At 45.9% G+C, this 72089-nt stretch overlaps 1 pseudogene; it reads right to left on the bottom strand.

Annotated features, from left to right (window-relative positions):
* Positions 1–11846: 11846 nt before the first annotated feature.
* LOC138525636 (zinc finger protein 268-like) lies at positions 11847–56183 on the bottom strand (annotated as a pseudogene).
* Between the last annotated feature and the right edge of the window lie 15906 nt (positions 56184–72089).

Here is a 72089-nt window from a genome sequence, read left to right as displayed (position 1 = left end):
CCTTTCGTGACTTCTAATCTAACAAATACTTAGTTCCATCCCTTCTACGCTCCTCTGCCACTCTTACTGCTTTTTCCCACGCGGGGGTGCCCTTAATTAGTATCCACGCTCTGCAGACATTTCTTAAACTTTCCCCATGATGGGCATACTCTTCAGGAGTACAGGACATATATATACAATCCCGATCGCCACCTAAATCCAGCCACACCTCCCTGTGATTTCCCAAATCTTGTGGCTCTTTGGTGGTTGTGTGATACAGGTTGTCAATTATATCCCCAGTATTATATGTAGCCACCATGTGAAATTTGGGCTCATCGCTCTCCTCACTTTGTACTTGCGCATCCTGAGTGTTCTGAGGACCTCTGTCAGTACCCTTCTGGCTGCCAATTGTCACCACCATCATCGCACTGTTAGGAATTGTTTTGGCACAACACCGGATCCCTAGCTGGCACACAAAAAAGATCAACAAGAAGAAAACAATGATGGGAATTGGCACCTTCATCACAGTCCAAAGCCAAGATGGAACCCACTCGAATGCCGAGGTAAACCACCTTCCTTTTTCATCCTTACACCCAGCTCATGTACTGCTTTTATGACATGTGAAAGTGTTCCATTTTCAGTGTCAGACGAAGGTACAAATGTGCAACATGCACTCACAATTTTTCAGCGAACACTGCCTTCCATTGCTGTAAGTAGGTCCAGAACATACCTGTTCTGCATTGTCATTAGTCTTAGTGCTCTTAGCTCCACCATGATGATATTGAACCCCTCCTCAGTGTCGTTTGCCAGTTGTATGAGTTCCCAGTGCACGATTTGAAGCACTTTGGCATTTGCGCGGGCCTGGATACTGGGGATCAGTGATGCAAAGAATGTCTCTGCTGAGTTGAATAGCTTGTACTCAGCGGGGATCTGCGCCAGGAGATCAGAAGAGACTTTAGAGATGTAATTGGATGCTCGTTTTTTTGTGACACTTGTTCTTGTAGTTTATTTTCTGTCAGCACGTTCACAAGAGGTGATATTTCTTCTCCCTCTTGGGGTACTTGTGATAGTTTGTGTTGTACCATGTCTCGCACTATATGTTTTTTCGGGACTACCAGCAGTGTGGAGTGTAGCATTGCCAGAGCACAGTCACAATTCCATGAAGGGGGAGATGCATGTATGCCTGTTTGCCACATACCCAGTACTGGCCCATGAGAGCCGCTGTTTCTTTTTTCAGATCAGCAATGATGAGAGTTCCTATGCAATGTGTGTTGGAGCCCGTGGGTACATCTCCTTTTGCATGAAGCAAAGTTCATATTTCTGCTCATGGTGGATCTGTATTGGCTTCTCCAGGGCGGTGACCCACGTTAGTTTAGAGACATGTTTAGTCCATATTTGCGCACACGTATCATTCATCCACTGCAGTCTATTGTCTGACAGGCCGCGCAGCCCTTCTGCCTTGCCCATGAATCTTGACTGCTGCCATTTGTTTTCTGCAAATCCTGTACCTTCTATTGCCAGAAAAGGTTCTTTGAAGCATTTTGCAGATGAAGTCCCCTTTTTACATATTCTGAAGTCAGGTGGAAGGAGTTTCATGCGTATTGTGTGTGCCTGATAAGTGCCCTTTATCCTACATATTGCAAGATGAATGAGGCATTGTGCTTTCACAATGGGAGTTTCTTGAGGTATTAAAACCTTAGGCGTCCCTGACGCATGGGGTATCAGGGAGCAAACATAAGAGTTCCCATTTGTTGTTTGTCAGCCACTGGCACTCATGTCTGAGTACCACTTATTAGATTGTCCCTAGATGGTGTATGTCTTCCATTTTATCCAGCCCCAACCCATTGTATGCGTCATATTTATATTGCTTTGTTTACCTTTCGTTTCTACTTGCTTCCGGGTACTTTTCCATCCCTAAAGATCGTTTACACATTTTGTTTGAAGTACACAATGGGCCTCATTACGAGCCAGCGGTAACCAAGATGGAAAGACCGCCAGACTCGTATTACCATTCCGCCTCCATGATCCCCAAAATTACCGGGGCATTACGACCCCGGTAACCCGGGAATTTCCGGAGGCGGAATTCTGTAAGTCCCCATTCCCAGGACTCCATGGGGATGGGGACCATGGAAACACTGGCTCTGTCTATGACAGAGAGAGTGTTTCCATGTCCGCCTGCAGGCGGATGGTGTTAAACACGCCAGGTCAGACCTGGCACGAGTGGCACCTCCCGCCTGCAGGACTCTTAATCAACCGGTCCGGAAAGAACGGTGGTGGCGGTTTTACCACCACTGTTCTTTCCAGACCGGCTGACTTGTAATGAGGCCCAATGTCTTTCATGCATTGGGCAACAAGGGACGATCAATGGGAATCATTTTGACTTTATCATTCCACTATGGTCAGTCCTTTGTTGCCAATAAGGAGTATTAGACAGGTCATGAGGAGTAATTGTAGGGAACATATTATAAATGTGGGCCAGCCATGAGGTAGTTGCACCGTTTGGTTGTGAGGTAGGTTGTGATAACGTGACATCGGTTTCATAGAATACATTAATACTATTGTTAAACACATTGCTGTCTGTGTATGAGGTTTATTGGTTATGTTTTTAGCAGCATGGGGGAGCATTGTGTTATTCCACATTAATTCCATATCATAATAGGTGTCCTCCTTCTTAAATAAGTTTCCCCCCTGTCGCCCCTTGGATTTTATCTCCCATAATAAAAGACACTCCCCAAAATATCATTAATCTTAGCATCAAAATACTGAAAACAATTGCTACAAAATAGATCCCACTCTCATAACTGTAGGCCCTAGTTGAACTTATTCTACTCCAACTACTATCTATCTGAGGTATTCCATTAGTTAGCAGCTTTGTTTCCACCATTGTAGCACCTGCAGAAACGAAAAAAAAAACAAACGGGTCAGGGATTAATGAACCGACAAAAAATTTTAAAAACATGGAAAGAGGCACATCGAAAAGAAAGAACCATTTCACATTAAATTGTTGTTTTTTATTTGCACCTGCTATTCTTCTTTTATATACATATTTTAAATATTACTTCTTACACTGTTATCTGGTAACTTTATAGTTTTGCTATTTTACTGTACTGCCACATCTCTTTCATTTTCCTGTACTGCTTCTGCTGCTATGCTGTCGTGGGCTTTCCTGACGTCTGACAGGTGCACCCAATATTTGAGCCCTTTCACTTTTACTGCTAATGGAGTACAGTAGATCACTTCGTAAGGTCCATGGAACCTTGGTGAGTTCCTTCACCTTACTAAGCTGCGAACATACACTAGTTCACCGGGCAAGAGTGGTTTTGTGGAGCTATCGGGGGCCACAGTTGTTGTATCTGTTTTGTTTTCTCTTGTGAAAGGCAGTGCTATTTGTTTGGCAATGCATCGCACTGCCCTTGTTAATTGGGTGAGGTATTCTTTAAACTCCTCCCCAGAACAGTTTCCATTTGGTGGGCATCTGACATCCTTCTCACGGTTGACAGTGGAGTTTGCATTCTCCTACCAGTCACTATTTCATGGGGGGGGGACACATGGTGGTCCTTACTGGGCTGTGTGTGCAGCTGGAAGAGGGCCAAATGCAAGCAATAAACCCAGTTCTTTTTCAATGTGTGACATAGTTTTGACAATCTGCTTTTATGGAGGTTGTTGATTTGTTCCACACCCCGTTAGCTTGCAGGTGAGAAATCAAGCACATTTTGTGCTTTATTCCTAATAATACTGTCACTTCTTTAAAAAGATTGTTTACAAAATGTGTTCCATTGTTGGATCTTATGCCGTCACATATTCCCCAAATTCGGGAACACTTCCCTCACCAAGAACTTTGCTGTGCATTTCGCATCTGGGTGGGCACACGGTCCTGCTTCCACCCAGCGTGAAAAGGGATAGACCACCACAATCAAGTACCTCGCTCCATTACATCTTTCTCCCATGTTTGCATAATCAAAATGCAGTTCTCGGAACGGACCTACTGGGCGTGGCAATGTTCCACGTATTGTCCTGACTGTCATCCCTGAATTGAAAGTTTGGCATGTTGTACATTCAATGGACATTTTAGTAAGATATTCCTGGAGGTTTGGTACAAACCAATCTTTCTGGATATCTGCAGCCATGTGCTGTTTGGAGGTGTGGGCAGGGAAACGCAATTGTTGAAATGCTATCATTAATAATTCTACAGGCATTACTACTTTTCCTGTGCTATCTTGTCTCCATAGGAGATCAGTAGGTGATTGGGTGCACCCTCTTTTTGCCCATAATTATTGTTCTTGTGGCAGTGCTCTTTTTTGGAACTCAATTATTTGTGCTATTGGTAAGGCATTGTATCCTTCCTCTGTCGGTTCTTGTGCCTTTTCTTTTAGTACACACTCAATCGACTGTGGCTTTTGGAAATATGTTGCTTGTTTGGCAGCGGCATCCGTAGCTGCGTTCCCAAGTGATATTTTGTCATTGTCATTTGTGTGTGCTTGGCATTTTACCAATGCTCTTACGGAGGGCTCTGCTAGTGCTGTAATCAGTTCATTGAGTAATGCTGCATGTTGTACTGGGGACCCATCTGCTCTCCTGAACCCCCTTCTTCTCCAACGCGATACACCAGCATGTACCATAGTGGTTACATATGCTGAGTGGGAATATATCATTACTGTGCATCCTTTTGCTGTGTGTAGTGCTTATATTAGGGCAATTAGTTCTGCTGCTTGAGTGGAGTAGTGCATTGGTACACGTTTTCGTACCAGTATTTCATATTCTCCTTCCTCCAATCGTACCACTGCAGCCATCCACAAAATACACTTCTCCGTTCTCTAGTGCATTTTCTCTCACCTTATGGATGTCATCTCCTTTATATGTGGTACAATCATGTTCTTGCATATCTTGCACTATGCATAGCTCTGTGATAAATGTTGCTGGGTTTACTGTTTTGGAATGGACCACATGGACATTTGGGCTTGAGATAATGATCTCATACGCTGATGCTCTATTGGTGATCAGTGTAGATTTTGATCCCTCAAGAATGGCAAACAGTGAGTGCTCAACGTACAATGTGATGGAGCATAACAATTGTTGCACTTTGCTGCTGCGAGAGATTCTTTGCACGCAAAATGTCCCTGCATTACTGAATTGAGTGTACTGCTGTAGTATGCTAAGGGTTTGTGTACTAGCAATGTTTTTTGTGTCAGGACTGTGGTCATGAGTGTCCCATTGGAATGTGAAAATAAGTAAAATTCACGGTCATAGTCGGGAGTGGCCAGGACGGGGGCGGTACATATCAGTTCTTTCAATGTGGTGAAGGCTGTGCAGCCTTGTGTACACCGCATAGTCCAAAATCCACGCGCAGCAATAATTACAGATGCCACAGAATCTTTGCATGTCTTTTACAGTATGCGGCATACCCGTGGCGCACACTGCTGCTAATCTCTCTGGTATTATCCTTTTACCATCTTTTGAAATGAGCTGACCCAAGTAGAGCACTTCTGCTAGACAGTACGGCAATTTACTTTTATCTACTTTGTACCCCTTGTGGGCCAATAATGTCAGTACGGTGATGGAATATTTTCTACATCTTTCTTCTTTTTCACTGCAAACTAGGAGATCACCCACGTACTGTATTATGGTACTCTGTACTTCAATGTTGCCAAGGTGCTCATGGAGTATTCTGTTGAATATGCCTGGGCTCTCACAGTACCCTTGGGGCAATCTGCGGTGTTCGTATCTCCTACCCCCTATGGTAAAGGCGGTGAGGTATTGTGACTCTGGATCAAGGGGTACTGGGAAGAAGGCATTTTTCAAGTCCACTTCTGTAAAGTCGGTTGCCTCTTTTGGGATGCTGCACAGAATTGATGCAGGATTGGGGACAAGGGGGAACTCCTTTTGGACAATGTCATTAAGGGGGCAGAGATCCTGGATCATACACCACACCCCTCCCGTTGCTTTTTTAATCGGATAAATTGCAGTATTACATGGGGAGTTAGAGGGGACAATGATACCCTGCTGTAGTAATGTGTGTATTGTACTTCGTATTCCTTCCTCCGCTTCTCTGGACAAGGGATATTGTTTTAATCTCAGGCGGACGGCACCTGGTTTCAGTTTGATATTCACTGGGGTCACTTCTCTCAATAACCCCAGGTCATGTGAGTTTGTGGTCCACAAGTATGGCGGCACGTGTTGTAAGTCTGCGTCACAAAAAGATGGCGGTGCACTGACAGCAGCCATGAGGGGGTTTGCCACTTCTCTTTTCTGAATCCTTATATCACAAGGCATACACATTTCTAGTATCATCTCCCCATCAGTGTCGTTGTCGGTGAACAAATATGATATGATATGATATGATATAGCATTTGTAAGTGTTTCAAGACGCGACGAGGCAGGGAGGGGGGAACAAGGGGAAGACAGACAATGATCCTACTAGGCCAGGTGTCATTCATATCACGCAAGTGCAGGGGTAGGAGGAAGGGGTAGGGGGAAGGGAAGAAGTGCAGGGGGAAGGGGAGGGGGGAAGTGCAGTACAAAGTAAGTAGAATAAAAATAAATAAATAGGGCCAGCTGGTGGCAAGTGCAAGGTAAGTGCTGGCAAGTGCTGGGAAGGGGGGGCTGTAGGGATACAGAGACAGTCCCGCAGTGCAGGGGTTTTCAGGGAGGCAGTGCAAGTGGAGAGTGGCTGGGCCCAGGATCGAGGTCGCTGAGAGTGGCCCAGTTGCAGATTCAGTGCAGTTTTAGTGAATAATTTAGCAGGGGAGAGGGAGAGAGAAAGCAGAAGCAAAGAGGAAGGTTTTGAGGTGCTTCCGGAACCGGAGATGGTTCTCCTCAAGTTTCAGGGAGGCAGGAAGGCTGTTCCAGAGGGAGGCCCCTGCCGCGGAGAGAGATCTACCCCCAGCTTGTTGCTTCGAGAAGCGGCTGACCCTGAGGGAGTTGGAGACGGATGAGCGAAGGTCTCGGGAAGGAAGATATTTAGGAAGAGGGAGTTGAAGGTATTAAGGCCCCAAACCCCAGAAGGCCTTGTGGACAATGCAGAGGGTTTTGAACTTAATCCTCGCAACCACTGGGAGCCAGTGTAGAGATTTCAGTCCTGGAGAGATACGGTCCCTGGGCTTGAGGCCAAGGACAAGTCTCGCAGTTCTGTTCTGGATGAGTTGCAGAGGGCGGAGAGTGGAGGCAGGCAGATTAAGATAGAGGCTGTTACAGTAGTCCAGCTTCGAGAGAACCTTCATCTGTCAATGTTCTTAGTGGGATACTTGGATCAATACACTATACTGTCCTCCACTTGCACCCAGGTGTGTCTAGACCAATTGCCACAATTTGTTTTGCTGACACTTGGACTCTCTGTAAATCGAGTGAAATCACTGTCTCTGGCATTATCTCAGGTGTGGCCACAGGGCAAAAAACAAAATCAGAAGGTACCTTCCATTCCTTTTGTGTTATCTTAGGTACTGCCCGGGCCAACACTTGTATCCCATAAATGAACATGTCAGCATTTGTGGTTATTCCTTGCACTGTTGTCTCATTTGCTAGTGTCTGTATCAATTACATTGCTCGAAATGTACACATCCCCGGGGTTGAACACACTATACCTCTCTCAGTAAAAGCGATAGTCATATTCAACTTATTTAACAGATCTCGCCCTAGGATGTTTATGGGATAATCTTCATGATACAATAGGGGTGCCCGCACTGTTTTACTCCCTATTCTGACATCCAAATCTTCTATATATGGACCCATGCCCACTGCCCCAGAGAAATCTTGACTCTCAAGATTTTTGCCAGATAGCAGAAAATTGTCTTCACGTAAACATGATTTTTCTGTCCCTGAGTCCACCATAAAGATTAACTGTTTATTCCCCATCTCTGCCCCCCACCAGCGGTTCCTCTTCTGGTTGTAAGGTAGTTGATAGTACGGGACAAGCATGCGCTCTCTGTGGGCTGTCCTAGTTGGGGTTGGCGTTTGTCCCGGGGCATGTGAAGTGGTTATCACTGAGCATGCACGTTCCCTGGAATGGAGAATGTGTGACCATTGGCACAAGTGGCGAATCTGGTTGCATGGATATGTGCTGTCTGGTTTTGCAGTGAGGGGCGGCTTTGCATACAATGCGGGGGATGTCTGAACATGCTATACCCTGGTGGGGGCCTACTTTCTTGTTGCATGTCACTCTCGTTATTTCCCATGGGTAGGCCATAAGGGCATCCCAGGTGTGGGTCTCCATACTGTTGTTCATTCCCATATCTCGTATTAATCAGATAATTCCCCATGGGCCTACTCCCCCATTACCTTGTAAAATGTCCCCACCTCCCATATGACCAGCACTGTCCCGGAACTCCCCCTGTGGTCCTTGTCTGCCATATCCTCCTCCTCTTCCCCGCTGTCCACTGTAACCACCTCTTCATCTGCCGGGCCTTCCTTGCCACTGGGGTCCCGTGTAACGCTCCTTTCCGCCTCACTGTTCCTGTCCATTGTCTGCCCATGACGCAGCCATCCTAGCTTGTATTGCTACAGACACCTCCCTTTCTTCTCCTGTCTGCTCTGGGGGCGGCATTGCTGTAACTGCTGCGACCTTCACTAACTTGCTCTGCACCAGCTTTGCCTCCTCTGCTTATCTCCGCTGTGCTGTTCCTTTCTCTCTTTCTTTGATCCTCCTGCAGTGGTGTACTCTGATGCTTTGTATTTCTGGGCAGTTCTTGGCTTCTATCTCAGCTATTTTATCAAGTGCCTTCTGTAAAACAGAGCCCGTCTCTGGCCGCCACATCTCCTGCACCCGAAGAATGTACTGCGCAGCATCTTCCCAATCCCCCATAGTGCATTGCATTATGGAGTGTAAATCGGGGGTATCATGGAAGGTTCTCCGCAGGGCATCCCACACTTGTGCTTGTACATTATTGTAGGACGCACCATCATTCATATCATTCCCCTGGGACACTCCCGGGAACCCCGCCTTCACACACACTGAGTTTGCCTGATCTCCCACTGCTGTAACTAAGAGGCTCTTAACATCCCCAATTGCTAGCGGGACCCCCGCTGTATTCTTTTCAAATGCATAAATCCATTTCCCCGCGCCCCCAGAAAGTGGTGGGAGAGCCTTGAGGAGATTGTTTTTGTCCATTAGTGTCCAGGGCACATAATGGGGTCTTCCCACTCCCTTATGAATGAGTGGCATCTGTATTTTCAATTTACTTTTTCTTTACTTACTTTCACTGCTTTCTTTTTAGACAATGCCATCCTCCCGAGCCTATTCCTTAGCCTCCCTTCCCATGCTGATTCTTCTGCTACCCGTGGGGTAGCCCAGTATACTTGCGGTAGTGGCATCCCTCCCGCGGCCCCTCATTCATCCTCATCCAAATCGTTCCAACATTCTTCATCCCTCTCTGAAGCCACAGTATCGTAACTCACACTGTCTGCCTCTCGCTCTCTTTCTACTTGCACCGTTTTTATTTGTGCACTGTCTATCCTAAAGAGAAAATCCCCGGATTTCCACTTGTCTTCTGTTAATAGAGGTGGGCTTTCTCCCAATGGTGGTTCCGGCAGCTGTGCTTCCCCTGGCCCAGATAAAGGTGTTTCACATAATGCTCGCAAGCGGGCTAATTCAGCTTTAGTGGATGTTGGCACCCTCTGTAGATCTCTATTTGTTGGGCCCGTGGGGGCAGAGGGTATAGTTAGATGGCCATAAGGAGGGGGTTGGGTCGCAGATGGAGTCGTGGGCGTGCTACCCCCCGGCACAGATACCTGATCCGCATACCCCTCTGCGGGTCGCGTAAGTAGAGGGTATAATTTTGTAGGCTCTTTATTCTCTTTTTCCCCTTCTCTCTTACCGTCCCCCTCCCCGGTCGTACTCCCGTCTTTGCCTTTACTTTGTACGACGGATGTTTCTTCAAACATTTTCCAGAGGTCTAAAACCTCTCTTCTATTTTGGAGTTTCTCCCCTTTATATTTGGTCATTAAATGGGTAGCAACATGATCTATTATCCCCTTATCGAATTACCCCTCTTCTGGCCAGGGACATGTCTCTCCCCCCCCTTCAACTCCGCCAACCACTCCTCATGATACTTTTTAATCTTCTCTTGATATAAGGATAGGTTTTTACAAATATGGGACAATGGGGTGTCTATTCCCATGTTTAAAGAGGAGACAGAGCTATAGTGTAGATGACACACATATAAAGAGCTCCCATTGGGAGAGCCACAAAAGGACCAGTCGTGGTTAAAATGATAAACATCAGATTTAATAGAATTATGACCTAAAGAGTGATTAAATAGTGTGGTCCACAGTACATACAATTCATAAACATTTTAACATATATCAAACAGTCGTTACGTGATAAGCTAGAATTAGCTAATTGACAGTGTATCAAAAACAGGGATACACTCAACATCAAGAGGTACGCTTTACAGAAAGTGCAACATACTCTAAAAACTTAATAACTCTGGTGCCAGTACAGAGTATTGAGCTAATACTCTGTACTGGCACCAGAGTTATTAAGTTTTTTGACATACTGATTCTAATTACTGTAGAGTACATTGCACTTTCTGTAAAGCGTTCCTCTTGATGTTGAGTGTATCCCTGTTTTTGATACACTGTCAATTAGCTAATTCTAGCTTATCACGTAACGACTGTTTGATATATGTTAAAATGTTTATGAATTGTATGTACTGTGGACCACACTATTTAATCACTTTTTAGGTCATAATTCTATTAAATCTGATGTTTATCATTTTAACCACGACTGGTCCTTTTGTGACTCTCCCAATGGGAGCTCTTTATATGTGTGTCATCTACACTATAGCTCTGTCTCCTCTTTAAACACGGATCTTTGTCCTCCCTGACTTAGACAGAGTATACGTTGCTAACCTATCTTAGTTAAACGTATACCGGGTTTCCTCCCCATTTAAGTTGTGTCTATTCCCATGTCTGGTCTAAATACTTTCTTTTATCTTCCCCATGTTAACCTTTTCCACTCCGGGGGTAATATAGGAGTATGTACTTTGCTACTTCACCCCTATATAGTACGAATTATCTGGTTTGCACATACACATGAACCATAAGATGTTCTAACAAAAACACAACAAACAAATATTTAGACAATACGAAACACTTAAACACAAAATTACCCTTTTTGACCCTTGCCCAACTCTCCCTTGACCCCCCTTTCACACGTTCTCCATGCACACCACCTGTAGCCCTCCCGGGCCATCCTCCACGATACCAAACACTAAGAAAAAGATAAGATCTAAAACAACGTCTATTGTTTGCTCTCAATCCTACTCGTTATATGAGGCCCCTACTTTGTTCTCTTATTCTCTTTTAATCTCCATACTGGTTGGGACAGTGTAACCCCGCACCGGGTTCTATCTCTTTTCAGAGCTAGGTTCCTGTATCTCCTCTCTTCTTCAACTTATTTTTTCATATATAAAAAAGAAATGGCCACACAAAGGAAAATACAAATTCTCATCTCACTCACAAATTTGTGTTCCTTTTCCCTTACAATTCAACCTCTCAACTATATGCAATTATTTGTTCTTCCCCTGAAATTAGTACTCACGTGCAAGTGTTCTTCAAAGAGCCCCCATTCGCGGTGTATCCCGAGGGGGCCTCCCTGTAGCGGGCCCTGCCCAGCTCCGGCGAGCAGTTGGGCATTTGCAAAACAGGGACCCACAGGCTCTGCTCAGGAGCGTACGCTTTTGTAGAACATCTACCAACCGTAGGTAGTAATGGGCTTCCACGGGTAGCCCCGGATCTCGCCGCAGGTACAGAAGTATCTCATGGACTATCACGCATAAGGGGTCACCAAATGAAGGCTGGCACCTTATCATGCACGTGTCCCAATAGACAGAATAAAGGACACACCCCACTAGGGAATAAGACCAGGAGAGTAATTGCAAGGAAACCAAACTTTATATAAGTAAATAAATGCAAGCAACGAACTCTGCTGCCCGAGAGCGCTCTGCTGACAGATACATGGGCAGCACATTAATAGGGCACCAAGCGCCATAGATGACGTCATACATAGGAGATAATCTACCAAATATGATTGGCTAGGTACATATACTACTCCAAGCTCCATCGGGGAGGCCAGGGGTTCATTTGTTGTTGTGTCTCCATCAGTCCCTGTACACGTGGTCAGCCGGGGTCCTCCTTGCAGGGTGAAGGGCAGGCGAGGTTCACAGAGATGATGTAGTGCAGTCGGACTAAACTAAACAACAAACTTGGCATGCAAGAAATAACGACTGGCCTAAACCATTATATCAAAAAGGGGCCATTGGCATCAAATAGGTGCATTCTAACCCATGTTTTTATGGTGGCATGGGTCAGGGGTCATTCCATCAGGTGCCTTATCAGGAGGGCAATCTCTGATTTGTGGTCACTGGAGCCTCACAAATTCAAACACATCAGGGATAGATGTTTGTGTTACCAGGATATATGACCACTCTAGATTATGCATATGATGGGTGATTTGGAGGTGTCCGGGGGTAGGGTCTGGCGACCAGATGCATTCAAAGTGACTAGGGGGAAAGGGTTTAGTGGACCATGACTTGGCAGGGAGGGGGTAGAGAGGGCATGAGTCGGTCAGCAGAGATGGGTGGGGCGCTGCGGCTGGCGCAGGCCTTGTCCTCACATTCTAGGATGAGCACATTTTGTCAGGGTTTGATACTTGTCTATTGCAACAATGAATGGCTACATTCCTGTGAGAACAGGAGTCGCGCTGCGCTGACACAGGGTGGATGTGGCAGGGGCTGGCTATGCGTGGCCCTGGGAGTGGGAGAGTGGACATTTCCACCGAGGGGCAGAGGGCCTAGTAAAAGATGGTGTTTGGAAAGACAAGAAATGGAGTTCATACTACAGGCATTAACCTGGTGTTTATACACTTATACAGAAGATGGGAGATGCAAATCTGTACAGGAGGGGCGGAGATGGATCCCCCCTTAGTTCACATAACATTTACATAGTGCGGGAATGGTGCAGGGGGGCGAGATATACCACCTCTCCCCCAACACCAGTATGGAGGGGGCTGCCTGTGGGGGTGTCCAGTCTGGAGGGGGCTGCCTGTGGGGGTTTCCAGCCTGGAGGGGCTGCCTGTGGGGGTTTCCAGTCTGGAGGGGCTGCCTGTGGGGGGTTTCACAGGTGAGGGGGTTGGGGCGTGGTGTCTAGTCTGGAGGGGATGCCTGTGGGTGGCATCACAGGTGAGGGGGTCCAGGGGCTGGTGTGTGGGCTACAGTGGTTGATGTGCAGTAGGGGGGTATGTGGACAGGATGGGAGCCGTGGGTGTAGAGGGGACTCACGTTTTTGTAAGGGGTGTAGCCTACACTTGTGGGGGGGGCCTGCCTTACTGCTGGGGTGTGGCCTGGGCTTGCAAGGGAGGGCACACGTTGTCTCTGGGGTGCGGCCTGGGATTGCAAGGTGAGGTGTGCGATTTTGCTGTGGTGCAGCCTGGGATTGCGAGTGAGGGAATGCGTTTTCTCTGGGGTGCGGCCTGGGACTGTGAGGTGCATGATTTTGCTGGGGAATGGACTGGGATTGTGAGCTGATGTGTGCGATTTTGCTAGGGCACTGGATGCTGGGCCCGGGGTGGCGCAGAGGTTTGCACTGTGTTAATTCTTTAGCTTGATTTTTGGTGTGATTGGGTGTTCCTCACGCATCTTGTTAGGTGCACAACGGCTAGTAATATATCTTGGAATCCATGAATACGCGTGGTGTGCAATTTTTTTCTGCGCCACGGTTCGCGCAGGTTCCATCTCGCTGCGCAGCCCTTGCTCCATTTCTGCACCAGATGCCATGAATCGGGCAAATGCCCCATTCTTATGCTTAACTGGGCAATGTAATTGGTGCCAGTAATTAGATGGGTGTGGCCCCAGGAAGATGGTGTATTTAGAAAAACTGAAGGCTGGTTAAAACAATAGAATTTAAGCATATATAAAGAAATTCATCTGATTAAGGTAGATGCAAAAGAAAAAAAACATCATACTTTCAAATTGCGTATTTTTAAACATATTTGAAGTTTGCTCTCCACTATCTTAAATATGTTTTCGTACTTACTGGGTCTAGCTTTTAAGACAGCTCGCGCTTCTGTTTGTTGACCCATTCCCTCTCTTGTGTGAATAACTAGTCTGTGCTGAAATTAGAATTCCCAGCATAGCTTAACATTGAGACACATTTTCCAATGGGTACCTTGTGTGGTTTTTCTGGTCCTAAATGCACTGCATTGCAGATAAGGGGACACCAGAGGACTGGATCTAACCCATACTCTCCCTGCAGGCGGTGGAGTCTCTCCGTGCGGACGCAATGCCCACCACGGTGCTGCTTTCATTGCTCGTTTCATTGAGTGACCACCATCTGATGAAGAAGTCCAAGCGACGTCTGCTTCATATTGTCAGTTAGACAAATAAAAGATTAAAACACTTGGATTAGGTGTGATTTTAAAACTGGACTAGCAAGGCACTACACCTTGCTTTGTTTAATACATGCCCATTTTTAAGAAACGCCTGCAAGTGCCACAAAGGTTTCCACGCCTACCGACTACTCGTGCCCCGTTGCATTCTGGGACTATCTAGACCATTTCTTTCTGCTACACCAGGTGATGCTAACACAACATTTAGTCCAAACCTGAAAGTAAAAAAGGAATCAAGGCTCAGACAATAGGAGACCTCCACAAGGCGTGAGGCCGCAGCCAGGTATACGAGGCCCTTTCAGAGCTGCAGACTGGTTTCAGAGCGGCAGACTGGGATACGAGGCCCTTTCAGAGGGGCAGACTGGGATACGAGGCCCTTTCCGAAGGGCAGACTGGGATACGAGGCCCTTTCAGAGGGGCAGACTGGTATACGAGGCCCTTCTTTCAGAAGGCAGACTGGTATACGAGGCCTTTTCAGAGGGGCAGGCTGGGATAAGAGGCCCTTTCAAAGGAGCAGACTGAGATACGAGGACCTTTCAGAGGGCCAGACTGGGATACAAGGCCCTTTCAGAGGGGCAGACTGGGATACGAGGCCCTTTCAGAGGGGCAGACTAGTACTGATCTTGCCTAAAGGAAGTTCCAGGCAGAGATCATCACAAATAATGAAATACACCTGAAGGATTTCATCATCCCGTGTTTTTACATTTCCATGACAGGGTCATCTTTAAGGACTGACACTTCTATATCATCAACCAGCTGTGTAATGTGCTTGCCGATTTCTAGGGCTAATTCCTGGTGGTGTTAGGTTGGCTCTTCTTCTCTTGTTACTGCAATATTTGTGTTTACTATAATTCTGTCTGGGCCATTCAGGTTTTTTCAGACCTAGTTCCTGACCGAGACTTGTTTGTCAGGATAGGTTTTTCTCCAGTGTGTCTTCTCTTATGTCGAACCAGGCTGAGTTTGTTACTAAAACGTGTTCTACATTTGGGAAACTGATAAGGTTTTTCTACAGTGTGTTTTCTCTCGTGTACAGTCAGATGGCCTTTCTGCTTAAAGCTTCTTTGATATTCAGAGCACTGATAAGGTTTTTCTCCAGTGTGCTCTCAAACATGAGCTGTTAGATGAAATTTCTGATTGAAGCTTTTTGGAAATTCTGAGCACAGTTACGGTTTTTCTCCAGTGTGTGTTCTTCCATATGTTTTCAGACTGCCTTTTTGACTAAAGTTTTTTTTACATTCCGAGCACTGATAACGTTTTTCTCCAGTGTGTGTCCACTCGTGTTGTGTTAGACTGGGTTTCCATCTGAATGCTTATTGACATTTTAGGCACTGATAAGGTTTTCTCCACTATGTTTTCTTTTATGTTTAGTTAGATGACTTTCATTATTGAACCACTTTTGACATTCTGAGCAATGATGTTTTTCACCAGTGTGTTTTTGCTCATGCTCAGTCAGGCTGTTTTTACGACAGAATCGTTTCTGACATTCATCACACTGATAAGGTTTTCTCCAGTGTTCGTCCTCTCATGTGCCAGCAGACTGTCTTTCCATCTGAATGAGGCACTCATACAGTTTTTCTCCAGTGTTCTCTCTCCCATGAGCTGTTAGATGAAATTTCCAACTGACGCTTTTTGGACATTCTGGGCACAGATAAGGTTTTTCTACAGTGTGTGTTTTCTCATGTTGCGTTAGAGTGGATTTGGTACAGAGTGTTTTGGGACATTGAAGGCACTGATAATATTTTTCTCCAGTGTGTGTTCTTTCATGTGTTGTCAGATTGTTTTTTTGAATAAAGCTTTTTTGACATTCCGAGCACTGATAAGGTTTTCTCCAGTGTGTTTTCTCTCATGTAGACTCAAGTTGCCTTTCTGATGAAAACTTTTTGGACATTGAGAGCACTGATAACGTTTCTCTCCAGTGTGTGTCCACTCGTGTTGTGTTAGATTGTGTTTCCGACTGAATGTTTTCTGACATTTACGACAATGATAAGGTTTTTCTCCAGTATGTTTTCTCTCATGTAGAGTTAGACTGTTTTTTCTGCTGAAGCTTTTCTGACATTCTGAACACTGATAAGGTTTTTCTCCAGTGTGTTTTCTCTCATGTAGAGTTAGACTGGTTTTTCGGCTGAAGCTTTTCTGACATTCTGAACACTGATAAGGTTTTTCTCCAGTGTGGTTTCTCTCATGTATAGTAAGATCCCTTTTCCAAATGAATTTTTTCGGACATTCTGAGCACTGATAAGGTTTTTCCCCAGTATGTCCCCCATTATGTTTTCTCTCATGTAAAGTGAGATGGTGTTTTTGGCTGAAGCTTTCATGACACTCACCACACTGATAAGGTTTTTCTCCAGTGTGTGTTCTTTCATGTGTTGTCAGATTGCTTTTTTGAACAAAGCTTTTTTGACATTCCGAGCACTGAAAAGGTTTACCTCCAGTGTGTTTTCTCTCATGTACAGTCAGATCCCTTTTCCAAATGAATCTTTTTGGACATTCCGAGCACTGAAAAGGTTTTTCTCCAGTGTGTTTACTCTCATGTAAAGTGAGATGGTGTTTTTGGCTGAAGCTTTTCTGACACTCTTTACACCGATAAGGTTTTTCTCCAGTATGTGTCCTTTCATGTTGAGCCAGAGTGGGTCTGTGGCTGAAGCTTTTGTGACATTCAGAGCACGGATACGGTTTTTCTCCAGTGTGTCTTCTTTTATGTAGAACCAGACTGCTTTTTTGACTGAATCCTTCCTGACATTCTGAGCACTGATATGGTTTTTCTCCGGTGTGTTTTCTCTCATGTACAGTCAGATGACTTTTCCAAATGAATCTTTTTGGACATTCAGAGCACTGATAATGTTTCCCCCCAGTGTGTTTTCTCTCATGTAGAGTCAGATTGCTTTTCCGATTAAACCTTTTTGGACATTGAGAGCACTGATAAGGTTTCTCTCCAGTGTGCTTTCTCTCGTGTACAGTCAGATTGCCTTTCTGCTTAAAACTTTTTTGACATTCCGAGCACTGAAAAGGTTTTTCTCCAGTATGTTTTCTCTCATGTACAGTCAGATCCCTTTTCCAAATGAATCTTTTCGGACATTCAGAGCACTGATAATGTTTCTCCCCAGTGTGATTTCTCTCATGTAGTGTCAGATTGATTTTCCGATGAAACCTTTTTATACATTCAGAGCACTGATAAGGTTTCTCTCCAGTGTGTTTTCTCTCGTGTACAGTCAGATTGCCTTTCTGCTTAAAGCTTTTTTGACATTCAGTGCACTGATAACGTTTCATGGTGTTAACTGTTCAGTCCCGTGCTTGATTCTCGGCTCATGCTCTGGTCACCTGCAGGAGTAAAGGAATAGGTTATCTTTCTCTATGTAAACAGCGGCCACTTCAGGGTTAAATGCTGACACTTTAAAACCTGATGCAGGGAATCAAACTAGCCTCTCTCTGTCAGGGTTCAGATGATTGTGGAGCACTGTGTGGACTGGGGTCTTTGAGAGAAGTAATAATTATGCAAAAATATGAAAAGCACATACGGGCGCCTTCCAGCTTCTAAGCACTGTAACCGTAGGTGTTACGATGTCTCACCTTATTGGTAATCAGGCTATCGACCTTGGAAGGATGAAGGATTAGTTGATCCTGTAAGGGTTGAATCTGTGACGACAGGTCGCGCAGAGATGTCAGAGGAAAGTCCTTAAGTTACTGAGCAATCTTACAAGTGCTAACCACAAAATACAAGAAAAACATGATGATTTCTAAAGAGTGGGAGATCTAAAGGAAGCGACTGAGACATACTTCATGAGACTGTAAATGAGTGTCTTGAAAGAAGTCCACCATTCAGTATCATTCATGCAATATTCCAGTGCTAAGGGCACAAGTAACATGTGTGCTTTTTATTTGTAGCTTAATTTTATAGACAAGTTTCCATTTAAGTAATTCATATGAAATACACGGTTAACTCCCAAGTCTGTGATTCTAAAATATGCAGCACCTTTAACTGGTGAAGGAGAGAAAGGGGTTTGATTACATTCTGCTCAGGAACCTTTCACTGGTGAAGGAAGGAAAGGGGTTTGATTAATTCTGCTCTGGCACCTTTCACTGGGGAACGAGGGAAAGGGGCTTCATTACATTCTGATCAGGCACCTTTCACTGGTAAACGAGGGAAAGGGGTTTGATTACATTCTGCTCGGGCACCTTTCACTGGCTAAGGAGGGAAAGGTGCTTGATTACATTCTGCTTGGGCACCTTTCCCTAGTGAAGGAGGGAAATGGGCTTCATTACATTCTGTTCAGGCACCTTTCACTGGTGAAGGAGGGAAAGGGGCTTGATTACATTCTGCTTGGGCACCTTTCACTGGTGAAGAAGGGAAAGGGGTTTGATTACATTCTGCTCAGGCACCTTTCACTGGTGAAGGAGGGAAAGGGGTTTGATTACATTCTGCTCGGGTACTTTTCACTGGTGAAGGAGGGAAAGGTGCTTGATTACATTCTGATCGGGCACCTTTCACTGGTGAAGGTGAGAAAGGGGGTTGATTACATTCTGCTTGGGCACCTTTCACTGGTGAAGGAGGGAAAGGTGTTTCATTACATTCTTCTCGGACGTCTTAATGGATTCACCATAGTTGCCTGTACTCAGAAAATGCTAAAGTACACAAATGTTTCACGCCTTGAAACACTTGTGTATAGGTGCGTGATAAATGCCATATCATATCATATATCATATATATATATGTATATATATATATATTCAGTAAAAAAAAACTTTGTTAAATGGACGTTATGGTTCCAAGTAAAACCGAAAAACCCCTGGAATTCGCCAGTTATGGTAAGCTACGCAACCATAACTCGCACCACCACCGTGCACTGCTTAGACTAACACCCAGGACATCAAAGATGACATCACAAATGTCATTGATGACATCACTGATGACATCACATGTCTGGCTCCCCCTTTTTTCCTTTACTGACATATCTAGGCCACATGGTTTTGTTCAGTAACAGTCAGGAACTAAACATTGAAAAGGTACTATATGTGTAGACTTATCCTTTAAGTATGTTCTTATAGTAATTCCCTTAGGGTCCAGTAGACTTATCCTTTAAGTATGTTCTTATAGTAATTCCCCTAGGGTCCAGTCACATCATATGAAACATATACATAGGAGAAGACACAAGCTTGAAAGACAGCAATCCTTTATGTGCATTAAAATAATCAGTAGAGTTATCAGCACTTTCTGATAGTTCTGTTGTTTTTTATTGCTGTACTTTCTCTGGATGTGCTCCTATTTGTATACATTGTACTCACACTACTTTCCTTAGGGTGCAGTCACATCATGTGATACATATACATAGGGTAAGTAGCAGCTTTGAAACAGAGCAATCATTTCTCTGCATAAAGATAATCAGTTAGGTTATGAACACTTTCTGTTACTACTGCTGCTTTTTTGCTTACTTCACTGTCCCTGTATATACCCATATTTGTATGTGTTGTTGTCTCTTTGTGTTTTGTCTGTAATAATGCAATTATGCAGTAAGTGGGTTTTATTAGCTACTTATTACATGTTTCACAGTACGCAAAACTCTAATAAGAAAGCAGTTATCATTTCACTATTCAACATGGCAAGATTATGAATATTGCACCTTCATCATGTATGCTGCACACACTGCCTATGTTTCTGCATGAGTAGGTTAGTATACTGGATCAAACTTCATAATAGAATGCTATTTATATCAATGCATTGCTTAATGCACTAAGGAGCTCATTATATTTATTCCAATGATCCTTGACACTTTTTTGTCAACATTATAATAAGAATCCTTTGTACAGACTTTTCATGAAAAGTAAATGCACATGTGATGTCATCAGTGATGTCATCAATGACATTTGTGATGTCATCTTTGATGTCCTGGGTGTTTGTCTTAGCAGTGCACGGTGGTGGCGCGAGTTATGGTTGCTTAGCTGACGATAACTGGCGAATTTGAGGGGTTTTTCGGTTTTACTTGGAACCATAACATCCCTTTAACAATGTTTTTTCACTGAATTTCATAGGTTTTTAGTAGCACAATTTAACCATAACCTCCCTTTATCAAAGTTATTTTTACTGAACATACATTTGCATAGTGTGTACTTGATAGATGTTTACTAGGTTTCCCTTACTTTATATACATGTAACATAGAACATACTGAACCCCCGCTAATGATTTTCATGTCCGCGGACTGTGCGCATGTCCACAGGCGTATGCAGACGACATCAACCATACCCAAACACTCAGGGGGTATCTTAAATTGTTCTATCATACCATATAAACACTGCACAAGTTCAAAAAGCAGCACATACACACATTATATGGAATAATAATTAACAAGTGGAACCTATATATCTAACACATCAACCATCCATTTAAATACCATGTGTAGAAAATTGGAATATTCCAAAACAAAAAAGATATGCCTCCAACATAATTACCTCACAGAAACTGCACAACTAGGAGCAACAGCAGACCTACAGAACAGTAAGAACACAATTTACCAGAAACTAGTAAGTAAACTTCATTTTTCTTATATATTTCTAAACGTTTTGTATTAGGTACACTAAAATGTATATATTTTTGTTTTTACACAAAAATGTGCAGTACTTTGGAATGGCTTGAGGAACATTGTCCACGTGAGGAAATGTCTGAAGACAGTGATACTAATGGTAGACACTTCTCTATATAAGCACATTAATAATCAAAACTGTATGGGCCTCATTACAACCCTGGCGTTGGTCCATGCCGGATTCCGCCATGGTGGATGGCGGATTTACCGCCCCATTCCAAGGTTGGCGGGGCGGTAAATCCCCATTCACCATGGCCCCTTCCCCATTCCCATTTTTGGCCCATAGGGCTCTATGGGAATGGGGAAGGCGCTAATTACGGCACCGTAAATTACGGTGCCGTAATTAGCACCAAGGTCCCTTAGTGGGTTGGACTTTAACGCCTGCAAAAAGCAGACAATAAAGTGTGAATCGGGCGTTAAGGGTTTAACGGCGCCGCAGCCTTTTACGGCGCCGTTAACCCCTTAACGCCAGGGTTGTAATGAGGCCCTATGTGTCCTTAACATATATATATATATTAATTTTTAACAGACCAAACAAACATTGAAAATAATCCACCAAAAGACACATTGGAAAAGACTCTGCAACGCATGGAACAGAAAATGGACCTGCTCAAGGAAAATATCAATGTTTTGAAACAGTTTGTGGAGGAGCACATAAAAGAAAAAATAAATACCATTGTCCCACATGTACCTGTTCCCCCTCTCCAGGTCCCAGTCAACTATCCCCAAACCCTCAACACACCAAGAAAAACTTTTTGATGAGACTTCCATCCATTCATCCCTTCCCATCCATTCTCTCCAAACCCGTAATTCCCCTATAATAATATAATATAATATAATTAAAAAAATATTATGTGTATTTTAATGAAATCCTTTGTGTCTTATTTTTTTTAAAAAGCAGTCAAACTGTCCGCGGACAGCGCGCCTGTCTGGAATGTCCGGAATTAACAAAATGGGTATGTCCTAAGGACACTACTCCTGTCCGTACCATTCGCAAGCAAAGATGGAACTGTTCTTAGAACACACCGGGTGTCCGGGATGTCCGTAAATAAACAACATGGGGGTGCATAAGGACACTATACCTGTCCGTACCGTTCGCAACCAAGATGGAACTGTTCTTAGAACACACCCGGTGTCCGGGATGTCCCTAAATAAACAAAATGGGGGTGCATAAGGACACTATACCTGTCCGTACCATTCTCAACCAAGATGGAACTGTTGTTAGAACACACCCGCTGTCTGGGATGTCCGTAAGTGAACAGAATGGAGGTATCCTAAGGACACTATACCTGTCCGTACCGTCCACAGCCAACTTCAAACTGTCCTAAGAACACGCACAGTGTCCGGGATGTCCATAGTCAAACAAAATGGTGGTGTTTTAAGGACACTATACCTGTCTGTACAGTCTGCAGAACATCTACGCACATGCGCACCACACCCATGTGTCCTGCGAACATCGTGCCTGTCCGTAACTGTCCGTCTCATTTGTGTCACACTTTTAATTTGTTTGAGGACCCGAAAACTGTCCATAGAACACCTGCGCGTATGCGCACAACCTTTCCCATGCATTTGGTGTCCTGCATACACCCGTTCCCTTCGCGGACATGTTCCCAACGTCATCATGTGACCACATCCATGCTGAGCGTGTTTCCTAATTTGCGGACACTGTCCGGTTCCCCACATTTTGAAAGAACTTTTTCAGACAATCCAAATTATTTTACAGTAAGAATTCACCATTGCACATGTGCCAGACAATGACTCTGCCTTTCCACATACTTTTTGGAACTTTTTGAACCTTTTTGGGTGTTTGATCTGTCCGCGAAGCACACCCCTCCACCCCTATAAAAGGCCACACCCCAGAGCTGATCTTCATTGTACTTCTGGCTATTGCAGATTGACTTTTGCTGCCTTTGATGATCTTGTTGAGATTATCTCATCAACCCTGATGGCATCCATGGCTGCTGCTGCTCCAGCTGGTGCTACATCTGCCTCAGCACCACCCCCAAACCCTCCACCACCACCACCTCACCAAGGGCCTGCAAAGGGGAACAAGCGTGAGGATGTAGAGAACAAGGATGAAGAGGATGAAGAGGATGAGCAAAAGGAACTCCCTACTACCAGCACTCGCCGGGAGTCTTGGGTGTGGTGGTTGTTTACAATTCATGATAACGTACCAAAAGCATGTGCGAACAAGGTCACATGCAAACAGTGCAAAATAGTACTGAGTCATGGGAGACGTGGTTCGTACAGCTTTGGTACGACATCCATGAAGCGACACCTAACGTCGTTCCACAGTGCGGACATTCACCTGGTTGTACCTTGTGATCAACGTAGTAGGTTGGGTACCTCTACCACACCCTCCGTTTCTGCTCCTCTCACCCCAAGAGATACTCCTGTGGGAGAGCGCATCCCTCCAGCTGCCTCACAGGCCATTCACGATGCTGTTGACCCTTAACTTTCTTAGGGTCACAATATTGTGTATGTACTGTGACGCATTACTCTGCAGGGGGGAGAGTCTTTGAAGTGCTTTCGAGACTACGGTCACGGAGCACCAGAAGACCTGCTACCTACCTAAGTAAGGCCCACCCTACATCTTCCTCTCTCCACCTGCCCTTTCTTAACCCTGTAGTTGGATCCCTTCCTTACCCTCCTTTCCCCTCCTTTCCTAGTGTGTTATGTGTAAAAAACCAAAGAAAATATAAAACAATAAAAATCCAAAAAAAGGCTCTTTTCAGAGCCGCCTTTCACAGTTTAAAAATGGAAGTGCAAATAAACAGTGCAGGGCCCTGTGCATTTTCTGGAAGTCCGCGGACAGTCCTAGGACATATAACGTTTTAGGGTGCTGCCCTAACAAAATCAATGCACTTTTCTCTGGGAAGTGGCGGCTCTGAAAAGAGCCTTTTGGTGGTGTTTTTGTGTGTGAAAAACTTGAAATCGTCAACATCTAATGCAAAATAGATGACTGTAATTCCAAAAAAGGTTGCAATGCATTTTGTACATTTCTCAGAAAAATCTGATTGCCAGCATATGTAAGATGGACTCCATCTCTGCGAAAAATGTATGTGCTACGAAAGATAATATTTTCATTGTGAAACAAGGACATGCAAACAACTCTTAGAAAGGCACAAACAGCCGTATTGACATTGCGCCTCACTTTCTCCATTTGTGGACCAAATGAAGAAGAACGCAGCCACATTTGTCTTTGCGCAATACGAGAAAAATTACTTGGGACTTTGGAAACATGTCCATGACCTTCCCAAGTCCTTCTTTCATTGCAAATTGCAAAGAAATTCCAGGCACATGTCCTAAACTGTTCTCTCCAGAATGAATTATAATTATGGCTGGATGATGCTCTGTCTCTAATGTAGCACAGAGAGGAACCAAGTCCAGCCACTTCATTCCATGCACTCCATGCCAGTGCACGTCCACCTGAGGGAATCCAAAATCTGCAGCTACTCCAAAACGTTCTGCATGCACCTCCAACCAATGTATCCATGAGTCTCCCAAAATCCAGATAATCTGTTTTCGGAAACACACAGCCATAGCTATCTGTTCTTCTCCCAGGAAAAGGACGTTCTGACAAAATCTCTCCTTACACAACACACCCAGTAAACTTCACTGGCCACCAGTAAACTTTACTGGCCAATCCCTAGCTCTGCTCATTCTCATTTGCATGCCTCTCCACCCCAGAATCCCTGTATGTAATACGTGCTCTCCGCGGACTACCGCCATGTCCGCGGAAATATCAAAAATCTGAGCGTGGTGAATGGAAATTTAAATAGTGTGCCCGATTTCCCCTTTGAGGTTGGCTCTGAAAAGAGCTGGTTATTTTGTTTTTTTTACAGATGCCTGACAGACACCTGTTATTTTGTATTTTTTTGGGCGGTTTCTTCTTACTTTACTACTGAAATCCTCACATAACCTTCTCCAAAGCAACCCTTACATTCCAAAACAGAATGGCATTTCCCAGAAAATATAAGGAAATGCCATCTTCTTCAAAATAAACAGCATTACTCGAATCATTATTCTCATTATTACAGAAAAACATACCAGCTCTAAGCATGAAAGCACACATGCCGCGGTTGATTGCACACCTAGCAATGTTTTGCTGTGGACAAAAAACAGAACTATTGTCCCATATTGCCCTAGGTAGTAATCCAGAAAAAATTACTTTCGCATTTGGAAGGATGTTCATTACTGCTTGAACCAACTGTTCCAAATCTGCCAACAAAGTAGGGGCACTGACGTGGCCCAAATGGAAAGCACCATAGTGCGAAACTACCAGATGGGGACTGTTCATGCTGCCCATATCTTCACAAACTTGTAGAATTAGCTGTACATTGCAATCAGGCACAACGCTCCACACCACCTCCACTCCTTTAACATCAACATGGTTTGCCACATGCCTGCATTGAGCATACTGCTGTAAAGCATGCACAAACATATCTCTGAGCACCAACACCCTGACTTTCTCCACCTCTGCCATCTTCACTACACACAGTCTCTTTCTACACAAATTTACAACGTCAACATCCGATTGGCTGATCCCTACAGTCCCCTTTCCATGCTGGGTTTGCCGGAAAACCCCGGATGTGGTGTCGCGCGGTGTGTAACTCTTAGCCAGCCCTTCTACCCTTTCCAGATCACTCTCTGTGCCATTCCCTCATTTGATACAGCTAAGCAGTCACACAACCATCCACCAATCACATCCATGACCTCTACATCTAACTCCATCATGAGAGTTCTGCACTTCAAATGTACTGTTGATCACTCTGAGTACAAGTCTCATATCATTGGAAAGCACCTACTACAAAAACTACTCTACAAGTCTCCAAGATTTCTACTTACAGCTGCATGCATACCCACATGCATGAATACAAACTACAGGTATGCATATTTTATTCACAGTACACGTATAACTCTTATGAATCCATATAAACATAGTAATGCCACTAAACCTGCATAACCTATACATACATGCCAACTCTCCCGATTTAGGCACGAGACTCCCGATTTTTCATTGAAAAATCGCACTATTTTTTACTGTCTCCCGCCTAAATTAATGCTAATCCCAATGCAATCCTATGGGAAAAATAAATGTTCCCGATTACTTTGGTGAAATCTCCCTCTCAGGGGCACCCGATTGTTGGCATGTCTGCCTATAAAATGAACTTATTGACATTTTCCCCATCTACTATAATCAACTGTCACTTCCAAACCTGTCTCCTATCTACAACAGAGCTTTAAAAAACCAAGTGAATTTCATACACTTAAAATTCTACTAATTTGCAAAGCATGTTAAACTAACATATTGTAAATAAAATATAAAGGCTGCTCATAGTCAAACGAAATGCATGCATGCACTATATTCAGATATCAAACAAGAATACTACCTCGAAAACATAAAAATCAACGTGTACATTAACATCAGTGCTATAAACACACAAAATTCTTTCTTTTACAATTGCAGTGAAGACCACTCTCCTGAAAATCAGCAGCATCTGAACTACAAACAACATATCCGAAAAAACATTCTCATTCCACAAAACAATAGTAAGTGCAATGCTACCTTATTATTCTTACTGTTCCTCAAACACACTGTGTGGTTCATTCATGTAATTTGTGCACCAAAAAAACAGAGATTTCTGAACCATTCTGCCCACAAATCCCCATTTATTAAACAGGGATTAGCAGGCAGAATGGCACACAAATCCCTGTTTTTTTGGAACGCAAATAACATACTCAACCCTCAGAATGTTAGGACTACAAAACAAAGAACTGTTTTAATTTTATACCATTAGGTTTACTATTAATGCTTCTCCTCACCACTAGCTCACTTTCTACTCTCATCTGAACCGCAGTTTAGTAACACACAAATAGAAGAATAGCCTTCCCAACTAATTGTAGCTGCCCAATGCACAATCACACACCACCACATACATCTTTCCCATCATACTCAGACACTCATGCACACTGCACACATACATTGCAGAACGGCCCAACCCATACCTTCTTTTTTTTTTCAACAGACCCCAAAGAATGCCTACCAAAAAGCAAGTCTGTAGAAAGCAACGCAGAAATAGAGCAAATGAAAATAAAAGTGTCCAAAATAAGCATCCATCTCTACCAGAGTTTGCACAAAAAGTTCAAACAAAACAGCTAAAACAGTCATTAAGCAAAACAAAACAAGCTTCCAGTACAGAAACTTTAAAATGAAACAGAAAATGATTAACAAGAATTCGGCTACCACTACTGCTAAAACTGCTCCTATAAATCTTGATATACTAGCAAGTAACCATACCAAAAAATGTATTTTAGCAAAAATGTTCCACCACAGAGTCCTTCAGAATCTTATAAAAACAGGAGACAAATCATGCACAACCCTTCAAACCTACCGTAGAAAATTAGTCTTACAAGCGTTGATAGACAGTGCAATCCTTCTCAAAAGAAAGTTATTCATTTTAGTGTTAAACAGAATGAAAGCACTAACAAAACTAACTACTAAATTACAAAAAAAACTTCTCAATAAATAGAATGTCAACAGAAATAACATCTTAAATATCTGTGGAGGTGAATGGAGTCACACCACGAGCACAGAACCATATTTTAATGAAGAAGCATACAAACAAAACCAAACAAACACAATTGCCATACATAGCAGTGAATGAGGTTATGAAAAAATTAATAATACCATAATGGAACAAGAAATACTGCTTACAAAAATATCCCCAGAAAACTCAGAATTACCTCTACATTCGACTCAACCAGAATGTCCAGTATACAAATAGCCATGCACGTCAATGTGTAACATTCCCAAAAAATCTTTCAAATCTTTACGCCAGTTCCTCAATCAGTATGTGAAAGGTAAAGACAAAATCAAAATGAAAGTGCTGCAAAATATGAATACCTGTCCAGTGCGCAAATACACAGGACCACAAGGACATTCATTAGCCTGCATTTCAGGACCTATTTGCAAAAGCAGCTTCCATCATATCAAAATGATATCAACACATCATTCAACTATAAGAAATCTAGTCTATAAATTTGTTTTGCTAAAAGTCCTGCTTTAGCACTAGCCAATTTAAATAACAATCTTCTACATGGTACACCCAAAGACCTACTCGAAGAAATAGAGCATTTCCAGAGAAAACTTTTGGGAAGTGAAAGCCACTTACAAAATGCAATAGCTTTACAACAGACTAGCAACAATTCTACACATGGCAACCTTCTACTACACACATACAAAAAAGAAATACGCCCATTTAAAAGTACTTCTGGTGAAGTACCAAACCATGTGTGTGTGTTGCCGCAGAACTTTTTATAAAAGTAACACAAAACCTGTAGACATATCATACAAAACAGAAAACAATGAAGATTCCAAATGGTTTGAATTAGCTCTCTACCTTATAGCAGAAAACAAATACGAAATAACTGACCCCTTAATACTTTGCAGTTACTGCACTACAAAACTTGACAGCAACCAAACTCCTTCACATGCCATCACAAATAACTTGGAAGTATTCCCACTACCAAAACCCCTGCAACAACTGAATATATATGAGACCATCATAATTCAAACACTGCACCCATTTCAAGCAATAATACGCCTTCAACCAAAAACAGCGAAATTACCTCCTTCCGAACGGCATTCGTGGCAAAGTAGTTTATTTACCATTAGATCTGAAAGAAAATGTGCACACTCTGGGAGTGCAAATAACGTCCAATAGAGCAATCTTTAATTGTCTTAGTAAATGGTGTACCTACAAAAGACAAATAAATTTGGCAACAACTCGTAGACTTACATAAAGTTAGACAAGCCTTGCAATATCTAAAAGACAATAATGATTACTACAAAGAAATACATATTGAAGAAAAAGTATGGGAAACAACTGAAATAATTCAAGAGTCACCAGAAACTGCTCAATTTGAACTTCTAGATCCTGCTACAGTATCCAATATTTTAGACCATTATACAATTCCTCCATTACACTCTAATGACAGCATAGATGATGCACTAGAAACGTACCAAATGTGACAAACCAAAGGATCACCAATCAGCTTTGGTTTCCCTAGACCAGTTACAGAAACAGGTGAAGTGAACAACTTCATGTCTTCAGTTAGACATAGGGGGTCATTACGACCCAGGCGGTAACCTGATTGGCGCCGGTATTTAACCGATTTCGCCATGGTGAATGGCAGAATTACCGCCCCATTCTAAGGTTGGCGGGGTGGTAATTTCCCATTCACCATTGGCCCTTCCCCATTCCCATTTTTGCCCCCATAGGGCTCAATGGAAATGGGGAAGGCGGTAGTTACAGTACCACAAATTGCGGTACCGTAAATACCTCCAAGGTCCCTTTGCGGGTCCAATCCTTAATGGCTGGTAAAAAACAGCCGTTACGGTAGGAACCTGCAAAGGGACCTCATAATTAGGCGGTAAGGGGTTAACGGTGCCGCCACCTTTTACGGCGCTGTTAACCCCTTACCGCCTGGGTCATAATGAGGCCCATAGTGTTAAAGGTAAATCACCTAAGAACACGTATTAGATAAAAAGAACAGAAGAAGCAAAATATATCAATGATTACAATGCAATCATTACTCTTTTATGGAAAGCAAACGTAGATGTGTAGTACATTGCAGACAATGCCACTGCAGTTGCACGATATGTTACAGCCTACTTAACATAAGCAGAAAAAACAGAGCTTCAAGACCTCTGGAATGACCTATCATCGGACAAAACACTATCTCTGAAATTGTACAGCTTAGGCATAAAAATGCTCTCTCATAGAGAATGTGGCTCCTATGAAGCTGCAGATCGTTTAACCAGTACTGCTTTGTATGGAAAATCTGAAAATATAATATGGCTAAGTCTTGGTCCTGCTAAATCTAGTAAAAGAGTTCTCAAATCATACGATGACATAGAAACAATAGCCAAAAATGATCCCAACAGCCAAGACATTTTGAAAAACAATTTACTAGACACATACTACCCAAACAGGAGTACCACTTTGAAAACCATGTGTCTATACCACATAGCCCAAAACTTCACATACAAAAATAATATAAAACCCGATGAAAAAAAAGGTAGAAATAGAGTGACAGATTGTGAAGACTTTAGTGAAACTTACCAAACGCAGCTTAATTAATCATATCAAATTGTCATTAAAAACTCCTCAACATAAAGAACTATATCACATGTCCCTACTACAACTTTTCAAACCATGGAGAAAAAAAGAAGAGATACTAGAAAACTATGACTCCTATGAAGATGCTTTCAAAGCAAATGAAAGCACTATCACCGATATAAACTTTACGCAGTACAAAACAATGTTGCACAATGAACAAGAAGAAGAACTCCAGGCCCAACTAGATAAGGACACGTCCGACAGTAGTCAACCTTCTGTAACAGGAAGTCAAGAACCACTGGGACAGCCACTAATAGCAAATGAGGCAGAATTAGCTATGAAAGAAGTAGAGAACACCATGTGTCACTATGAAGAAGATACAAAGACTTAACTATACTACAATCAAAACTGAACACAGAGCAGCGTACCATTTTTCAAGAAGTAACAAAAGAAATTGCACATGGTGTACAACATGAAAATAAAGAATGTACCTGTCAAAATTACAAACCTACACTACTATACGTCAGTGGTGAGGCTGGATCAGGCAACACATTCTTAATCAAAATCATCAGCAAGTTCCTTCAACAATTGACAAACAACAAACTGTCAGCTGTTGTAACTGCCCCCACAGGTTTAACTGCCTACAACACAGGTGCTGTCACGTTACACTGATTACTACTCCTTCCAGTAGAACACCAAAACAAATTAGAATATTACAAACTTTCTACAGAAGCTGCAATGGAACTACGCAGAGTCTTAAAACAAATGAAAATGCTACTAATAGATGAAGTGAGCATGGTCTCCAACCTAATGTTGGCTTTGATTCACCTCAGATTGCAAGAAGTACTTAAAACAAACTACGAAGAGCTCTTTGGAGAAAAACACATAATTGTTTTCGCAGATCTTCTTCAATTGGCACCAGTGAAAGGTGAACCTATTTTTAAAACCTTAGGACACAAACTCTGCCGTAAAACTGTTGGCAGCATAGGAAATATCAACCTTTGGCAACATTCCCAATACAGAGAATTAACAGAAAACATGCACGATTCTGCAGACCTCACATATGCCAATATTTTAAAAAGTATTAGAGCTGGTGTACTATCTCAAGAAGCGCAAGCAATATTAAAAACCCGGCACATCCATGCACTTTATGGCCATAACGCATGTGCTACTGATGTTATGGAACAATTAGCACACAAAAATGTCAATTGTATGTCCTTAATGCCAACTCTTGCAAGCTGTTCCAAATTCAATGAAACAATGTTGAAAAAAGAAATGCAACCAATAATTGAAATTTGCTCCACAGACAAACTGGACCTACATGGTATGACACTACCCATGTGTCAACAAGCCACAACAAGACTAAATACCTTAGAAAATTCTATCTCCAACACAGCTGGTTTGGAGAAAATATTAAAATTATCCTTAAACTGTAGAGTAATGCTTAAACGTAACCTTGACTTGGAGCAAGGACTAGTTAATGGAGCACTGGGTACAGTTGTTGGCTTTCAAACATACCCACGTGACAACAACATTCAGTTTGTCAATATTAAAAGGATAGGGCGCTCAACAACTCGATTCCTTCTCTTCAAAGACATGTATGGACGCAGAGAACAATTTTCTCTAACTCTAGCATATGCAGTCACCATTCACAAATCACAATGTCTTACCCTAGACAAAGCATTGATAGATATTGGGAACACAGTCTTGAGGCATGAGCTACATAGCACTACACTTATGTACACTTGACGGTCTATTTCTAATCAACTTTGATGCAAGTAAAGTAAACGCTGATATTCCCTGCATTTTAGAATACAATAGACTACGTTCACTATACACCCCCCATCGACAAACATATCCTGTTTCACAAAAAGCAAAACGTTCTAAAAGAAAACTAATTCAAACAGAAATGCAACAGGATCTCACTGCAAATCCTCCAAAGAGAGTAATAGAAGCTAATACTTCATCAATTACCTACAACCAAAGAAGAACCTATTACTCAAAGTAACTCAGGTACTTCTTCAAAGAAGCAACACACACTCCGAAAAAATGACTTGGGCACAGAACTATCTGGTCCATTCAAATTTTCAAATATAACTGGTGTAAGTTGCTACGCAAATGTAGCAATGAATATTCTATTTCAATTGCCACCAATTGTTGACAACATTTACTTACACAGTACAGACCAATTGTGTTTGTAAATGTTAGTCCTTCATAGAAACGCAACAAACAATCCTGACAACATGTATAGTGTTCATGGAATAAAACTTGGACTGCTGTGCTGGAATGGTGAAATTCACTATAAACTCAGAAGAAGATCCAAAATAATTTCTAATGTACTTAGTACAAGTCCTAGAAAACAAAAACATACCTGTAAATGAAATCTTCCAGATTTCATAAATGTGGAAACATACATGCACTCTCTGCAACAATGTGGAACAAATCCCTAATGAGCGCTTTGTGTATGTATCCATAGCTAATTGTGAATCCGTTCCGTTTCAGCAACTTGTACCAAATGCAAACCATGGTAGATTATGTACAACCTGCAATTCAGATAATCGCTCCACCTTACTAATACAAACACATAGTAAATACATAATAGTAATGCTTCTATGTTACAATGCAGATGGTACCAAAAACAACTGCGAGATGACTGGATTCACACATGGTCAAGGTCAAGTATCACTTGGTAAGAAAACCTTCACAACAATAGGTATAATCTACCACGCAGGAGCCACAACCAATGCAGGTCACTACACTGCATACATAAAAAAGAAATGTGGATAGTTCAAATGTAATGATAGTACCATTACTCTGAAGCAGTTATTACCAGCAAATCTTACAAACGCTTATTTAATCTTCTTAGAAACCAAAATGTAATATCTAATCTGTACTTAAACATTAACAAAACGTCAATAAAAAAACTGTAAACTGTTAGAATACGCCAACAGGTATCTAACTTCCCCAAGATTCTATAACAACCAAACAGATAAATCAATACCACTAAATTATAACAAACAATAGACAGTTGGGATACGCCAACAGGTATCTAACTGCTCCAAAAATCTGCAACGTGCCAACAGATAGAACATTAGCCAGAAACAACAAGTGAACACTGAAATCAAACAAATAGACTGTAGCATAACAAAAAAAGTTTTTTTTTTTATACCAAAATGGATATTTTTTCCCACAGACCCAATGATTTGAAAAACAACCACAGAAACTGAGCAAATTGCACAGTACACTGGTTTGTAAACTACTAAATATGAGGGTTGAAAAAAAGCTGAAATGTCAATTACGCAATTTAATAAGTCTTTATAAAATACATACACTAACATGCTCTTTTTTTATCACAAAAATTGAAAAAGAATATGTGCTCCAGTTACCCAATCATGAAAAAAATATATCCAGTCTCAAAAAATCAAACAGTATATTCTAATAGAACGCATAAATACTGCTGCATAACAGAACCATTGAAGCAAACATCTAACCATACACCACAATACAAAATGTTTACTTCCATGGATATGTTATACTGCAGTGCTTGTTACCAAACTCTACAATCTTAATGACATGACGTAGACAAAACTTCACATACAAACTATACAAATCAAACACTACACAAACTGTAGATTTGCACATATTTGATAGATATTCAATTCTACGGGTGTGATCTATGGTTGTGATATGCTGCGATGGTTGTGGCTAGAGCCTAGAGCCTTGGGTGCATGGCCTACGGCCTGCGGCCATGCACCCAAGACTCTAGGCCCTGGCCAACACCAGCACAGCATATCACACCCATAGATCACACCCATAGAATCAAACATTTTAAATGTCTATATGAGCCCACCCATATCACACTTTTTGCAATGTTTGGTGAGGATTCGTCAAGGGAGATAGAAGTTATAAGCCACCCAAAAAGTGCTCTTCCTATGTGATTAGCAACTTAACCATAAGTACACAGCCACTACCGTGGCTGTGTAATGCAAATATTTGGGAGCTGCAAGAAAGTGATATTAAATGGGTAGACCCCAGGGGATATACCCGAGCAATTTAATAGAAAATATGCACAAGTGGTATCCACATTGGATCACATCTTGTCAGAGTTGTCATGTAAGGAGAGTTGTGAGTTTCTGCTGGTGCTTTTGTGGAACTTAAATGCTGTTATAAAACAGACAGAGAAAAGGGGAGGCACACGTGATGTCAATCTGGCTAGAAGCCATGTCAGAGCAATTCATGGCAATGGTAAACTGGCGTACAGGACATGGGCAAGTGAGAGATGGAATTGGGTTCTTACACTAACATAGTTAGTGATATAGTGTTAGGGATTAAAATTCAACAAGAAGACCACATCACGTCTTATTGTAATGCTTTAAAAAAACTATATGACCAATTAATTGCCGCTGCAAAAAAGAATTCATACCTAATATTAGGCAAATAGGAAAGACCCCGCATTTGGACTCCTTTGGGGTCCATTACAAGATGTAAATGTAATTTGAAACAATTCTACAAAAATTAAGACTATGTAAAAAATCTGCTCTAATTTCATGCCAGCAAGAGATGTTTCACATTATGAAGTATATATGTTTCAAAAGATGTCAGTCATGAATTAATAACGGGAACATAGAAGCATACCAAATGAATCCCATACGTGGCCAATTTTGGTAAACCTTTGTTAGGGTCCTCCTTAGGGCTTAGGATCTCTTTGTGCTGTACTGTGAGATGACTCAGCATAAGCATTGCAGCGTGCCTGTCTCACTGATGTCCCATGCCTGGTACAGCGCAATCACTCACCACAAGCAGAATCTTGGCACTGGGCTGTGGGTTTGGCATTAAAGTGAAACCTGAGGACCAGGTGCATTGATTTATAATGACATGATAGTGTACCATGAGCCAGTTTAGTAAAGCCAAGGTAAGAGTTACGTCATAAATCCTATGAAGGCAAAGCAATATCCTGGCGCCCATATTTTGGGAACGCTGCTGACGTGATATACAGTTGGCTGCTAGGCCCAGGTAACTACTGCTTCCAAAGCCCAGTATGGGAGATATAAATGCATTGATTAACAGGACTTTGAGAAAGAATGAGAGCACTGGTAGTGGATGACTGAGGTGTCTAAGATGGTAGCAGCAAGAACGTAGCACCACAGTTACTTGTGTTGGGAGTTTCCACTGACCGTTCGTTATTATACCCAGGTAGCACACAGAGGAACTGGTGCCCGGTATATGGAACTCTAGGGGTTTAATGCTGCATTTCAGCTAGTAGTTCTGTTTCGCCAGGACCAAGCATCAGGGAGATATTAGGCATCCATGCTTAATTGAAGTAAATCAGTCTTTTAATTTAGTTCATGTGTGGTCACAACCCACAGTTAGCGTAACAACGATCTGCATACTTTAGAAAGCAGAGGTCACATTCTCTGATTAGTTTAGCCAGAGGCTGAGGGCACTGTGAGATCTGTCATCGAGGTGGCCAGGACACGTCCATCACTATTGGATCCAGTTACTGGGGGTGTACCAGTGGGGGAGGATCACCTTGGCAAGGGGTCTTCAGGGAACGGAAGTGGGACACTGAGGGTTGAGACGCATTATCCCCTTCTCTATAATTACTTTTCCCCTTCCAACCCTGTAGGATATTTAGGAGCTTTACCCCCCACACTCCCACAAGAACACTTGTATACACGCTAACAGACAACGGACTAACACCAGAACCGTTTACATGACATGTTCCAACACTCGGGTCAGGCAGAGTCAGGCAATTGACAATAACCACCCACACCTGACAGCTCTTTACTTCACCCACAGGGATAAAAGTAGGAGCATGAGAGCACACTTCGAGTGACGCAGAACGCATGAGGAGACAGCTACACCGAACTGGCAGTACAAAGGAAGAAGAAAAGCGGTGAGACCAGGAATGACGACGAAGTGGGAAATGCCTTTGCTCTTTTCAACACAGACCCACAAAGCTTCCAGAAGGGAAAACGTAAGACCGGGAGTTACAGCTGGCAGCGGAGCAACAGAGGTCAATGTTACACAACGGCCTCCTACTTTGATAACGCAGGTGGAGAGGCAAACTGGCTACAGCGGTACCATCCTTGACTCCAGAGTACAAAGAAGCCAACAGGTTCGACACAGCCAGTGAGTCGGAGGAAGCTGATATCAAACCGAACTGCGTTAAAGCCAAGGTTGGGAGTAGCAACATTTTGAATGCAAGAAGAAAGAACTTGTGTGTATAGTTGAACGTTAAAGAAAGCCCGGATGAGGTCCAGGTGCAGAGGGGTCCGGCACCAAATGGGCACTCATTCCAGAGGCTCTGACCAAGACCTGTTTTGTTTGAAAACTACAGCAACCAGAAGGCTCTAGCAAAGGGTGGCGTGAGGCGTCACAGTGTTCCCATGAGGGTTGCACCAAATCCTTTATACAATCAAAAGCCTCTGACCCTTTGCCAGAGGAAAGCTAGGGGACGGGCACCCGGCTTTCCACAACGATTGTGAACTGTGATGATTGACAAGTGGGAACCCGACAGAGTTGCCGACAGAAAGCTACAGAGAAAGAAACCCTGCTTTCTGATGAAACTGTGCAATGCATTAACTATATTAGGAATACATGAACTGTGTTGAAGAAAGGCCGTAGTGAACCTGACGGAGGGGGGGGGGGCTTTTTTGTAAGGAGGTTCTTAGCCCGGCAGATGGCGATCCAAGGGGCAATGAACAATCACCAAAAGTTCAAGAGTACTGAAGAAACCTTTTGTTTGTTTGTTTATTTGTTTATTGATTTGTATTGTGCACCAAACCCGAAGGGATACAAGTATACTTTCAGCATGAGTTACAATAGATACAATTCAATGAGTCACAATAGTTACCATTCATTTATACATAATAAAAACAGAGCGTATATACATGATAATACACAGGATAATGCAATGCAGGTGCAGAAGAAAATACATTAACCGTCAGTGGCAGTGGTCACAGTGCCAGAGAGTCATATAACGACAGTTGAACAGGATTAGACTATCCAGGTGTGTCAGAGGTCCTTAGCTATGAGCCAATGTATGGTAATTCTCCTAAAGTTAGGGATGGGTTGGTCTGCTCTCAAGGAGGGAGGGAGGGCATTCCGGAGCTGCGCCGCCATAATAGGGAAGCTACCTCCCCCTGCCTTTTTTAGTTTGAATCTGGGGATGATCAGACAGTAAGAGTTAGCTGCCCTAGTAGGGTGTGAGGTAGGTTTTTGACAATTCTATCCGAGAGGTAAAGTGGGGCAGCTTCATTGAGACATTTGTGGGTTAGGGAGACAGTTTCAAGCATAGTTTTGTCATTAATGGAGAGCCATTTGTTCTGTCTCCTCAGCTCCGATATGTGCTCTCTTCTAGGTATGCCAAGTGCTGTTCTGAGCGCATTGTTTTGGAGGATTTGGATTTCATTAACAATGTACTTGCTTGCACCCAGGTACAGTGCATTGCAATAATCCAATTTAGAGAGGATGAGGGCTCTGGCTAGGATAGAACTCTTTCTTTGGAAAGAAAGGGTTTGCAGGCCTTGATCAGCTTACAAGTATATGTTGTAGAGGAGGCCATGGCACTCACTTGTTGGCTTGGTGTGAGGGTTGCATCGAGGTGAAAGTGTAGGCTTTTTACCTCTTTTACCACTTTAATATTGTTCCCATTGATATTGAAAGAAGTGTATTTTGTACTAAATTTGCTCAGGTTTGCTACAGTTCCGAGTATCAGGAGCTCAGTTTTATCGTCATTCAGGCATAGGCTGTGGGCAGCCATCCATGCCTGAATGATTAGGTACGTTTTATTCACTAGGGCCATGTCCTTGTCGTAATTCCCAGTAAGGGGTATGAGGATCTGGGTGTCATCTGCATAATTAGTGTAGGTGACACCCAGATGATCCAGGTCGTCGAACAATATATTTGTTAATTTATTATACTTTGTGAATATATTATACATTGTTGGGGAGACACAGGACCCTTGTGGCACACCACAGGTTACTGGAATCGGGTCAGCAGCATCTGAAGGAGAGAAAACTCTCATGGTCCTACTGTTCAAGAAGGATTTCATCCAAGCAATGGTATCCTGAGAAAAGTGAGCAGTTGAGGCGAAGTGTTTACACAGTACTTTGTGATCCACCAAGTTGAAGGCGGCGGATAGACCGAGGAGAAGTAGCAAGGCCATTTTCCCTTCATCTTTGAGTTAATTGATCTGGGTCTTTAGATCTATCAGAGCTGTGTTGTGGCCTAAAGCCAGATTGGAAGACTCCTAGGAGATGGCTAGTCTCTAGATACTCCTGTATCTGGATGTGGGCTACTTTGTCTAATATCTTAAGTAGGAACGGTACAGTAGTAATCGGCCTGTAATTAGTAGGAATGGTGGGGTCCAAGGATTGTTTTTTCAGGAGGGCTAAGACCCAATATTCCTTTAAATTGCTAGGGACAGTACCAGATGAGAATGATGCATTAATTAATTTAGAGATAAAAGGTGCCATGTTTCTAGCAGCATCTTTAATTATCTGAGCTGGGCCACTATCTCCCTGACACCTTGAGGGTTTGAGGGAGGCAATTATTTTTTTCTACCTCGTGGATAGAGACTTGTGAGAATCTGAAACGTTGAGACCGTTTAGTGGATAGAGCCGACATAGTGATGTGATTGACTACATTGGGTAGGTTGGCTCTTTTGTCCACAATCTTATTCTGGAGAAGGGAGATTTTATTAGTTAGGGCATTCTGGATGTCAGTACACCAGAGTTTGCCCTTCAGGCAGTCGTCTGCCTGAGGTGTGGGAGCTCCTTAGTGCTTGAGCTGGCTTTGTGAATCCTATCGTTGTCGGTTTCCTGTTTTGTACATATTATTATTTCTTTTTAGAAGGCAGCAATATTGATCAGGTTTGTTTTATTTTCCTCAGTGGGTAGATGTCTCCAGAAGACTTCCAGTTTAATTTTTTGGGCTCTCAAGGATTTTAGTTGAGGAGTGAACCAAGAGTTCAGGTGAGCTATAGGTTTACTTTTCCGCATTTTAAGTGGGGCAATTGCGTCTAGCGCTTTAGTCTTAGTGGTCTTGTAAGCATCTACTAGGGTGTCTGTATCAGATGAATCTGGCAGTACGTTGAGGATGGGGATTACGTATGGTAATATCCTGTCCACCATGGTATTCCTTTTATTCCTAGTGAGGAGTGGGGGTGCTATTAGATTGGCCTTGGTAGTGGGGGTGTTAGCTGAGAAGGTGAAGGACAGAAGGAAGTGATCTGTACATGTTAGGGGAGTAATAGAGGGGATAGATGCTTCACAATTGAGGTCCGCCACCCAATCTAAGGCTCTGCCTTTGTCATGGGTAGCCTGGTTCACTCTTTGGATGAATCCAAATTCGGTTAGCATATTGGAAACTGCTAAAGCATGTTGGTCGTTACGATCATTGAAACCCAGGTTGAGATCTCCAAGCAGTAGTATTGGGACAATGCTTTAGTGTTAACAGATAGTATTAGGGAGATGTCTTCTTCGAATGAGCCGATCGGTCCTGGAGGTCTGCAGATTAGGTGAGCTGTTAGGGTGCCAGAGTTGGAGATAGGTAGTTTAACTGTGAGTAGGTTACAGGATTTGACTGCTGGTGATGGGGCTATTCTCATAGCTAAATTGGACTTGGAAATTATTGTAGTGCCTCTGCATCTGGGGTCAACTCGGTCTGCTCTTAAGATGTTGTAATTGTCTGGAACTGCAAATAGGAGGGCAGGGCCTGCAGCTGCATGTAGCCATGTCTCGGTTATTGCTAGGAAGTCAAGGTTATCAGCCACGATCAGGTCCGCTATCTCAGTGGCATGCGCGACCAATGATCTAGCATTAATTAATGCGCCCTTGATGTTAGGGGTCTTGGCGTTAGTCAGAAGGGCAGTAGGTTTGTCCTGACTTACTTCAATGTTAGAACTTTGATTGGTGGCTGTGGCATTATTTTTCTTTCTGGCATAAGTATTAGTGTTATGGTTATTCCCCATATTGGGAAGACTTGTTTTAGCTACTGTGTTGGTCGGTAGTTCATGAAGTCTAGTGATTCTAGCGCGCGCAGTCTGTTGTTTCTGACTATAGTGGGACAAGGTATATCTGTTTTGGTAGGAGCACAGTTGGTCTTTAGATTGGTGGGTGGTAGGTGGTGGGGCCCATGACATTGGTATGTTCTGATTGGGTAAGTTTGGTGTCTAAGTTGAGTTTAGGGAAGAAGCTAGTAGGTTTGATAGTTGAGAGCTGACTGTCTAACTTAAGCCGTGGGAGGAATGTAGTAGGCTTGATTCCCAATAATGGACAGGTTTTATTTGCCATAGTCAGGTACTGATGGTCAGGGTAGTTACATCCTGCTACTGTAGCCTGTAGGCCTGCAACCAATAGGGCCCGCAGTCGTTTTAACAGCAGGTGGGCGGTAACATACACAGTGCTACTGGAAAGCCGCAAAAATAGGCGGTGGCACAGTGATTTTGAAATAATAACCTTCAGAGGAGCGTTGCTTCACGATGTCAAGCAGATATTGGCACTAGACAATGAGCAGTGGCCTGAACAAAAACGTTGTATACAAAAGGGCAGAAGTAGGCCAAAATTGGTAGTGCGAAATGTGTTTGTTTGTTTGTCATTGTGAAGCAGACTTTTGCAGGAAAGAGACTTTGCCTAAGAAAGTTTGTGATCCTTGTGCTTACGAGGCCAAAGAGTGTGCTGTGCTCGAGAGTTCCGCTTTGTCCCGTGCTTTAAACATGGGGATGGGAGACCCAGCCATACCATCCTGACTTATCATTTTGTGAACACTTCTTTTTTCTGGTGAACACTACCCCACACTATTTTTGTAATTTAGCGGTAAGGATTGGCAATAGATTTTTTTTTATTATAGACCCTTTTTATTTAATAAGGTGCCACTAGGAATGTATTATTATTATTTGATGGCCGTAGCTTGCTCCCATCTTAGATTTAGATTAGGCGTTTATCTCACCCATTACAGGTTCAATAAACAGCCTTGAACTGTGATCACTTATGTCTGTCTTTACTGTTGTCACCATGAGATCCTTACAGCACACAATAAAGAAGAGTGAGCACAGTGCCGTCCTTGAGGCATACCACATTACTCAAGATGCATAAGGTGGGTTTCCAACCACCTGTGATTAACCATCCAAGAAGAAGCTAATCCAAGCTAGGAAAGGTCCTCTAGTACCGAACAGATGCAGGTGTTTCACATCAGTCTGTTAACCTACCAAGAAGGAGCTAATGCAAGCTAGGATAGGTCCTCCAGTATCTAATGGATGCAGGTGTTTCACATCAGTCTGTTAACCTTCCAAGAAGGAGCTAATCCAAGCTAGGCCAGGTCCTCTAGTACCTAACAGATGCAGGTGTTTCCATCAGTCCGTTAACCTACCAAGAAGGAGCTAATGCAAGCTAGGATAGGTCCTCCAGTACCTAACAGATGCAGGTGTTTCACATCAGTCCGTTAACCTACCAAGAAGGAGCTAATGCAAGCTAGGATAGGTCCTCCAGTACCTAACAGATGCAGGTGTTTCACATCAGTCCGTTAACCTACCAAGAAGAAGCAAATCCAAGCTAGGATAGGTCTTCCAGTACCTAACAGATGCAGGTGTTTCACATCAGTCCGTTAACCTACCAAGAAGGAGCTAATCCAAGCTAGGATATGTCCTCCAGTACTTAACAGATGCAGGTGTTTCACATCAGTCCGTTAACCTACCAAGAAGGAGCTAATGCAAGCTAGGATAGGTCCTCCAGTACCTAACAGATGCAGGTGTTTCACATCAGTCCGTTAACCTACCAAGAAGGAGCTAATCCAAGCTAGGATAGGTCCTCCAGTACCTAACAGATGCAGGTGTTTCACATCAGTCCGTTAACGTACCAAGAAGAAACTAATGCAAGCTAGGATAGGTCCTCCAGTACCTAACAGATGCAGGTGTTTCACATCAGTCTGTTAACCTACCAAGAAGGAGCTAATCCAAGCTAGGATAGGTCCTCCAGTACCTAACAGATGCAGGTGTTTCACATCAGTCTGTTAATCTACAAAGAAGGAGCTAATGCAAGCTAGGATAGGTCCTCCAGTACCTAACAGATGCAGGTGTTTCACATCAGTCTGTTAACCTACCAAGAAGGAGCTATTGCAAGCTACGATAGGTCCTCCAGTACCCAACAGATGCAGGTGTTTCACATCAGTCTGTTAACCTACCAAGAAGGAGCTAATGCAAGCTAGGATAGGTCCTCCAGTACCCAACAGATGCAGATGTTTCACATCAGTCAGTGGCTGGAGGCTACGGAGAGATACAGTAGTAGAGAGTGGCGGATCCACTGCCATCCAGCTCCTTAACAGAGTCGTGGTCACAAGTTCAGCACTACATCAGGGATGCAAATTGTGAAGGGTCATTGGTCTCACCCTATCAAAAGGGGATTAGGACCCCTCTCACCCAGGGGTAGGAGACCTAAAAAGGTGGAAGCCCACCTGAGAACTACTAAGCGAATCACTGGTCTTGATAAAACCCTGAAGAAGGGTTAGAGCCTCTCGCTCCAGCTGATTGGCTGGAAAGATGAGTTGTGAAATTGCTGGCGTCTTGATGGTCCAAGCCTACTTTTTTCCATAACTGTTTAACAACAACCTTTTTCCATAGGGCACAAAATATTCCAGTCTCTAGGAATCCAAAGACCAGGCAAGTAAGTAGTGAAAGTGAAACACTTTATCTGTGTCGGGTTCTGGGCTGTCGAACACTGATGGGTCCTGAGACAATCACACTAGAAACCTTAGGTGTCCCTCTGGTGACAGGCATGAGAGTGACAAAATAACTACTGCTTAGCAGGACTACAGGGATGAGTAGGGGCTAAACCGCCTACTCTGTCCAATACTACTACTGAGCCAATCGTAAGGTTGAAACAGACAACACATGATTGGTCGATCTTCTTCACCACTTTAAGGTAGCAAGGCCGAGTGCCGGCTATACCCATCAAGACCGTGTGGGGCAGTAAGGAAGCACCCAAAACAACGATAGCCCTGAAGGTACCAAAATAGAACAAACGCACAATCAATGTTCCATACAAAATATGAGCTATAATCAAACTAAGAGGACAAACTAACACAAAACTGTACAAGCACACCCTTGTAAAGAAATACACAACATATGCAGACCTTTGTCTGAAAGGTACTCTGGGTATGTAGAGGGTCTGCGGGCAGATTTCTTTGCAGCCCTGTTCAATTTGAAGTAAATGTCTTTAGTAAAAGTACAGAGCAGTGTCTTAATTGTCAATAGGGACCTGATCACCAGGCCGGGGGGACAGAACCATGGTGGTAGAGCTTTAATTCTTCATTTGAGGACTCAACTGCACTGATAATGGCTTCTGGGTGATTTCTCCTGGGTCCAGTCAGTGTTAAGCATGTACAGCTGGTTTGATGGGAACAGCGGTGCACCTCAACAAGCAGCGATCAGATTGGGGCTCGAGCAAGCTTGGGTCGTGCCACAATATGCAGATCCTCATGGTTCAACTGCACGAATGGGTGTAACAATGCAGTGTGATTCTGAAGCAGTGATCGGTTCACAAGCTTCGGAGAACAGAAAGGAGATATTGAGGTGGCGGCTAAAAGCTGTTAAAAAATGGAAAATGTCAAAGGCAGCTCCACTGGGTCTCAAGGAGCCTCAAAACTACCAGCGTGAAGTCCATTCGCCCAATAGCAGTACACAGTGCCAAAGACTGCTCCTTTAAATGCTGCGAGACAGAGGAAAGGCAGGTCCTTCTTCCCAGTTAGGAAGGTTGGCAGCAAACATGTGCAGGTATGCCACTTCCACAGGCAGGGTCCTGTGCACACTGGTCAAGCAGCAGGTGTCTCCAAATGTTTCCCTGGAATGGTTGGGAGTGGGGTGGTCCTGGTAGTTCCTTAGAGGTAGGTGACTGTGGGCAGACTACTACCCCAATATGTTTCCAGCAAAATCTTTCTTCCTGATGAGTCCAGATACATTTAATTGTGTTATTGATTACAGCTCACACACACCTAGTTCGAGAGCAGATGAGTGCTGTACGGGACGTGATTAACATTTTCAGTCAATATAAAGTGAAGGAGAAGAGTCCAAGTGGTGTCTATCTAAAGCCCGTACCCTGATCATTTGTTGATGTATGTTGTGTGTAGGAACCTGGGCGATCAGGGGTGAACGAGGGGCCCTTTTTGTATTTATGATTTTAACAGGGCCAGCCATGAGGGTGTTTCCCCTATCGATGTGGCAGACCACATGGGCCTGCACTATGGTCTTGAAGTCCCTGGGAGGGATGAAGGGTTTGATTATGTGAAGAGCCAAGATTTGGAGCCAGGCAGTTTGTGTCTTCTTGGCTTTGTGATTCTGGAAAGACAGCTGCTGTTGATGGTGGAGCCTAAGTAATTGCTGAATCCGACGGTTGTGGCGAACCCTTCTAGGCGCATATCACTGAGCCATTGTGAGACAAGTTGTTGTTTAGCCACGGGAGTCGATGAGTATGAATTTGGTTGGAGGGGTTACGTTGAAGCTAGGCAATCGACATCCGGGATTGGATGATGGCTAGGTAATCACGGAGACAAATGACAAGTGGGATTTTTACTCTTATGTATAACTAAGTATCGTCCATGTGTTCGGATGCTTGAGGGTGCCCAAAGGCTCCATGTAAAGGAGAAAGAGGATGGAGAATTGGGGGACTGCGCAGGAGACTGGGAGTCAGTTAGAACAACTGATTCCATTAAGGTAGGGAACCCCCTTTAGAGTCAATTTGCCACAGTGCATTGGTCTATTCACAGCCTTCTGTAAGGGGCCAATCCTTGTGGCTTCTAATATGAACGCCTACAGTGCTTGGTCTACAGGATATCGGGGTCTGTAGGATATCGGGGTCTACAGGAAATCAGGGGAGGGGGCGTGAATTACATGAATGAAGGGTAACTCAGGCATTTTCAACATGGGAGGACTATTCTTCCAGGCTCAGATCCTCACATGTGTTACTCTAAACTCCCCCTTCTCCGGTCTACTTCAGTCATTATCCCCCTAGTGTGACTTACCCGTTGCATAGACAGAGCATCCCTTGAAGCACTTCCACCCGGCGGTATAGCTGCCATCTTGAGAAGGTGCCGGGCTTTCCCAGAAGAGAACAGAGGCGACAGCCAATATACTAAGCAAGATATCATGTTATCATTGTATATGTATTGTTACCCAATACACAATTAAAACGTTTATGTGTTTTTATTCCAAAAAGTCAAATAACCAAGTTAGAATAACTTTGGTTCTAGAAATGCTGGAAAGTAATCCTCTGGGTGCCCCCTTTCTGAAATGATCAGTAGTGTACCCCCCAATGTGTAATCTGCCATCACATGTGTAGCAGGTTTGCCAAACAAATAACGTGTTTACACTTTGTAAGTGAACAAATCGGCTGAGGCACTTTCTAAAAATGTAGCCCGATTGCTGCTAACATGAATTTAGTTCCAGCAGACGAAGTGCCAGAGCCTGTAATACAGGATTCATAAGGGGGCGCCTGTAGGATATGACAGGGTTCCCGCGACACAGGAACTGATCCCCAGCTTCTACATGTGCACCTCTCCTTCTGTGCATGCGGGTATGTGAGGTAGTGTGTGTCCTAAGAGCTGGCGGAATACCTGTTACTGATGCCCAGAAAGGGGTACACATGGGGTCACGGGGTGTGCTGTGTATGGATGCGGTGAAGCAAATCATACACCAATGGCCAGCGGGCACATCCGAGTACAAACCCACCAGATAGGTCCACTCTCTAGCAAAGTCCAGGTGATGGTGGCTAGATAGATACATGCTCAAGAAATAACCCACTCACAAAATAAATAATTAAATAGCAGGTAGACAATGGGCCTCATTCCGAGTATGGGGGTAAGGGATAGCGGCCACCGGTAACGAGACCGGTGGCGGTGATCCCTTACCGCCATACTCCGAGTTCCCTTTGCGCCCTCGCCCTTAACGCCTGCTTTGAGCAGGTGTTAAAGTCGAGGGTGCAAAGGGGCCTCCAAGCCAATAACGGTGACCGTAATGAACGGTCACCGTTATTTGCATCTTCCCCATTCCCATTGAGCCCTATGGGGGCTCATTTGGGTTTGGGAAGAGCCTTGGTGAATGGGGAATTACCGCCCCGCCAACCTTGGAATGGGGCGGTAATTCCGCCATCCACCAAGGCGCTGCCGGTCCGGGTACAGCGTCAACCAAGGCGTTAATAGCGCCATTGGTTAGCGCCGTACTCGGAATGAGGCCCAATGAATGGTTATTTTATGGACTAAACATTCTGCGTTTTATTGCGATGAATCAGATCACTTTTACTCTTTCAGAACTAAAGATTCTTCACTGAATAAATTAGGATCATGTTTCCCCTAAAAAAGGTCAGAAAAGGATAGAAATGAATTGGAAAAAATACTTTACTAAAAGGAAGTTACGTTTGCAATGTAAAAAAATGAAAGTAGAAAAATGTGCCGGTTCTGGTTTGTGAAATAACATAACCGAGCCACTTCCACTGTACAAAAATCGTAACCCAAATCTTCTCCTCTTTCCTGAACTCTCCTCTGATCTCTCTATCAACATTTCCTACTGTCTCTCTGCCATTAAATATTGGATGTCTTCTCACTCTCTGATGTTAAACTCTACCAAAAACAGAGGTGCTCTCCTTCTGTGCCAAAAGCTCTCTCTCATCTCTTCCTCTGCCTATCCAGGTCCCATCTGACACTCTCCCCTACTCTTCTCCAGCTAGACACCTCTGCGTCATCTATGTCCCTTCTCACACCTTCTCTACTTTCACCTCCAAAAGGGGAACAGCAGCTCCTAAATATTAGAAATATCAGGCACTGCCAAGCATCTCTTAACCCCTCTTCCCTTCCCTAAAGTGGATTACTGAGCCAGCATCCTCTTTGGTCTCCCCAACTATGCTTTCTGTCCTCTTGACAAGATCATTAACTTGGCTACCAGGACTCCCTTTGAACTCCCTCACTTCACACCTACTTCCTCGCACCGTCACCAGGATGGATGGCTGATGATGTAAAACAGGGCCAGATTTAAATTTCTTCTCCTGGTTCACAAATCTATCCGCGGTAAGGCCCCACTGTGTCTATCCAACTCTACAAGCCTTCTCGTCATCTCCGCTCTGTCTCCTCGACTACCCTTGTGGCTCCTTGTCCTCCCCGTACTTCCGCTTGCTTCGGTTCCTGCTCTGTTCTAGTTTCACTTGTATGAAATTCTGTTCCCATGGGCATCCGAGAAACAGTCCACACATATCTGTTAAAAATCCAAACTAAAACCCACCTCCTCGCCTCCGAGTTACCTCTCATTTGACTGCTAGCTAACATTTTCCCCTTGCCTCTAACTAGCCTCTGTCCCTCACTTCCTCTGCCTCCACTCTAGCACTTCACCCATCATGGTCACATCCCGAGCACAGATGGCCGTACCGCCTGCCGGCACTTAAACATGTCCAATGTGCATTGTCCTTTATCTATGTATGTGCACGTATGTATTGTCCCCGGTGACTGTTCCATTTGCTCCCCTCCACAACCTGCTCAGACTGTCCCTCTAACTCATCCCATTTTAAGAAGCTCACTGCTTCCCGTCAAATCTGATTTCTTATCTATTATATTTATTGATTTGTATTTATTTATTTCATTTGATTATACGCCCAACCCCACGGGCATCACGGCGTAGGTTACACAGGTAGAATATAGCTTTCTGGTTAAAAAGGAATTGAATTCAGGTCAAGATGATACGTTGATACAGTTACAAGGCAAGTATTGAAATGGGGGAACGTATGGGCTTACACTGGTTGCCAGTGGGGTGGTAGACAGGGACTAGTGAAGCATTAGGGAGTAAAACAGTTTAGTATTTGTTGAATAACCAGGTTTTTTAGCAGTTTCTTGAAGTGGGTGTGGGAGGGCTCTTTACTTATGTTCAATGGGAGTGAGTTCCAAATTCTAGGAGCTGCTGCAGGAAAGGTGGAACCTCCTACGCTTGAGCTCTTGAAGCCGGGGGTGAATAGGTGAGTGCTGGAGTTGGATATTAGGCATTTGGTTGAGGTAGGTGGAGGTGTTTTGGCTGATGCATTTATGTTTGATGGTGTAGCATTCTGGCTTCTATGGGTAGCCAGGGTACCTCTCTCCTAGTCTGTGAAATGTGGTCTCTTTTTTGGATTGCGAGCTCTGCCCTTGGTGCTTTATTTTGCAGTAATTGCAATTTGGCTAAGTTCTTCTTAGTGGTGCCTAGCAGGAGTATGTTACAGTAGTCTAACTTAGACAGAATAAGGGCTCTTGCTAGAGTAATGCAGTTCTGTGGCGTGAGTGAGAAATTGTCGACTGAGGGCAATGATTTTAGCTGCATAGGCAGTGGATGAGGCAAGCGAGTTGACATGTTTGCTCATGGTGAGGTTTGTATCAAGGTACACACCTATAGCCTCATCACAAGTCTGGCAGTAACCCTTAAATGCTGCAGTAACGATATTACTGCCACATTTAAGGGTCCGCCAGATCATAGCTCTGAGCTGGGGGTAAATGCACCAGGAATTTGCTAATTTTCAGCACAATTACCACACGGTAATACCGCTGACGGTAGTTGCGCCGAAAATTCCCCATTGGGCCCAATGGAGAATGGGAAATTCCCGAATGGGTCCAATGGGGAATGGGGAATTACTGTTCCGCCAAACCTGTGTGTGGGGTTTTGGCGGTAACGCTAATAGCCCTGGCAGTATCCCAGCGTTAATATTCATATTTCTTTGTCTTGGGTGCCTGACAGCACAGAGCCATGCTTCTATGTGCTTTACAGCAGTCGGTGATGGGGTGAGCATTGAGACAGGGCTCTGGGTGGATCGAGATGGTGTTTGAGACAATGGGCCTCATTACACGGAAGGCGGTAAACCATGGTGCTATTAGCACCATGGTTGCCGCTGGTACCATACCGGTTCCACCATGGAGGAAAGGGGAATTACCACCCCATTCCAAGGTTGCTGGGGCGGTAATTCCCCCTTCCCCCATTGCCCTTCCCCATTCCCATTTTTGCCTCACAGGGCATAATGGGAATGGGGAAGGAGCTAATTACGGTACCGCAAATTGCAGTACTGTAATTAGCACCAAGGTCCCTTTGCGGGTCCCACTTTAACGGCTGGTCTACACCAGCCGTTAAGGTCGGGTCCCGCAAAGAGACCTCATAGTAAGGCGGTAAGGGTTTACCGGTGCCCTTACTGGTACCGGTAAACCCTTACTGCCTACCGTGTAATGAGGCCCAATGTTCGAGTTGGGGGTTCAGCTGGGTCGAAACAAATCTTCCACTGGTTTGAGTCGGTGAGTGACACAAGTCAACTGTGAAGTTGGGTTGAGACAAAGTTCTGTTGGGTTGAAGTGCTGTTCGGGACAAGGCAAGCCAGATGCTTCCACAGCAGTGTGCCGGCCCTAGAACCGAGATGGCTCAAAGGTTCAGGTATGCAGCTTGAAGATTGTGGGGTGCCAAAAGCAGCACAGCGGGTCCTGCGTCAGCAAGAAGATGAGCCGGGGTAGTGAAACAGATGTCAGGTCGCTGGGGTTCCCGATCCGGGGGATCAAGTACAAGCTGAGTCTGTTTTATGCACTCCCACTCCAGGGAGCTTTGCTGGCATCTAAAGGGGTTCTTTCACCTGCAGCGACAGGATCTAGGTTCCAGTTCAGCCAAAGTGAGGTCCAGCAGAAGTGCACCCCAGTTCCTTGGGCATCGTCTGCCTTCACCTCCCTGGCAGAGGACTTTGGAATGGACTCCAATCTGTAATCTTCTTGTTCTTCTGGAAGGCCGGGAACGGATCCAAGAATGGTGGGCCTCCTTTTTATATTTGTAAAGACAAAATGCCATAGGGATTGGCCCAAAGCCTTATGACATCCCACCAGATTGCTCTGTTTTCAGGAAATGAAGGGGACAGGAAAAGGAAAACAACCCTAATAAAAAGCAAGATAGGGAACCCCTAGCCAGGCCTACCTTTCTGTAGTGTCCTGTAGGTGGACCTCCTCACATTCCTAACCGCTCTCTCTCTTCAAGCAGAGACTGACACGGGAGCTGGGGTGCAACACGTCTTATCTTTATTTAACCTCGACACTAACTGCCGCTCCACGCGGTAACCCCTCCCCTTCCTGTCACGTGGGACGCAGCCCACTCAACAACCGATAACAGAGAGAGAGGACTGTTCCTCTCTTCGATACTTTGGTGACGACACCACACCCTCCCGTCACTAAACAGTCAGTTGCGTTCTCAACCCATTTCTTCGATGAGACGAGTAGGCCTCCTTCTGGTTCTGTGTGGTCGGTGGTCCACACTTGCAGATGGTGCCACCCATTCTCCTGGTGTCACATCATCTCCAGAGTCTTCCCTGTCTCCCTCATAGGGGGCGTCCCATTGGGAGAAAGTGTCACACATACTTGAATTTCTTGAACGCTGAAAACCAGGCATCTTTCTAAAGTGAGAAGAGTTTCGCGTTATGGACCGGTGATCTCCTTCTGCGGTGATGAGCGATCCTTTCTTCCCAGTGATGATGAGGGGTTCTTCATTGAAAGGAGTTGCGTTTTTGCGCTGTGGCTGTTGTCGGACCACGACCATGTCCCCAGGCGCCAGGTCGCTCTCTCTGGCTCTGCGCTTGCGGTCGGCTGTCTCTTTCATGTGTTCCTTCATGAGGGAGTCGCGTGTTCTCATCTCCGCGTCCTCTGCGTACTGTCCTTCAATGTCGGGCGCGTGCGGTAGTCGCGTTCTGATCATTCGTCCGAACATTACTTCTGATGGTGACTTCCCCGTGGTGCTGTGTGGAGTGTTCCTATAGTCTCGCATGAATTGGTACAGCATTTTCTCGACGGGTTCTCCCGTGAGGCGTGCGATCTGAGTCGTGCGCTTGATGTTGCTCATGAATCTTTCCACAGTGCCATTTGCTTGAGGCCACAGCGGTGTTACTTTACGATGACAGAAACCCATGTATTCTGCGAATCTCTGAAAGTCTTGTCCCGTGAAGGGTGGTCCGTTGTCAGACTTTACAACCTTCGGTATGCCATAGATCGCGAACATCCGATCCAGTGCTGGGATGGTGTGATGTGCAGCGGTGGATGGGATGACCTGTAGGTCTGGATATCTAGAGTATTCATCTACCGCTACCAAAATGTATTCACCCCCTTCCATGGGCCCAAAGTGGTCGATGGCTATCTCTTCCCATGCTCCTTCTGGTAGTGCAGTCATTCTTAGTGGTTCCGGGACTGTGTGCGGCTTCACGATGGCACAGGTGGGACAGTTTTGTAATAACTCCTCCACAGAGGTGTCCAGTTGGGGAAACCATAGCTTTTGCCTCAGCATCCTTTTGGTGGATACAATTCCCCGGTGTCCTTCATGAGCTAGCTCTAGCACCTTCTGGCGTAGGCTTCGCGGTATTACTAGTTTAGTCCCTTTTAGTAGTAGTCCTTCCTCAGACTTCGCAAGTTCTTCCTTTACAGCCAGAAGGCACGTGATGTCTCGTTTGATGTCCTCGTTCATTGTTTCACGTATCTGTTTTGCATGTTTCCAACGTCCAGTTTCTAGGCACCTCAAGATGGTCTGTATTCCTTGATCTGCGCTGGACTCCCTCGTTATCTGTTCCATGTCGAGCCCTTGTGGTGTGCTGCTGTGAATGACATATCTGATGTATTGATCAGCAATGGATTGTTCTGGTCCGCTCTTTTCCTTGGGGTGCCGGGATAGGAAATCCGCTGGATTTTGTTCCTTCCCTGGCCAGTGTATGATGGTGAATCGATAGTCCTGCAGCCTAAGTGCCCATCTGGCTATCCTTGGTGGCATTTTGGCTTGTGGGTTGCCGTAGATGAAAGTGAGTGCCTGGTGATCCGTCACAACTATAAAAGGTTTCCCATATAGGAAGAGGTGAAAATGCTCGCAGGCCCAGACGACCGCCAGTCCTTCCTTTTCGGCTTGAGAATAGGCTTGTTCGGTTTTTGATAGGCTTCGACTGGCGTACGATACTATGTGTTTCTCGCCTCCCTCTTTGTCGTCTAGTTGTGTGAGAATGGCGCCTAACCCAACGGGACTGGCGTCTACAACGAGTTCTGTTGTCTTCTTGGGGTCAAAGTATGCCAGATTTCGGGCGTCTGAGATGCGGTCTTTGATGATCTGGAATGCCTCTTGGCATTTGGGTGACCACACAAATTCGGTGTTTAGTTTGGTTAGAGCTCTCAGGGGTTCACTGATGGACGCAAAATCACGTATGTACCTTGTGCAGTAGCTTGCGAGCCCCAGGAACGATCTGAGGTCTGATGTTGTTGCGGGTGGTTCAGCTTCTCGGAGTGCACTAACCTTTTCGGGGTCAGGCGTCATGCCCTTCTCTGAAAATATGTGTCCGAAGAATCTGAGCGTCTTCTTGCGGAATTCACACTTTTCTTTGTTGAGTGTTAGCTGGGCTTCCTCCAAGGCCATGCAGACTCTCATCAGAGTGTCATCATGTTGTTCCTGAGTCTGGCCGAAAACCAGAATGTCATCGCTGTAATTTAAGCAGTTGGGCACATGCTTGATGACATTGTGGATTTCTGCTTGAAAGATTTCGGCCGCTGAGGATACTCCAAAACTAAGTCGCTTGTAGCGGAACAAACCTAGATGGGTGGCAAACGTTGTTATGTATCGTGATTTCTTGCTGAGCTCCAGCTGATGATAGCCTTTGTTTAGGTCTAACTTCGAGAATGTTGTCGCCCCATTTAAGAGGTGCACCATGTCCGTTATCCGGGGGGCTTGATGTCGTTCTCTTAGGATGGCTTCATTTGGTCTTCTCATGTCTACACATATCCTAATGTCCGGAGATTCTCTTTTGGGTACCGGCACTATAGGCGAGACCCATGGTGTGGGGCCTTCCACGGGCTCAATGATGTCGGCCTCTAATAGCTTAGTTAGTTCGCTTTCAACTTGCTGTTGAATGTTGATAGGGATGCCCCTGTAGTGTTGGGCTACTGGAGTGATTTGGGGGTCAATGTGAAGTTCAATCTGTTTTCCCTTCAGTTTTCCTAAGCCTTTGAACAGGGCCGGGAATATTTGATCGATGCTTGCCGTTGGGTCTAGGTACTTGTGCACCATGAGACGGTACAATATGTGAGTGAGTCCCATCTCTGCGGCTGACCGATAGCTCAAGATGCATCCGCTCTCCGCGGCGGCTTCTACCACGTGCATGGGGATGTTTTTCTTGTGTTCCTTGTACTGGCATGATGCCATGAAAAACCCTTTGCATGCTAGGGGTGTTTTTGAGCCATAGGGATAGATGAGGGCTCGTGCTGGCTGTAGGCGAGGGGCGTTCGGTATGCTTTGGTATACTTCTTCACTTATTACGTTCACAGTTGCTCCAGTATCTATCAGGAATTCTGCAGCTGTTTGGTTTATTCGTATTCTTAGTATTGGGCTGTGTTCTTTGGCCATGTTGTTTCCAAGGGCGTATAGATATCCCTTTTTCCGTGGTGCTTCTTGTTGCATTCCCGTTCTGCGGGACCTCTCCTCTGAGGATGCGCTTGACACGCTGTCTGGCTGTGATTGTTCTATGAGGCATCTCACATACCTTCTGGGTCGCCTTCTTGTTTTTGGCTGGGTGGTTTTGTTCTCCCTCCATTCTCCCCTCTCTTGTCTTCTTTCCGGTTGCTTGTCGTGGTGACGGTGCCGTCCTTGTTCCGGGAAGTGATGTGCCGCCCTGCTGTGGTGGGAGCGTTGATTCTGTTCTAGTTCCATCGAGGATTTTCCACTTCTACCTGCTCCCTTCATTTTACTGCGAAATATCAGGCATACGGACTTGTAGTGGTTGTCGCCACCACATGCGGAGCAAGTCTGTCCCATGGCCGGACACGTTCCTTCGTGTGGGTATTCATGGCCACATCTGTAGCAGAAGGGATCTGTGTTGGTTCTCGTTGTACCCTCCAGCTTGTTGATGCTTTCCTGCTTGCCGTGTGTGATCTTTATATCGTCCAGGCCCTCCACTTGTGCTGCAAGGGCAGCGTCGGATCTCGCTAGGCGCAGGATTTCTTCTAGACTTCTCGGCTGTTGTAGTAGTCGCCTCCGGAAGTCCGCGCTTTCGCACCCCACTATGATCTGTGATCTGAGGGCCTCCTCATTCGAGTAATTGTTGAAGTCACAGTGCTTCATTTTTGATCTTAGCCTCATGACGAACGCGTCTATGGATTCTCCTTTGTTTTGCTTGGTAGTATGGAATACATGCCGCTCGTAGTCCACGTTTGTGTGAGGTGTGAAATATTCTGTGAGCGATGTCTTTAGCTTGATGTAAGTATCTATGTTGCCTTCCGGCATTTCCTCGAGGATATCACGCACGTTGGAACCTACCGCATGGTTTAGGAGGTTTAGTTTTTGTTCATCCTCCAGTGGTCCAGCTGCCTTTAGGCATACTTCAAAGTCTCTCAGCCATCTTCTCCACCTTGACCCCAGGGTGCTTGTCTCTGTGAGGTCAAAATTAGCTGGTAATTGGGCTAGGAGGCTGTCCGTCATTTTCCTGTGCGGGGACGCTGGGGCGTAGGAACCCTCTTTTTGTGCTGGTGTCACTGGGACTGTGAGTGACAACCTTCGGGCTGGAGTCGCTGTAGCAGTGGGTGACTCCTCTCCTGAGCCACTCTTGTGCTGCGGTGGCGTCTGGCCGTCACTAGGGGGCGCTGTGTTGGGGAGTTCGCTCTCCCTGCGCCGAACGGGTGTGGATGGCTGCGTGGGGATCTATGAGGCCTTCGATGTGCGTCTCTTGACTCGCTGCTTGCGTAGGGGTTCGTGTGTTTACCCTTTTCATGCAGGCGCTGAGCGGGCACAATGTGCCTTTGTGGCCATTGCCCGGAGTTCTGCTGGAGTTATTCGCTCCAGCCGTTGCCGTTGGCGGGAGGCCAGTGCGCCTCGACCGCCCGGTGGTGTGATGCGGGGAGTCGCCGCTCCACCCGTGGCGTTGGAGATCACGCCTACCGGCGTCGATGCCGTTGGCGGGAGCGAAGTCTTCTCTTTTTCCCGCCCGGAAGGTAGTAGCGCGGGGAGCTGCTGCTCCTGCTCCACGGGGCCTCTTCCGGTGGCGGGGAGCCCTCACGCTCCGACCCGCTATCCTCGGGGCATCGGAGGGACGGAAGACTCACGGGCGTCACGAGCGCTGTGACTTGAGGTGGCGGGCACGGCGGGGCGCGTGTCCGTCTCGTCGCCAGATGTAGTGTCCTGTAGGTGGACCTCCTCACACTCCTAACCGCTCTCTCTCTTCAAGCAGAGACTGACACGGGAGCTGGGGTGCAACAAGTCTTATCTTTATTTAACCTCGACACTAACTGCCGCTCCACGCGGTAACCCCTCCCCTTCCTGTCACGTGGGACGCAGCCCACTCAACAGCCGATAACAGAGAGAGAGGACTGTTCCTCTCTTCGATACTTTGGTGACGACACCACACTTTCCTCTCTGGCTACTCTACCTCTGCCCCTCCCCATGCATTCGATTGGTCAGCGCCCTGGTGTGCAGCTGCTGCCTCTGTAGCACTGTTCCCAGGAGACCTCCTGCGGGGAGGGCTTCCCCTTCCTGGTACTTGATTTATTGGTCGCAGGAGGAGGAAAGGCCTGAGGTGCGCGCGCTGCAACTAAGCCATGGACCCCCAATTGTATCCTGCACGCTTTGGAGGGTCACAGAAGAAGCAGTTGTTGGGCTGCACCGATGCATGACACTTCCATGGGGTCTCCTATGCGAGGCTGGGCCTGAGCCACTGGGCGCCTTGCCTGGGGGGAGTCAGGGAGGTGGGGGGGGGGGGGGGTGACAGGGCTTGGATTTCACGTCAGATGTTATCTCCACTAAAGGCAGACGGACGATCTCCCCCCCGCCCCCGACTTCCAGAAGATCTAAGATCCCCCCTAGATCAGTTGGGAGCTATTAGAGATATCACAGGATGATCTGGTCACACAGCACACTCCTGCACAGCCAGCACACTCCTGCACAGCCCAATCACACAGCACACCCTGCACAGTACAGCACACCTTGCACAGCCCAATCACTCACCTGATCAGAAGCTGCTGGGCCTTTCCGCTCTCGGCTGGGATTTCCTGCAGCTGAAGGGTGGGTTTCCGGAGTTGTAACTGAGCAGGAGGAGGGGTTCAGACCCCAGACACACACTGCTGCTGCACCCAGGAACGATCGGCGATATGGCGACGGACACAGGCTCAAATAGGCAATGTACTGCACAAGTCCAGAGCCTGAGACACTGCTCCCCAGAGCCTGAGACACTGCCCCCTAGAGCCTGAGACACTGCCCCCCAGAGCCTGAGACACTGCCCCCCAGAGCACGAGACACTGCCCCCTAGAGCCTGAAACACTGCCCCCCAGAGCCTGAGACACTGCCCCCCAGAGCACGAGACACTGCCCCCCAGAGCCTGAGACACTGCCCCCCAGAGCACGAGACACTGCCCCCAAGACACGCTCAGACGCAGCACCACATCCCCAGAACCCCATTATTTAGAACACACGCACCGAGACTGAGACACTGCTCCCCAGAGACTGAGACACTGCCCCCCAGAGCACGAGACACTGCCCCCAAGACACGCTCAGAGGCAGCACCACATCCCCAGAACCCCATTATTTAGAACACACGCACCGAGCCTGAGACACTGCTCCCCAGGATAACTCCGAGGTAGTGCTAGAAATATGGTGAGTCCCATTGTATACTCGCTTGGGAAGCCTAGAGCAGAGCACAGGTCCACACAGGACATGCTGAAATGCAACATATGCACACACCATGGGTGAGTTCATGCAGGGGAGGGACTACCATAGTGATGTGTGGTGCAGGGAAGATGCACACAGCGTGGGTGAGTTCATGCAGGGGAGGGACTGCCATAGTGATGTGTGGTGCAGGGAATATGCACACAGCGTGGGTGAGTTCATGCAGGGGAGGGACTGCCATAGTGATGTGTGGTGCAGGGAATATGCACACAGCGTGGGTGAGTTCATGCAGGGGAGGGACTATCATAGGGATTTGTGGTGCAGGGAATATGCACACACCATGGGTGAGTTCACACAGAGGAGGGAATATTATAGGGATCTGTGGTGCAGGGAATATGCACACACCATGGGTGAGTTCACCAGGCAGAGGAGGGACTATCATACTGATGTGTGGTGTAGGGAATATGCACACAGCATGGGTGAGTTCTCACAAAGGACGGACTATCATAGTGATGTGTGGTGCAGGTAATACGCACACAGCGTGGGTGAGTTCATGCAGGGGAGGGACTGCCATAGTGATGTGTGGTGCAGGGAATACGCACACAGCGTGGGTGAGTTCATGCAGGGGAGGGACTGCCATAGTGATGTGTGGTGCAGGGAATATGCACACAGCGTGGGTGAGTTCATGCAGGGGAGGGACTGCCATAGTGATGTGTGGTGCAGGGAATATGCACACAGCGTGGGTGAGTTCATGCAGGGGAGGGACTGCCATAGGGATGTGTGGTGCAGGGAATATGCACACAGCGTGGGTGAGTTCATGCAGGGGAGGGACTGCCATAGTGATGTGTGGTGCAGGGAATATGCACACAGCGTGGGTGAGTTCATGCAGGGGAGGGACTGCCATAGTGATGTGTGGTGCAGGGAATACGCACACAGCGTGGGTGAGTTCATGCAGGGGAGGGACTGCCATAGTGATGTGTGGTGCAGGGAATACGCACACAGCGTGGGTGAGTTCATGCAGGGGAGGGACTGCCATAGTGATGTGTGGTGCAGGGAATACGCACACAGCGTGGGTGAGTTCATGCAGGGGAGGGACTGCCATAGGGATGTGTGGTGCAGGGAATACGCACACAGCGTGGGTGAGTTCATGCAGGGGAGGGACTGCCATAGGGATGTGTGGTGCAGGGAATACGCACACAGCGTGGGTGAGTTCATGCAGGGGAGGGACTGCCATAGTGATGTGTGGTGCAGGGAATATGCACACAGCGTGGGTGAGTTCATGCAGGGGAGGGACTGCCATAGTGATGTGTGGTGCAGGGAATATGCACACAGCGTGGGTGAGTTCATGCAGGGGAGGGACTGCCATAGTGATGTGTGGTGCAGGGAATATGCACACAGCGTGGGTGAGTTCATGCAGTGGAGGGACTGCCATAGTGATGTGTGGTGCAGGGAATATGCGCACAGCGTGGGTGAGTTCATGCAGGGGAGGGACTGCCATAGTGATGTGTGGTGCAGGGAATAGGCGCACAGCGTGGGTGAGTTCATGCAGGGGAGGGACTGCCATAGTGATGTGTGGTGCAGGGAATATGCGCACAGCGTGGGTGAGTTCATGCAGGGGAGGGACTGCCATAGTGATGTGTGGTGCAGGGAATATGCACACAGCATGGGTGAGTTCATGCAGAGGAGGGACTATCATAGTGATGTGTGGTGCAGGGAATATGCACACACCATGGGTGAGTTCACACAGAGGAGGGAATATTATAGGGATGTGTGGTGCAGGGCATATGCACACAGCATGGGTGAGTTCACGCAGAGGAGGAACTACAATAGTGATGTGTGGTGCAGGGAATACGCACACACCATGGGTGAGTTCACGCAGAGGAGGAACTATCATAGGGATGTGTGGTGCAGGGAATACGCACACAGCATGGGTGAGTTCATGCAGATCACAGGTGCAATTCACCAGCTCTAGGCTGAGGGAGACGCTGTTTAATTAGAGGACCTACAGACTCTGTGGATTATTGACTGCCTGACTGTACCCGCCTGTTGTAACTTGAGACCGTCCACCAAGGGTTCGTGCTCTGTCACGTATCTGTGTTACATGTGTTGTGGGGGCCAGTGAGGCCACTCGAGCTGGCCCCGTTGGTAATGGGACAGCTGCAACTCGGTGGAGGCAAATCGCCTCGGATAGTTGCCTGGGATTACCCTGTCTTGTTGAGTGGCAGGGCGACATCTGCCAAGCCTGTGCTGACCCTGGCCACCATGCTGGCTACAGGGCCCTTTGGCACCACGGCTTGCAGGCCTGTGCTCACACAGTGTGAGCCTGCCGGCCTGAAATGACACACAGACCCAAGTCATTCCATCTTGGAGTCTGCAGCTGGTCTGCCCATGTGTGTGCAGGGGCCTCCCTTTATTAATACAGTCACATGGTCACAGACATGTGACATCAGCACGAGCCTTGGGAGGGACTTGCATTACTTAAAGGGGTGGCACACCACACTCCTCCTTTTTTATAACAAACAAACAGATGACAAACATCCATGGACATCAAATGAATTAACAGTTGCAAACAGTAATGCTGGGAATCACAGGTGCAAGCAATAAGCTACATAGCAACTTAGGTTGGGACAGTCCTTGCCGACAGAGCACGCTCTGGCAGTTACCAACATAAAACATATACTGATCCTTGTTACACATCTGAGCCGGACAGTCAGGATTGGCGGACTGCTGGTGGCATGGTGGTAATCCCTCCACATTTTCAAAAGGGCCCTTTATGCAACTGGGCATATGCGCATAGACAATAACGTGCCCAGACCTGGGACTACTTTAAGTCTGCCACTAGTTGCAGGATCACAGCTTCAGACAAACACAATTGCTGGGGGCACTTTGAGCTTTTTTCATATCATGCTGGCACCCACCATACAATGTACATTGTCACTGATTCCACTTGAAACAATTAGGGCAGTGCAGGATACCAGTTTCCTCTCGCATACATCACTGTCTGCAGGGGCTGATCACACACCGAACAGCCTCATTGCCAGCTACTGCATCGTTTAAAGCATGCCGAAGAAAGGGAGTCAACTATGCGCGTTTTCGCAAATTAGTGAAGACTCACATCTTCAACTGACTTCCCCCACTGATGACCCCTTTCAGTAAGCGTACTATCTGTTCTGTCTTGTGATACCTGTTTTGTCCCTTGTGTCCATGTTTCTGCGCCCGAGACCCGCGAGTTACTGGCGCAATACAAATAAACAAATAAAATTAAAATTAAATTAAAAAATCTACGGGAGCTCAGCTTTTTATACTTCTTACTGGAGTTTGCAAGCTCACCAGCATTTAGACGGATGGCTACTGAGTCCATTTTAAGCATGTTTGGAGTCTGCAGGCTCACCAGCATTTAGACGGATGGCTACTGAGTCCATTTTAAGCATGTCTGGGTTAGGGTTAATCAGATGAAATAAAGTTTCTTGCATAGTTGGTTCTTTACAGAAACAGCAAACCGAGGATGGGGTATGTGTTTTTATCTATCAAAGATAAATAGTCTTGTGTGGGTAGAATATTGAATTGGAAACGCAGAAAAAGGTCACAAATGTTACAATCCGGAAATTGATTCAAATAGTTTGGTAATTCATTGAGGGCTCTTACTTCAATTTCACATTTGAGATGACGTTTATATCTTGTTTGTTCGTCTATAATTCTTATCCAATCGTTCGTTTGAATTTTTCGTTTCGCATATTGTGGTCTGTTTATCAACATTTGTTCTGTGATTTCTTCTGTTTTAATTTTTTGTTTAATCTCGGTAGTCCACTTCGAAAAAGCTGCATTCTGGAAAGCTTGACTTTTTTTCTTTGAGGATTTCCAATGATGGAATTTTTTCTTCCGAGATTATTTTTGTATGGAGATTCATTTGTTTCCAGAGTACTATGGATTGTATAGAATAGAGGGCTAGTTGAATCGAATTCTAGACATCGGGAATGATTTCGGAAGTGCTAAGGTTTTCCTCCAGAATATTGCTTTGTAACAGGACCATTTCATAAATTGTTGATTAATAAATGATTCACTAGCGTAGCTCAAAATCGGGATTACTTTTTGTTTGTATAGCAAAGTTGTAGCTTTTATTGAATACGTTCCATATTTCAAATGAAAGAAGCGACCTTGTCTGGCCAATGATCTTGCTTTCCCCTCAATATGATCTTTCCATTCTTTTTCGTTCGCAGAGGGGGTAATCAGTGCACCAAGGTATTTTATAGACTTGGTTATCATGATCTCTTTGTTTTCTAAATGTATCTTTAGATTACATTGGTTCTTGTTTTTTTGCGTAATGAGTTTCATTACCTTGGTTTTGTTGGTATTAATTTGCAAGTCGTTAGGCTTCATGAAGATTTGTGCTTTATCCAATGTTTTTTGAAGATCCATCACAGTTTCATCTAGGATAATGATGTCGTCAGCATAGATTAATTAATGTTTGGATGGGTTCGCTGTTAATCTTAGGTGGATTCGCCATTTTATTTTGAATTTTTTCTCCAAAATCATGGGTGAACAGATTATATAGGCAAGCGGCTAAGGGGCATCCTTGTTTCACCCCATTCAAGGTGGGAATTGATTCCGTCACCCTGCCATCATTCGTAAGTCAAACGCGTATGGAAGTATTCGAATAAAGCTTTTTTTATTGGCTTCAAGGTGGAGGATGGACAGCCCCAAGATGTTAGTTTGGTCCATATCTTTTTTGCCTATTAACTGAGTCGAACGCCATCTTTAGATCTATAAAGATTGCGTAAACTTGTTGAGTTTTGTCTGTCGTTTCATATTTTAGCATATTCAACAAAAGAGGGTTCACATTGGCGCTTATTTTGGTGACAAAACCTGTTTGTCTTTTTGCTTGTTTGTTGTTATCTTCTGCCCAGGTGTTAAGTTTTTTTGGAGATACCCAGCAAATAGTTTTCCCAGAGGATTTAATAGAGCTATGGACCTATAATTAGCAAGATTTTTTCGATCTCCTGCCTTGAAGATTGGAATCAAGACTGCTACTGTCCAGGTACGAGGAATCTCTTTTGTCTTTTCTATGAGGTGGAGAAGGTAGCTAAAGAAATTGGTCCATTCCTCTGGAGCTGCTTTAAGATTGGTGTTTGCCAATCCATCAGGACCTGGCGCTCGAGATGAATTGAGGGCCTTAATGGTGTTACTGAGATCTTCTATGTCCCAATGAAGATTCCAAGAAGAAGCTTCTATTTCTATAGCATTTGTCGAAGGCTGAGTGTTTCTCTTGTAAAGATTTGAAAAGTGATTGAGCCACATATGTGGTTCGACTTCTTGAAACATATTCTGACTTTTAGATGCGTCGTTTAACAGAGACCATAGCTGCCGCGTATTTTTCAGGTTCAATGCATTCAAGATTGCTTCTGCATCCTTTTGCTTTATTGTGGCTTTGATTGTTTTTATTGAATTGGAATATTTTTTTTTTTTTATTTCAATTTCAAAATCTGTTTCTTTCTTTTAGTCACAGTCGTTTGTAATGTTGCTTTTTCTTCTGTTGGATTTCCATGTTAAAATGATGGCTATGGGTATGTTTTTATGTATTCATCCATCTTGGGGCATCATTACATGGTAGGCGCTAAGGGATTACCGGTACCGGAAAGGTCACCGGTGCCGGTAATCCCTTAGCGCCCTACTACGAGGTCCCTCAGCGGGTCCCGTCCTTAACGCCTGGTCTGACCAGGTGTTAAGGACGGGACCCGCTAAGGGACATCAGAGCAAATAACGGTACCACAAATTGCAGTACCGTTATTAGCTCCTTCCCCATTCCCATTGAGCCCTTTGGGGGCTCGAATGGGAATGGGGAATGGTATTTGACATGGGGATTTACCAGGTCCTCCAGGGTTGGAATGACCCGGTAAGTCCCCATACCGCCTACCCGGACCCGGTATGCGGTAAGGGAGTAGCCATGCCGCTAATAGCGGCATGGTTACCTCCTACCGTGTAATGAGGCCCTTGGTCCAGATTGTTGATATTTTTCCAAGATCCATCCATAGTTCAGTTTTAATTGGTCTTGAAGTGGTGCATCTTCAAATGTGGAGACTAATTCGGGTAACTGATGTTGCTTTATTCGAAGTCTATTCAACCCGTTGGTAGGTTCAAGGTCAGGTAAAATTAAACGTTGGTTGCTTGGTGTTTGCGTTGACCATGAAATTGATATTTGGTGGTGGTCACTAGACGGGTGTGTCAAATTCGCAGTAATGATTGATGAATGTTTTTCACAGAGATGTTTGTGGCCTCTTGTATTCCAGGAGCATAGAGATGTTTTACTCAAATGGATATCTTTGCACTTTAGTTGTTATAGATAAGTTTTCCTGCTACTTTGGGGTAAGTTAGGTTCTGTTTTACATTGAGGAGGCCCTAGTTGTTCTCGCCATATTATTTGACTTTTTAGAACCTCTTGTGCCCGATGATTTGAAATAATATCTTTAGCAGATTTCTGAGTCGGTTGTGGCTTGCTTTGTTCCATTTGTTTGTTACGTGCATATTTATCAATCAACGTAAGTTTCTTAGATTTTTCTTTCGCCCATTGATCTGGAAACAAAGATTTCTTCTATTTTGAAGCCCAATGTTAACAAATGATGTTTTGTAGCCAAGAAACAGAGAATGGTATCTTGGTTGTAGAAGTCAATATGTGCTTCTTCCAATGTATCGTTTGTTTGGAAAAAGAATTACTTCAAGGTCGTGAGATCCGATTTGGGCAAGTTGAGGAATTGCAATGAGTAATCACAGTATGTTAGACCTATTCATTGTTATCGGCTCTTCTGTACTGGTCCTAGTTGGGAATAGTGCTAATCTATATGCACAAGAAGCTTTCAGAGGATTTAGAAAAGTTGGTCTAACAAGTGGTGGGTTCGGTTGGGCCATAGGGCTAACATTGTGTTTGGAGCAATTTTGCATTTCTGCTAATGACCAGGATTCCTCGTTAGATACTGTTGAATATGCAAGGGCGATGTTATTTGATGGCTCCCCTCTCCCTGGATTGATTTGAGAAAGGTCTATAAACGTGTCTTGGCATTCATCTATGACGATTAGTGTATCATCTTGTGAGTTTATTGAGATGGAATCACGATCAATTGAAACATCAGACATTGATATATCGATGGGTAGCAGTGAATTTGCTGGTTTATTAGTCGAATCCTGGTTGTTTACTTCTGATAGCACGTCCAGTGTTTCAGACGATGTGCGGTTATCCTGTTGAATTGAGTTTGTCGATGGATTCGTCTTTATTAGGTTTGAAATGCTTTGTTGTTGAGCTGTCTGCTTACTAGTAGATTGTTTATTGTTCTTCTGTGTGTTTTCCACTAACGATTTCTGTACTGATTGTTGTTTTCTAATAAACATGCGCCAACCATTTTGAGGATTTTTGGTGGCTTTTTTATTCTTTGTTTTGCTCGATGTTTCCTGGCCCACAAGTCCTTGTTTGGAAAGGTCAAATATGTCAAATGGAGTGCAAGAGGTGGTTCACTATTATCTTGCATCGTCGGCACTGTGAGGTTCGGTGCTTCAATGGGGCAAGTTTGAATTTTGTATTGTGTTGTTTGGTCTGTTTTCGTAACGTCTAAGTGAGTTGGATTCTCATATTGCATTTGTTTTGTTGTCTGTTGTAATTCTGGAGTCATTTGCAAGTGTTTTATTGCTTTTTTGTCTATCATTTTTTTTGTAATTATTGAAACTGTTTCCAATAGGTTCTGTTTGTCTGCTCGATCTACTCTTGCCAGTTCAGCTAGGCGGTTTTGCCATATTCTAGAGGTTTCAGCTTCGTATTTCAAATGCTCCTGGATGGTACTTATAAAGGTTTCCAAATGGGTTTGTTTGGTCATGATCATTGCTAACAACGTCGCCTGGTCTTTTGTTGAATCGACCATAGATTCTTGGATCTTAAAAAATGGAATCATTGCAGTTGATAATACTGCTACTAGTGTGTTCTGTAGGTCGAGCATTGTCGTTGGCAGTCTTTGTGGGCTTTCAGGAGAATTACTCTGGTGTTCAAATTTCATACTTGAAGAAAAAGATTCAATATCCTCCATTTTATGCTTAGTTGAAAAATTATTAGAAGGTTGTATAGATTCTTTCAAAGGAGAGTACATTATTTTAGGTGCAATGGGCATAGATGTATCGATTTTTTAGATTTGCTTAGGAGTAAAGACTCCACTACAGACTTCGGTTCTTTTTTCCTGAGAGTCCATAATGGCGTCTATCTCTATGATGTCAAGAGAGAGGCGGGCAATACGAACAGACAGAGGTTTGGAATGCTCATTGTTGGTAGGGTCAACAGGGAAGTATGTTGACTGCCAGTGCTGCTTGGCTGCTCTTGCTCTTTCTTGAAGAGATGGTGTAAAGCATGTGTCTTCGCAATTTGTTTTTTGAGTTATAGGTTTTTGAGATATTTTACTCAGGGTTGCAATGGCACTGTTACTGAAGAAGATGGAATGGGGTGATCAATTGACAGTCTATCAAGAATGTCGTTTGCCGTGGTCGATAGCTGAAGTATAGAGATACCGGTGTTCTGATTCACGGAAATGACCTTTGGGAGAATTGTCTGCATGGAAGTCTTTGCATTATTGAGGTGGCTTATGTTTTTTGTTACTAGCTAATTTTTTGAATTTGGTAAATGATCTGGTATGGGAGGATCTTGATCAGAGGAATGGAATTTTGGAGTCGATGGCACCATGAGTACAGATACTAGAGGTTTGACTTCTATATTTAGTTTCTGGATAGCACATTCAGTGCTTGGTAAGTCTTTATTCTTTTCCTCTGTATGAGGATCTCCCGTACAACTCTTGCTGAATTGGGTTTTTTTTCCTTAAGGCTAGAGATTCCTCTAGCTTCCCCTGGAGCCTCGTGCAGGTTTGTGTGTGTTCCATTGATAGACTTTGGTGCGAGGACAATAGACAAGTGCTATGTTATGTTGTATAAAATATAAGATTGAGTGCTAATTTGACGAGCACTTACCGCAGTTCTGCCGGGACCAGGCAGAAACAGCAGAAACTGCCGCGCCCTTAACTCCTCTGCGGGCTTCACGCCGCAGGTCACGCTGTCCTGCTTTTATTGAGCGCTTCCTGGAGGTGTGTCACAAGGTGTCACATGACGGATGTCACGTGAATGATCGAAGGAAAGACCCACTCGCTTCAACTGCAGTCAGCTCCAGCTGGCAGTCTTACGCGATTTGGAGCGGGTCTTTTGAGCAAAAGATGGTAAATTCTATAGAGGAAAGTCACAGCGATGCACAGTGATCCCAGCCGAACAGCAGAAACAGCCGCGCCCTTAACTCCTCCGCGAGCTTCACTCACCAGCATTTAGACGGATGGCTACTGAGTCCATTTTAAGCATGTCCAGAGTCTACAAGCTCACCGGCATTGAGACACATGGCTACTGAGTCCATTTTAAGCATGTACAGAGTCTTATGGCTCACCAGTATTTAGACGGATGGCAACTGAGTCCATTTTAAGCATGTGCAGAGTCTGCAGGCTCACCAGCATTTAGACGGATGGCTACTGAGTCCATTTTAAGCATGTCCAGAGTCTACAAGCTCACCGGCATTGAGACACATGGCTACTGAGTCCATTTTAAGCATGTACAGAGTCTTATGGCTCACCAGTATTTAGACGGATGGCAACTGAGTCCATTTTAAGCATGTGCAGAGTCTGCAGGCTCACCAGCATTTAGACGGATGGCTACTGAGTCCATTTTAAGCATGTCCAGAGTCTACAAGCTCACCGGCATTGAGACACATGGCTACTGAGTCCATTTTAAGCATGTACAGAGTCTTATGGCTCACCAGTATTTAGACGGATGGCAACTGAGTCCATTTTAAGCATGTGCAGAGTCTGCAGGCTCACCAGCATTTAGACGGATGGCTACTGAGTCCATTTTAAGCATGTGCAGAGTCTGCAGGCTCACCAGCATTTAGACGGATGGCTACTGAGTCCATTTTAAGCATGTCCAGAGTCTACAAGCTCACCGGCATTGAGACACATGGCTACTGAGTCCATTTTAAGCATGTACAGAGTCTTATGGCTCACCAGTATTTAGACGGATGGCAACTGAGTCCATTTTAAGCATGTGCAGAGTCTGCAGGCTCACCAGCATTTAGACGGATGGCTACTGAGTCCATTTTAAGCATTTTGCAGGGCTGCTGGAGACCAGTTAAACTTGCATTGCTGTGTTCAGAACAGCCCTAGGCCACAGTTCAGGGGCCAGTACAGCTGCACCCGGATCACCGGGGCCACTTTGCCCTGGTCCATGGTGGTCAGGGAGAAACACAGTATAGGTGGCAGGGTGTCAAGTCACGTACACTTCCTGGAGCGGCACCAGATACTCACCCCCCTTTTTTCCCCGTGGTTGTTGGCATGACGCTGCCAGCCTTATTGAGCGTGCAAACACTCATGTGAGCTGCAACCCTCTTTGCTTTTCCCTTTTCTTTTTCCCCTTTTTCTTGGCAGTCATTGTCCATGGCTCGGGGTGCAGGGGTGGCAACAGTTTGGTAGGTGCAGCATGTTGGGGGATGATCTGCAGGCTGCATTCACTACAGCCCCCTCCCTGTCAGGAGTGTTGCCCCAGGCAGGGGTGTTCCCTTAATGGAGCGGCACCATCGGGTCTTCTCTCGCCAGGCACGAGGTGGTGGCACGATTGAGAGGATCCACAGGGACTGAAGGGACATCCCTCGCCATGCCGTTAGGGACACTGTCGGTCCATGGAATACAGACAGTGGGTGCAGGAACTGCAGGTGTTCCCCTGTCAGGCACAAGCATCTATGAATGGATGATTGCAGGTGCTGGAAACGGGAACCACAACGGTCCCCTTAGCCTTTTTCCAGCTTCTCTTCGGGATCTTCCCTTCCAGAGACATGGAGATAGTCACAGTTTGCCCCACGTAATGTCCTCTAAAGCGGTTTTCAGAAGGAGATTTCCTTTTCATCTTAACAGCTCCCAGTCTTTGGTCGCCCCCATGCAGAGGACACTGGAAAGTTCCTGGGTGCCCAATTCACTGGTTTTGTTTTTTAGAGGCAACTTCTCATCCCTTCCTGCTTTTATTTCCATTTTTTTCCAGGGAATGTGGCAGTGCAGTTACTGTTCTTATGAGCTCTACTCCCGAGTACACAGCAGGCATCTTTCACTACTTGCAGGAGATGAACGCTGAATACACTGTCGGGCCAGAGAGTTACGCTGACCTTGCAAGTAACTGCCTACTTATGTGAGCAGGCGCTGCTACATATGCCTTCTTTCCGTGAAACACGCAGTATCTCCGTCCCTCTTCACATGTCATGGAGCACCATGTGACACAGTGAATAAAGGTCATGCCACTGACTCACAGACTCCCATGCCTCATTGAAGCCAAGTGCGGGACGGTGCCCGGCCTTACCCTTCTGTAGTGGGATCCATGTGTTAATAACCCTGCAAAAATATCGCGATACAAAAATATCACCATATTTTTGCGACGATATTGAGCCATGGACCCTGCGGGGGACACCCCGTAACCCCTGTATTATTTTTAAATGTGCGGGGGACACCCCTGCAACCCCGCTCCCACAAATTATCCCCCCAGAAATATCGCCTATGGCGAGACAAACGACCATATGCACGCGATATTTTTGGTGGCGATAATATGTAGGGATACCCTGTAGTGCACATCACATCCGCTGGCCATTGCAGGGTTGGCGGCATGACGTTAAACAATCCTCGATCTTAAATAAATAAATCAAACAAAAATCCATAGACGTAAAAAGGTTCAGTAATATATTAACTACACACATTAAGTCCTAGACTGTACCTTTCTTTGTGTGTGGTGTATCCATGCATAGCTAGGCATGTTTGCTGTTTAATTGCGTACTTTGGTCCGAGATCCCCTGTCCGCCATTCGGGTTCTTTTCAGCTTTTGGACCCTCCCCTTCGATGTCAGGGTCCTTGTGTTCCGCAATGTCATGTGTTGCCAATTTTCTGAACCAGCTGCCATTCCGAGTCCCAGTAATCATGGATAATCATGGATCCCTTTCTGCTTCTATCTCATGAGGAAGGCCTAATTCATCTGTTAGCCAATGATTCTACAACAGTGCTGGATCCCTGTGCTGGGCCCCTGTGCTGGGCCCCTGTGCTGGGCCCCTGTGCTGGATCCCTGTACTGGATCCCTGTACTGGACCCCTGTGCTGGATCCCTGTGCTGGATCCTTGTGCTGGACCCCTGTACTGGGCCCCTGTGCTGGGTCCCTGTGCTGGGTCCCTCTGCTGGGCCCCTGTGCTGGACCCCTGTGCTGGATCCCTGTGCTGGATCCCTGTGCTGGGCCCCTGTGCTGGATCCCTGTGCTGGGCCCCTGTGCTGGGTCCCTGTGCTGGATCCCTGTGCTGGGTCCCTGTGCTGGGCCCCTGTGCTGGATCCCTGTGCTGGATCCCTGTGCTGGGTCCCTGTGCTGGATCTGTGTGCTAGATCCCTGTGCTGGATCCCTGTGATGGGCTCCTGTGCTGGATCCCTGTGCCGGATCCACGCGCTGGATGCCTGTGCTGGGCTCTTGTGCTGGGTCCCTGTGCTGGGTCCCTGTGCTGGATCCCTGTGCTGGATCCGATTGCTGGATCCATGTGCTGGATCCCTGTGATGGGCCCCTGTGCTGGGCCCCTGTGCGGGGTCCCTGTGCTGGATCCCAGTGCTGGGCCCCTGTGCTGGATTTGCATGCTGGATCTGCATGCTGGATCCCTGTGCTGGATCTCTGTGCTGGATCCCTGTGCTGGGCCCCTGTGCTGGATCCCTGTGCTGGATCCCTGTGCTCGGTCCCTGTGCTGGATCCCTGTGCTGGATCCCTGAGCTGGGCCCCTGTGCTGGATCCCTATGCTGGATCCCTGTGCTGACCCCTGTGCTGGATCCCTGTGCTGGACCCCTGTACTGGACCCCTGTGCTGGATCCCTGTGCTGGGTCCCTGTGCTGGGCCCCTGTGCTGGATCCTTGTGCTTGGCCCCTGTGCTGGATCCCTGTGTTGGGTCCCTGTGCTGGATCCGTGTGCTGGAGCCCTGTGCTGGGTCCCTGTGCTGGGCCCCTGTGCTGGATCTGCGTGCTGGACCCCTGTGCTGGATCCCTGTGCTGGATCCCTGTGCTGGGTCCCTGTGCTGGGCCCCTGTGCTGGATCCTTGTGCTTGGCCCCTGTGCTGGATCCCTGTGTTGGGTCCCTGTGCTGGATCCGTGTGCTGGATCCCTGTGCTGGGCCCCTGTGCTGGATCCCTGTGCTGGGCCCCTGTGCTGGATCTGCGTGCTGGATCCGTGTGCTGGATCCCTGTGATGGGCCCCAGTGCTAGGCCCCTGTGCTGGGCCCCTGTGCTGGATCCGTGTGCTAGATCCCTGTGCTGGGCCCCTGTGCTGGATCCGTGTGCTGGATCCCTGAGCTGGGCCCCTGTGCTGGATCTGTGTGCTAGATCCCTGTGCTAGATCGCTGTGCTGGATCCCTGTGCTGGATCTGCGTGCTGGATCCGTGTGCTGGATCCCTGTGATGGGCCCCAGTGCTGGATCCCTGTGCTGGATCCCTGTGCTGGATCCCTGTGCTGGGCCCCTGTGTTGGATCCCTGTGCTGGTCCCCTGTGCTGGATCCCTGTGCTGGATCCGTGAGCTAGATCCCTGTGCTGGATCCCTGTGCTGGATCCGTGTGCTGGGCCCCTGTGCTGGATCCCTGTGCTGGATCCCTGAGCTGGGCCCCTGTGCTGGATCCCTGTGCTGGACCCCTGTGCTGGATCCATGTGCTGGATCCCTGTGCTAGATCCCTGTGCTGGATCCCTGTGCTGGGCCCCTGTGCTGGATCCCTGTGCTGGTCCCCTGTGCTCGGTCCCTGTGCTCGGCCCCTGTGCTGGGCCCCTGTGCTGGGTCCCTGTGCTGGGTCCCTGTGCTGGGCCCCTGTGCTGGATCCTGGTGCTGGATCTGCATGCTGGATCCCCATGCTGGATCCCCGTGCTGGGTCCCTGTGCTGGATCCGTGTGATGGGCCCCAGTGCTGGATCCCTGTGCTGGATCCCTGTGCTGGTCCCCTGTGCTGGATCCCTGTTCTGGATCCCTGTGCTGGACCCCTGTGCTGGGTCCCTGTGCTGGGTCCCTGCGATGGGCCACAGTGCTGGATCCCTGTTCTGGATCCCTGTGCTGGGCCCCTGTGCTGGATCCTTGTGCTGGATCCCTGTGCTGGATCCCTGTGCTGGATCCCTGTGCTGGGCCCCTGTGCTGGATCCTTGTGCTTGGCCCCTGTGCTGGATCCCTGTGTTGGGTCCCTGTGCTGGGTCCCTGTGCTGGATCCCTGTGCTGGGTCCCTGTGCTGGGCCCCTGTGCTGGATCCATGTGATGGGCCCCAGTGCTGGATCCCTGTGTTGGGTCCCTGTGCTGGGTCCCTGTGCTGGATCCCTGTGCTGGATCCCTGTGCTGGGCCCCTGTGCTGGATCCTTGTGCTTGGCCCCTGTGCTGGATCCCTGTGTTGGGTCCCTGTGCTGGGTCCCTGTGCTGGATCCCTGTGCTGGGTCCCTGTGCTGGGCCCCTGTGCTGGGTCCCTGTGCTGGGCCCCTGTGCTGGATCCCTGTGTTGGGTCCCTGTGCTGGGTCCCTGTGCTGGATCCCTAGTGCTGGATCCGTGTGCTGGGCCCCTGTGCTGGATCCCTGTGATGGGTCCCAGTGCTGGGTCCGCGTGCTGGATCCCTGAGCTGGATCCCTGTGCTGGGTCCCTGTGCTGGGCCCCTGTGCTGGATCTGCGTGCTGGATCCCTGTGCTGGATCCGTGTGCTGGATCTGTGTGCCGGATCCACGCGCTGGATGCCTGTGCTGGGCCCTTGTGCTTGATCCCTTGTGCTTGATCCCTGTGCTGGATTTGCATGCTGGATCCGTGTGCTGGATCCCTGTGCTGGGCCCCTGTGCTGGGCCCCTGTGCTGGGCCCCTGTGCTAGATCCCTGTGCTGGACCCCTGTGCTGGATCCCTGTACTGGACCCCTGTGCTGGATCCCTGTGCTGGATCCTTGTGCTGGATCCCTGTGCTGGGCCCCTGTGCTGGATCCCTGTACTGGACCCCTGTGCTGGATCCCTGTACTGGACCCCTGTGCTGGATCCCTGTGCTGGATCCTTGTGCTGGATCCGTGTGCTGGATCCCTGTGCTGGATCCCTGTGCTGGGCCCCTGTGCTGGGCCCCTGTGCTGGGCCCCTGTGCTGGATCCCTGTACTGGACCCCTGTGCTGGATCCCTGTGCTGGATCCTTGTGCTGGACCCCTGTACTGGACCCCTGTGCTGGATCCCTGTGCTGGGTCCCTGTGCTGGGCCCCTGTGCTGGATCCCTGTGTTGGGTCCCTGTGCTGGATCCGTGTGCTGGAGCCCTGTGCTGGATCCCTGTGCTGGGTCCCTGTGCTGAGCCCCTGTGCTGGATCTGCGTGC

This window comes from Ambystoma mexicanum, chromosome 7p (assembly GCF_040938575.1).
Source record: "Ambystoma mexicanum isolate Mex_15411 chromosome 7p, UKY_AmexF1_1, whole genome shotgun sequence".
Lineage (NCBI taxonomy): Eukaryota > Metazoa > Chordata > Amphibia > Caudata > Ambystomatidae > Ambystoma > Ambystoma mexicanum.
This window is presented reverse-complemented; position numbering and strand designations above follow the sequence as displayed.